This window comes from Juglans microcarpa x Juglans regia, chromosome 4S (genome assembly GCF_004785595.1).
Source record: "Juglans microcarpa x Juglans regia isolate MS1-56 chromosome 4S, Jm3101_v1.0, whole genome shotgun sequence".
Taxonomy (NCBI): domain Eukaryota; kingdom Viridiplantae; phylum Streptophyta; class Magnoliopsida; order Fagales; family Juglandaceae; genus Juglans; species Juglans microcarpa x Juglans regia.
The window spans coordinates 4,631,728-4,700,645 of NC_054601.1; the positions used below are offsets into that span (position 1 = coordinate 4,631,728).

At 36.4% G+C, this 68,918-nt stretch overlaps 7 protein-coding genes and 1 pseudogene across 14 annotated transcripts in view; 3 read left to right on the top strand and 5 right to left on the bottom strand.

The window, feature by feature from the left end:
- The window catches only part of LOC121263068 (probable protein phosphatase 2C 9), a 4,244-nt gene extending 22 nt beyond the window's left edge, over window positions 1–4,222 (top strand). The window contains exons 1-6 of one of the 2 annotated variants that reach the window (XM_041165855.1): window positions 1–445; window positions 591–747; window positions 2,000–2,239; window positions 2,322–2,574; window positions 3,486–3,640; window positions 3,792–4,222. The exon at window positions 1–445 is cut by the window's left edge and continues 22 nt beyond it. In XM_041165855.1, coding sequence (XP_041021789.1) covers window positions 679–747; window positions 2,000–2,239; window positions 2,322–2,574; window positions 3,486–3,640; window positions 3,792–3,932 — 858 coding nt within the window. In that variant the 5' untranslated portion in view covers window positions 1–445; window positions 591–678 and the 3' untranslated portion in view covers window positions 3,933–4,222. Of the gene's footprint in view, window positions 446–590; window positions 748–1,999; window positions 2,240–2,321; window positions 2,599–3,485; window positions 3,641–3,791 lie in introns of both variants that reach the window. The other variant, XM_041165856.1, reaches the window with a different exon arrangement.
- A 1,576-nt stretch (window positions 4,223–5,798) lies between these two features.
- Window positions 5,799–10,829, bottom strand: LOC121263092 (14-3-3 protein 7). Its single transcript, XM_041165883.1, has 7 exons — window positions 10,554–10,829; window positions 9,394–9,700; window positions 7,340–7,427; window positions 7,105–7,214; window positions 6,873–7,021; window positions 6,242–6,276; window positions 5,799–6,059 (listed from the first exon to the last, which is right to left on the bottom strand). Exons 1-7 carry the CDS (start codon window positions 10,618–10,620, stop codon window positions 6,054–6,056), a joined length of 762 nt encoding a protein of 253 aa, XP_041021817.1. The 5' UTR covers window positions 10,621–10,829; the 3' UTR covers window positions 5,799–6,053.
- A 1,933-nt stretch (window positions 10,830–12,762) lies between these two features.
- Window positions 12,763–17,088, top strand: LOC121263110 (melanoma-associated antigen 2). The gene is made up of 8 exons (XM_041165903.1): window positions 12,763–13,003; window positions 13,607–13,655; window positions 13,750–13,996; window positions 14,946–15,098; window positions 15,448–15,553; window positions 15,665–15,776; window positions 16,551–16,624; window positions 16,750–17,088. The coding sequence occupies exons 2-7, from the start codon at window positions 13,608–13,610 to the stop codon at window positions 16,587–16,589; spliced, it is 705 nt and encodes a 234-aa protein (XP_041021837.1). The 5' UTR covers window positions 12,763–13,003; window position 13,607; the 3' UTR covers window positions 16,590–16,624; window positions 16,750–17,088.
- Window positions 17,089–17,261: 173 nt separating this feature from the next.
- On the bottom strand, window positions 17,262–25,739 carry LOC121263035 (5'-adenylylsulfate reductase-like 4). 2 transcript variants are annotated; one of them, XM_041165808.1, is made up of 5 exons: window positions 25,496–25,739; window positions 24,990–25,247; window positions 23,965–24,152; window positions 23,739–23,863; window positions 17,262–17,952 (listed from the first exon to the last, which is right to left on the bottom strand). In XM_041165808.1, exons 2-5 carry the CDS (start codon window positions 25,194–25,196, stop codon window positions 17,498–17,500), a joined length of 975 nt encoding a protein of 324 aa, XP_041021742.1. In that variant the 5' UTR covers window positions 25,197–25,247; window positions 25,496–25,739; the 3' UTR covers window positions 17,262–17,497. The 2 variants fall into 2 exon arrangements, with proteins under 2 accessions (XP_041021742.1, XP_041021741.1); XM_041165807.1 differs by having other exon boundaries at window positions 24,990–25,712.
- A 3,744-nt stretch (window positions 25,740–29,483) lies between these two features.
- LOC121263037 lies at window positions 29,484–32,651 on the bottom strand. 4 transcript variants are annotated; one of them, XM_041165813.1, is made up of 4 exons: window positions 32,311–32,651; window positions 31,411–31,546; window positions 30,043–31,335; window positions 29,484–29,742 (listed from the first exon to the last, which is right to left on the bottom strand). In XM_041165813.1, the coding sequence occupies exons 1-3, from the start codon at window positions 32,643–32,645 to the stop codon at window positions 30,910–30,912; spliced, it is 897 nt and encodes a 298-aa protein (XP_041021747.1). In that variant the 5' UTR covers window positions 32,646–32,651; the 3' UTR covers window positions 29,484–29,742; window positions 30,043–30,909. The 4 variants fall into 4 exon arrangements, with proteins under 4 accessions (XP_041021747.1, XP_041021746.1, XP_041021744.1 ...); XM_041165812.1 differs by having other exon boundaries at window positions 30,043–31,338; XM_041165810.1 differs by having other exon boundaries at window positions 30,043–31,546.
- A 5,283-nt stretch (window positions 32,652–37,934) lies between these two features.
- Window positions 37,935–40,907, top strand: LOC121262867 (annotated as a pseudogene).
- Window positions 40,908–41,385: 478 nt separating this feature from the next.
- LOC121262967 (protein WHAT'S THIS FACTOR 1 homolog, chloroplastic) lies at window positions 41,386–43,099 on the bottom strand. The gene is given in 2 exon segments (XM_041165689.1): window positions 41,386–42,563; window positions 42,566–43,099. Coding segments are annotated over 2 exon segments (1,251 nt in total). The 5' UTR covers window positions 42,957–43,099; the 3' UTR covers window positions 41,386–41,703.
- A 1,275-nt stretch (window positions 43,100–44,374) lies between these two features.
- LOC121262866 (probable pectin methyltransferase QUA2) lies at window positions 44,375–50,839 on the bottom strand. Of its 3 annotated transcripts, none has more exons than XM_041165526.1 (9): window positions 50,572–50,839; window positions 49,215–49,920; window positions 48,992–49,124; window positions 48,141–48,381; window positions 47,421–47,646; window positions 47,057–47,232; window positions 46,624–46,927; window positions 45,714–45,852; window positions 44,375–44,917 (listed from the first exon to the last, which is right to left on the bottom strand). In XM_041165526.1, the coding sequence occupies exons 2-9, from the start codon at window positions 49,910–49,912 to the stop codon at window positions 44,753–44,755; spliced, it is 2,082 nt and encodes a 693-aa protein (XP_041021460.1). In that variant the 5' UTR covers window positions 49,913–49,920; window positions 50,572–50,839; the 3' UTR covers window positions 44,375–44,752. The 3 variants fall into 3 exon arrangements, with proteins under 3 accessions (XP_041021460.1, XP_041021463.1, XP_041021461.1); XM_041165529.1 differs by lacking the exon at window positions 50,572–50,839 and adding an exon at window positions 50,415–50,526; XM_041165527.1 differs by lacking the exon at window positions 50,572–50,839 and adding an exon at window positions 50,241–50,381.
- Between the last annotated feature and the right edge of the window lie 18,079 nt (window positions 50,840–68,918).

A 68,918-nucleotide genomic window follows, 5' to 3' on the forward strand; every position in this document is an offset into this window, starting at 1 on the left:
GTTACGGGATTAGAAGCCTCGAAACGGAGACGGCAGAAGCAAGACGCAAGAAGTCAACACGACTCAACAGCAAAGTGGTGGCCTTTCTTTTTCATTGTTATAAAAAACTTTCCATTGCCAAGACTGCCGAAACGGTTGTAAACTTGTAAATCATCACGGAAAACCATAGGCCTCGTTCGACTCTTCCTCCCTTTCACAAACTTTGTATACATGATATTTTGTTTTTTTCTTTTCTCTTTTTAGAAAAGAGTTTCAAATGATCTCTCTCCCTCTCCGTTCCTTTTTATTTCTTGTTGGACCTTTTCCTTCGTTTTATATTTTTAATTATCATTAATTTCTTCGATTACTTGTGGGAACTAATAAGAAGAAGAAGCGGCCGCAGCACTGCAGCAGCATAAACAACCAAAACAACTAGCTCGGCAATTTTTGGCTTCCAATTGGACTGGTGAGAGGAAATTTTTGATTGCCCAATTCCTGTCTCAATTTTTTTTTTTGTTTGGTGCCTTTCTGGAGACGGGGGGTTCTAAGCCTCTATTTTAAGGGGTTTTGTTTCATATGCATACCGACCGAGTATGTTTTTGACTGTGCAGCTTGTGAATTAGAGGAAGCTTTGTGATTTTGGGTTGTGGGTGGGTGGGTTGTTTTGAAACTTGGATTGGAGGTGACTATAGGAGTGGGATGTTCAAAGGGGCTGTTGAGTATTTTTTTATGGATAGGTTGTGTTGTTTCACTGCTACCTACTCTCAGGTAAGGATGCTTCTCTACTTCATGTCTTTCAGTGGTACTTTTATCATAACTAATATGCCATGTTGTGCGAAAGCTTAACCAAGAGGCTGGAAAGGCATGGTATTCAATTTTTGTGAGGGCTATTTGTGTGATTGATTGAGGAAGTTGTTTTAGGTGTTCCAATTTTCTTTTAGAGTTACAGACTATGGATGAATATGATAATTGTAATTTATTGAGTTGAATTAATCAGTTTTCACAGGTTATGGAGGCATTATTGATCATTCTTTGTTGTTTAATTACTTGTATAACTATGGTCTATGAGCATATCTGGTATATTTAAGTGCCTTAAAAATGTCCTCGAATACAAGTGATATATCCACTTGCTTCTTAGTCCAGAGTTAGACTCCTTTTTGCTGGGTTGCTGAAATTCTGTGCAAGAGGTTTTGAACGTGTTACACCATTAAGCCACTTAGTAGGATGGACTGATGCTCTGAATTGAACCAACTGTGTTTTGATGCTTAGGGTTAAAGGTTTAATCATATTAGTATCCAAGAGTCCTAGGGCTTTTGGATCAATGGTTAGGTCTTTAACAATTGGTATCAGAGTAGGGACCACGTCACGGGTTTAAGTCATGGAGGGGGCAACCTATAGGCTGGATTAAAATGCATTGGTACTATATGAGCATAGTGTTAAGTCATTAAATACTGATAGATGAGGGGACGTCGGATTCGAAAGCGTGGTAGAATGTTATGATGTTGAGGGTTAAATGTTTCATCAAATTAGTATCCAACAGTCATAGGGCTTTTGGATCAATGGTTGGGTCTTTAACAAACTCTATATTCTAGGACTCACAAGGCCTTCGGTATTTTTTCCTTTGTAGCAAGGTGGAGAGAAGGATCTTAAACATTGCCGCTGGCATAATTTAGAACTTTAGTGGCCCTTTTTCACCCTCCCCCTCTCTTGACCAACACACATATTCACATTCCTGAAAAGGTGTAGAAAAAGTAATATATACAGAATAAGAGGAAAAGGAAGAAGCAATTTCCCATGATTGCTCAGAAAAAAGGCCCCATCTAGATAACTTTCAGTGCTTATCTGTATGAGATGATAATATGCTAATTATGTTAGTTATTTCTTTCTTAAATTTTCTTCCTTTTGTGTATAAATGGTTTAAAATTTGCAACTGCAAATTATTTTCTTTTGTGCCTCATGACTGTCTCTAAACCATGCTGGATTTATATTGGGGTTTATAATTTGTAGTTTTGTTATGTAGCTTGTAGGAGTGCGTTCCTCATCTAGCTCTGGTAAAGGAACAAGCCATGAAGGGTTAATAAAGTATGGCTTCAGCCTGGTAAAAGGGAAAGCTGATCATCCAATGGAAGATTTTTGTGTTGCTAAATTTATGCAGTTTCAGGGACATGAATTAGGGCTGTTTGCCATATATGATGGCCATTCGGGAGATACAGTTCCTGCCTACCTACAGGAACATCTATTTTCCAATATCCTAAAGGAGGTGCATAGTTGCTTCAAAGATTAACAGATCATTGCGAATTTTTTGTGGTTGTGTTCTTAAACTTTCTTATTTCTCATTCTAGGAAGAGTTTTGGGTTGACCCCCACAGATCTATTTTAAAAGCCTATGAGAAGACAGACCATGCAATTCTCTCGCATAGTTCTGACTTGGGGCGGGGTGGGTCCACAGCTGTAACTGCAATTTTGATAAATGGCCAAAGATTATGGATAGCCAATGTTGGAGATTCTCGGGCAGTTCTCTCGAGAGGGGGCCAGGCAATACAGATGACTACGGACCATGACCCCAATGCGGAACGAGGCAACATCGAGAACAAAGGTGGTTTTGTCTCAAACATGCCAGGTTTCTCACAAGCACTTCTCTTTATAAATTTCGTCCCAATGTCTACTTATCTAAAATTAAACCAGTCAATATCTATGAATCATCTTGTAAGTGGGACTGCAACTTGAAATTTCTAGTACGGCTTTTGTGGTTTTTAGATATTGCTGCATCTTTATCTATAGATAGTGTTCCCCAGGAAAGATAAATTATATCAAAGTCGTCAATCATCACCTAGAAGAAACTCTTTCTTAAGCACTTAAAAATGTTGGCGAATCTCTGTGCTTATTGTATAAATAAATCAATCCACTTAGTTATTGGCTTATCCAGATTCACTGTTGCATTAGTGGGATTACACAGTGAGGTAACTGGCTATTCACTTGGATATGCGCCAAAATAATCTTGAAAGTAAAATAGTGAATCGTGTGCTTTGTTTCCGCTTGATTAAGCCTGGGAACTTCTAGGCTCTTTCTTGAGATATTTTGTTGTGGACTGATCACTTCCCTTTGTCATAAAGAAAACTCTGTTGATCCTCCTTGCATAGATGATATGTTTTAAGGGGCATCCTTGCACATAATCTTGAATGACAACTTTACAAACATGGTGGTCTCCATAATTTATGTTTGAAGTCCTGAGTAACTTCAATGCTACTTGCCAATAATGGAAAAACAGATTTAAACCAAAGTTAGCGTGGTATGCATCTCGGACTTGCATAAACCAAAGATGGAATTTAGCAGCCATTTTTTTCTTTCCCTTTTTCTTTTTTATTTAAAAAAGAACTCCTTTGGTGCTCTTTCATATTGAACTTTTGGATATAGTATGCTATTTGAAAAGTTGTTTCGTGAGTTTGGAAGTTGGATAACGTTTACAGTGTTAACAACTTAACACTGATCTCTGCTGCACCCTCTCAGGGGATGTACCAAGAGTCAACGGACAGCTGGCAGTTTCTCGTGCTTTTGGAGACAAGAGCCTTAAATCACATTTGCGATCTGACCCAGATATACAGAATACTATTAAAGATATGAATACTGATATTCTGATCCTTGCTAGTGATGGTCTTTGGAAGGTAATTATCTAGAGATGTGTTTCCTTATTGCATTGGCAGTAGCCACTGTGACACATTCACACAAAAATGGCATATGATTGTCCTCATGACTCTTGCATTAGAGAAAGCCCGTAAAAAGATCAATTTTCCCTTTTTGCATGTTTGTAATCAGGTGATGGCCAATCAAGAAGCAGTTGATATTGCAAGAAAGATCAAAGACCCACAGAAGGCAGCTAAGCGATTAACAGCAGAAGCATTGAAAAGAGACAGCAAAGACGATATATCTTGCGTTGTTGTTAGATTTAGGGGGTAAGCCCCGTTAAATCAAGGTTGCTCTTCAGGTGCAGTATATATCTATAATAAGAGTTATTTCACAAAAGAATCTATTTGCTATCCTACTTATTGACATATTAAATACACCAATGGTGTGGAAGCATGTCATATCAGCTGGCATAAAAATATTTGGGTATTTTAATTTTTTTTTTATTGTAACAAGTTTCGTAGTAAGTAGTGTGTTGGTGACCAAATTCTTATTCACTTTGACTATGGTAGCACTAGTAGACGATAACGTACCATATAAAGTCATGTTAGTTTGTGAATTTACTTTTATAATCTCTTTGTGAGTATAGCGCTTAACACACATACCTATATACTCCCGTGCATGATTACCTCTTCTTTCGGCTGCAAGGGCTGAGATCTAAAAGAGTTGATTTCTTGATAGCTTTGTTCTGAGGCATATATGAATTCAGTTCCAAGGGTCTTGGAGTTCTTCTTAGTCCAGATTAGTGGCCTCATACTTCTCTGGGCTCCCCATACCTTCCGCACATTTGTTCTAAGTTTTTGAAAAATGCTAGGGAGCCTGTTTTGGGTTCCGTTTATTTTGCCCGATTGCCTTTTTTATTTTTATTTTAATTTTTTTTGACGTAGTGATTAAGAAAAATGTTTTTTTTGCACATCATTTTTTTAACACTTTTAAATATTTTAAAAAAATTCACAATATTATTAAACAATATTTTCTTAATCACTAAGAAAAAAAACTAAAATAAAAAAAAAAAAAAAACAATCGGAAAAATCAACCGGGAGCCCAAAACGGACTCCCTAGCATTTCCCTTAATTTTATTATCGTTTTCGGCTTTATTCAAATCTCTGTGATTTAGTTGTGTTTTGCCTCTCCTCTCAGTTTCAGCGTACCATATGCTTTGTTCATAGGGGTATGTACCATACGCTGGACTGCAATCAAAGGTCTCGGGCGGTTGATTTTCTTTACCCAAATAGGTTTTGCTTTCTTATCCAGGTAGAACTAGAAGGGTCTTCAGTGGAACTTGCATATTAAAAAGGAAATTTGGATTCATTAGAGTTCAGAAAAGAGAGGTAGACACAAAATGAACTCCATAACATTTATTAATCATTTAGGATTTGTTTAGATAAGGAAACGATCTCATTTTATCATTATAATTTTCTCAAATTTTTACACAAAATATAATAAATAATTCAACTTTTTCAAATCCAAAAATAATAATAATATTCTAATAATATTTTATTTAACTCATTTAAAACCATCTCATTTCATTTCATTTTTCATTTCATTATCCAAACGAGCACCAATGTTGCTGAAAAATTCACTCACAATTATAAATACCGTGAAGCCTACTTAATATGACTATCTTTTCTCCTATTTTAAGCTCTAGAGTTTGGGTATGACTATGAACCACAAGATTCCAGGATCTGAATCCTTCAAAAGGTACAATGCACAAAAAGTTATGTTAACAACAATTAACTATTCAATAAAACAAATTTTAATTTCGTACTAGTTTATCGCTAAACAATGTTCGGAAGTAACATAGAAAATTATATTAAATTAAATACATTAGATTTTGGAATTCATAAATTTAACTCTATTTGGATTCAGAGTTGATCTCAACTCATCTCATCTAATCTAATCATTATAATTTTTTCCAATTACCACACAAAATATAATAAGCAATTCAATTTTTTTTAAAATCTCAAAATAATAATAATATTAAAAAATAATATTCTAACAATATTTTATTAAACTTTCAACTTTCATCTCAATTCATCTCATCTCAACTCACTATCCAAATCTCACCTAAAGTAACAGAGATAATCCATTTCAAAGAACATATGGTAATACCATTTGGTCAACATACCAAGCATCCAATTAGCAAAGAAGAGCAATTGCAGCTTGCGAATGAGGTTTCATAACGGACAACGATGATAAGGTAAATCATGCAGTGAGGAAACCCCCATCACAACAATAAATGTAACAGATAACAGTAATCGTTAAGATAAAAGATCACAATACAAATCCAGTCACAAATCCCGGTCCTACTACTAGTAAGAAAATAAGTCCTGCACACAACCTACCATTCATTCCTCCACGTACCCCGGCTCAAAGAATCACTCTTGTGCCTGATTAACTCTGCAAAGTCGATGTTTGCGAGTTATTGAACCAAATACAAAATTTAATCTAAAAAATTAACTACGAAGAGCTAATAGACATGTTAGACTTGCCAAAATTCAAATTTAACCAAAAGGTCAATTTTTATTTTTATTTTTATTATTTTTTTTTCAAACTGCATATGGTAGAATGAAATATCTCACCTCGGTTTGAATTTCATCAGCTTTAGATTGCTCACCTACAAGTTTGCCAAATCAAAATAGAAGGAATCAGAAACTAGTGAATGTGAAAGCCACACAAAGGCCATGACCCAAGGAAATATATTGCCTTTTATAAGTAAAAACCTGCTCACACCACACAACTCAAAATGACTCTTTTTATTTATTTATTTCTTGCACCCAAACTAAACTTGTCCCAGATTCCATCAGGCAGCAACTTAGTGGGCACTTCCAAAAGACAAAATTCTTGCGAATTAATCTATATATATAGACATGCACAGCCAAGTACACGGGATGAATACAAAACAAACACCCATCTAGGATTTATGACTGCTAATAGCATATACTATGCTAAGTGTAGGAAAAGTTCATTTTCAATGAACTTATTATTTGTCCTAGAACCAAACCTTTTTTACAAGTAAAACTTTTCTTAATATCAATAGGAGTACACTGGATGATACAAGACATATTTTATCCTCAAACCAAACCTTCATATCCTCAACAAAAAATATGAATAAAAGAATAAAAAAAAAATTGAAATTATACATAGGTTAACACTAGGCTCAAAATTCCCAGGCATGCACGTGCATGCAGAGAGAGAGAGAGAGAGAGTTACCTCCCTCCTCTGGCAGATCTGAGGTCCATAACGTGAGATTGTCCCTAAGGAGCTGCATAATAAGGGTACTGTCCTTGTAGGATTCTTCATTCAGACTGTCAAGTTCAGCAATAGCCTCATCAAAAGCTTGCTTGGCAAGGTGGCAGGCCCTGCACAATCCAGACACCGTTAAACAAGCTCAAAAGAGGCACTACTACTATAGAGAGAGAGAGAGAGAGAGATGCATGTCAACCTCTCAGGAGAGTTCAAAATCTCGTAGTAAAAGACAGAAAAGTTCAGGGCCAGGCCAAGTCTGATTGGATGAGTTGGAGGCAAATCAGAAGCAGCAGTACTAGTTGCAGCCTACAGAGTAAGAGGGAACCCAGATATATCGGAGTATAACTATAAAAGGAAACATGAAAGGTGGGAAATCTGAAAAAAATGAGAGGCAGAAAGGAGCTTCGGCAGAGAAGCCAAATTAAACACACCTCATACGCCTTCAGTGACTTATCTGCTGCTTCCTTACGATCATCACCTGCTTTAAACTCAGCTAGATAGCGGTAGTAATCACCTTTCCTGCAACAGGGCGACAAGGATCACAATGCAAATGTATTCTCCCAGTCTTGTATACAAATACACAAGTTCTATATTCAAACCAAACTGCATAACCCCATAATCTATGGACTGAAAATGCAAAATCAAGACATAAGCATTTTCAAAACCTATATGTTGCATTAGAGGGTTGGCGAATATTTTGGGATGTGGGGTTTCTTTGTTGCCGTTGAAGTACCTTGGTCTCCCGTTGGGGGCTTCTTTCAAAGCTAAGACAATTTGGGAGGGGGTGTTGGAAAATTTTGAGCGTAGATTGGCCGGGTGGAAAAGGTTGTATCTTTCTAAAGGGGGGCGAATCACACTTAATAAGAGTACCTTATACAATCTTCCCACATATTACTTATCTTTATTTCCCCTCCCCGCTAGTATTGCTTCTAGAATAGAGAAGCTTCAATGTGATTTTTTGTGGAGTGGGTTAGGAGAGGACTTTAAATTTCATTTAGTAGGGTGGGAAAATGTATGTTCTCCTTTGAGAGACGGTGGATTGGGGGTCCAAAATGTGAGGGCGTTCAATAAGGTATTATTAGGAAAAATGGTTGTGGCGTTATAATCATGAGAGGTGAGCTTTATGGAAAGGGGTGGTTGATATGAAGTATGGAAGTGAAAGAAGGGGGGGGGGGGGGGGGGGGGGGTTTGGCGTTCTAAAGAGGGTAGGGGGACATATGGAGTGGGGCTATGGAAGTATATACGAAAAGGTTGGTGCTCTTTTGCTAGTAATATTCGGTTGCGTTTGGGGGATGGTAGTGGGATAAGCTTTTGGCAAAATGAGTGGTTGGGAGACATGGCCTTGAAGGATGCTTATCCCATGATTTTCAGAATTGCACGGGAAAAAGAAGCTATGGTGGCTGACTTGCGGGTAATTAATCAAGGTTCACCGAAGTAGAACATTAATCTTACTCGGGATGCACATGATTGGGAAGTGACTGAGCTGGTGGGATTTTTGAACATGCTGTACAACATTTCTACTGCTGCCAATATGGAAGATATGATGGAATGACGCCCCTCTAGGAAAGGGAAATTTTCGGTATGCTCTTTTTATGATTCTATTACTATGCACCAAAGGCACAATTTCCCTTGGAATAACATATGGAGGACTAAAGCACCTACAAAGGCTGCATTTTTTGTGTGGACGGCGGCTCTAGGGAAGATTATGACCATTGATAATCTTAGAAGATGTGGCCTTATTATTATGGACTGGTGCTGTTTGTGAAGAAAAAGTGGGGAAACAGTGGACCATCTACTTCCACATTGTGAGTTTGCTCGAGATATCTGGACTTATTTTCTCAGTAGAATGGGTATAGCATGGGTGATGCCGGGTAGGGTGGTCGAAATGTTAGCAAGCTGGAAAGGGATCATAGGGACACCACAGATTGCAGCAGTGTGGAAGATGGTCCCTATATGTGGTCTCTGGTGTATTTGGAATGAACGTAATGAGAGACTTTTTGAGGATCATGAATGCTCCTTAGAAGAGTTTAGAAGTTTTTTCTAGAAGACTTTGTTTGTGTGGGCCATTGCTCTTGATTTGAATGGTCTTAGCTTTCATGATTTCCTTGTAACTGCTTCTAATTCTTAACTAGGTGTATTCACATGTATACTTCTAGTGTAACTAGGCTATGCCTATCTTTATATCAATAAAATAACATATTACTTAAAAAAATAAAAAATAAAAAACCTATATGTTGTATTACTTCAGATGGTAAGATTTGATATCGATAGTCTTGCTGGTATAGACACATATGCAGGTAAACGTTCACCTTGATAATTGCCATGGGCCAAGAATCAAACTGCATTAATTCAAGTAAATGGTTCGACCCTATGAAATGGTTAAACCTCCAGATAAAACTGCTACTAGGGTCATATTCAAGAGTTCATTAGTTCAAAGTACCTCACAACCTAAAATCTAGTAAAAGATCAGTAAAAGAATCCTCACATCTTGTGGTAAAAAACAGCCGATTCCCCTGTTGAGGAAGATGGAAGGAGGTGGTCGTCAATGACTGATAATATGTCATTGCAGATCTTTGCGAGCTCATCTTCAACCCTCTGCCTGTACTCCTTTATCCTCTTTGCATTCTGTTCATTCCCTTTGCCCTCCTCCTTCTGTTCAATGGAAGACAATATCCGCCACGAAGCCCTTCTTGCCCCAATAACATTCTTATAACCAACAGACACCAGGTTTCTCTCTTCCACTGTCAATTCCACGTCCAATTTAGCAACTTTCTTCATTGCTTCAACCATCTCTGCAACAAGAAAATACAACAATATACGTCAACTCTAAATAAAATTAAATTAACAGAAAAAACTAGCACAAGTATGATACAGCTCGCTATAGTGAATCAGTGATCATGGGAGGCAAATATAAACCTATGAAGGTCCCATATAACATAAAGATCCAACTTCTTTTCATATATGTGATCAGTGAAAAAATAAAATATAACAGTAGCACGAACAAACCCTACGCTTGCGCCACAAATGACACCAGACATCAAATTACCTAGCGGAAAGATTTATAAAACCACTCAAACAAGTTTCTAAGGCGGTGACATAGGATGAAGACTCACTTTACAATATGCGTCTTTAAAACATCTGCATCAATTCATGTCATATGCTAAGGAAACCACAGGTCCACACCTCATCATCAGGGCTTCTTTTAGTTCTGGGTAACTAAAAGGGATGGAACAACACTGATAATATATGAGTTTCCTTGAGCTTTTTTTTCCATAAACAGTTGTGTTAGTATTCTCCCAACCTATTATTCCATTATAAGCGGAAATGAAATTAACACGCGCACTACGATGATCCTCTACCTTGAAATAAACTACGATGAAGTATGGTACGAATTGTTTTCATCTTAGCACCCAACTGCCTCCTTACTCTCAAATTTGCTAATAGAATTCATCGGATTTCGACAAATAAGTTAGTTTTAGTTTAAGCTTGGTACGATGGTCAAAAATCCAGCAGGGAAACACTTGGCGAAAGACTATCAGTACTAATTACGTGATCAAACAACACCAATCGAGCAAAACCATAATCAAAATACCAAAATCCTTAAATCAACAGGGAAAAAAAAGGCAGAGAGAACAAAAAGGCTACCATCGTATCTCTCAGCCTGCTCCGCAAGTCTTGCCAAGTAAACCTGTTGCTCTCTCTCCTTCTCCATCGCCTCTCTGTCTCTCTCTCTCTCGCAAGTCTATTTTGCTCTTGCCAACCGCTTGCTGATATGCAGTCCTAGGGGATCAGACCGTTGGATGCGGATGATTGGAGGAGCCGGGGGTGTAAGATCGATGGTCGAAACTGGGTTTGGATTATGCGAACTCCGTTGGATCCTGGGAAGGCGGGATCCGGGCCGTTGGATGAGAATTATAGGTGTGATTGAAATGAAAAGAAGGGAGGGGAGTTGATGTTGACTGGGAAGAGCACTGACGGCTGGAGATTGATAAGAAGGAGCAGGGGTGATGTCGATACGTGGGCTCCACTCGCGCCTCAGCAGAGACCATTTTGTAAGCTTTCTTCTAGGAACGAACATTGCCGGTTTTTCTTTGTGTGCACCGTTGTACAATCCCAACCACATCATGTGTAATAATTCCGCACAAGGCAGGAAATGGGCAATTGTCATGGGCCACACCACTGCTCTTAAGTTCTGTATAGACTTCCAATTTACATATTTTTGACTTAGTTTTGTTAAATATAAATAAGTTTACGTATTAATCTGTATATTAATATTATTATTTTTATATTTTAAATTTAAATTAATATTATTTTTAATAAAATTTAATTTCTGACCAATTATATTGAATAGATATACATATTAATACGTATAATCACTTATCATTAAATTTTTCTTTTTGACTTTTGTTTTTCATCAATCAATACAATCATTATCCATGGAATAAAAGTTCTTTTATATTTGTCTCCAAATTATCCAAAGGGTTAATTTTTAATATGATTAATTATTATTTGATCCTTAAAATCTATTTATTAGTCTTTATTTTTATTGATCTAAAAATTGAAATATAGAAAGTTCTTTTTTATTTATCCTTAATAATTTCGTTCCTATAAAATTAGATCTTTTATGTAGACAAAATAAATATCGACATTCATTTTTTTTTCTACCCTTTATTTATAGTTGACAATTGATATAACTACAAAAAAACTCATAAATTGGCATGATTTTATATGATACGTTAGATTTTTTTATAATAAAAATAATTTTATAATCTAACGTATCACATCAAGTAATATTAATTTATAAATTTAATTTTGTACAATCTTTTTATGATTAAAATATTTCTTTTTATAATCATGCCTTCTTTGAAAGTTAAAACTGTGATCAAGTTATGAATTCAACCCTAATATTCGTTTAATGTGTTTTACTTATATTTAGTTATAGAATAAATAAACATATTGTATTATATAAATAAACAACCAATATCAATTAAAAGAGTAATGGTACAGTAGGCTCCTAATCGATCTGATAACTCCTAGTTGGAGGAAAGATTTCAATGACATAACACAGACTTTCGACTATACCCTACCCTCGGTATGCTCCACCAAAATCCATTTATAGGCTGCTTAGGAACCCACCTTTGAATTATTATTCTTTTTTAAAATTACAGTTTTAGAAAAGGTAAATCTCATGCATTCTTTCGATAAAAAGCATAATTTATTATTAAAAAATTATTATTTTTTATGTAAATTTTAGATTATTATTATTTTTAAATGCTCAAGACCTGCACACCTAAAATTAGAAATATCATTTCTTCAATTAAAATAAATTATTTAATTCTTTTAACTAATATTTTTTTAAATTAACATCCAAGTCCGTATGAAAAGTGCCAAAGGCGGATGCAGCAACTACAAAAGTCACCGATTGATGTTTTATTTATTTTTATTATTTTTTTTACTTAATTGTTAAGAAAATATTTTTAAATAAGTTTATAAAATTTAAAAAAATGTTTAAAAGTATAACAAAAAATGTTAGTGGAGTCTCTCAAACTTACTGTTCAAACTTATCGACTGATTATTTTAAGTTTTTAATTAATTTATTTTTTACTAATAATTAAGAAAGTGATTGAAATTGTATATTTTTTTTTCATTAAAATGTTGAAAAAAAAAAATTTTAAATACACAAGCAGGCACTCAGCGGTAACTGCTGGCCGGGCCCGCTAGCAGTACCCTAAAAAAATATATATAGAAAAAAATGATGAAAAAATAAAAAGGCTATTTAGCCTTATCGGATCACTCTCGGGTGTAGCACGACTCAAGGCCCAAAATGCGAACCATTTATTAGCTGGGCCTAGTTCAGCTCTCAGAGGGAAAAAAAACATTGGATTTTCCCGCCATTTTGTGACTAGGGCTTCGAAGTTCGAAGTCTCCAGTTGATCTCCAGTCCTTCATCCTCAATCAATTCTATAATCAATCCAAACGGATAATTAGGGTTTTATTTCCTCAGGCATCAAAGTTCGGGAGAGACGCACTCTGTAGCCAGCCCGTGCTGCCAACTGCGTCGACTGTTGCTGACGCCTACGTTTATCCACGACCAGGTAAACCGGTTTCTAATAATTGATTTATGCTTTGTTTGTTAATAACGGAGGAGTATGTAGAGGTCCCCCTAACCCAATTGCATAACGAACATTGGTGCTGTCTGAACAGGACTGAGGTTTGAGGTTTGAGACCTACCTCGAATTGCTCCGTGGCATGATTATATTTGGTGGTGGACATGCTTTATCACTCATTTAGCTTGATCAGATAGGTATGTTTCACATTATGCGTGTACAAAAAACTAGACAAAGTTGAAACCAAGCATGGATGTCATGGTATTTGATGTAGAAATCCACAATAGGAAGGCCTTTTCAAATGGTGTATTTTTCTCGACATGCATGCACCGGAGATGACCTATCTTCTTGCTTAGTTCTGATGTAACTCTTTCCCTCATGTCTTGGCCTCTCTTCATGATCTTTTCTATTTACTTTTGTTTGATGGGTGCTCTGACTTTTTGATTTTCAAGACCCTCTCTCTGGAGAGGGAGGGAGGGAGGGAGACTGAGAAAGAAGGACAGGGAGAAGAAAAAGAATCATCTCCTCGTTTTACCGGTCTGATGTATATTTACCGCTATTTTATTTTGTATGATAATGCTTTTGCTGCAGGATGGCGAGTGCTACAGAAGATCTTTCTCAGTTTGATCTTTCAAAAGAGGTGTAGTTTTGTGTTTCACTTCCACTTGATGAGTCTCATGCAGTTGGTTTAGAAAATATATTTGCTCTGATGCGCAGACAATATTCTTCCCCAGGAAAAAGACAAGCTTGTTGCAGAAGTAATCCGTTATGTCCTTTTCAAAACCCACCAAAATTCAGGGTGCCCAATTAAGAGGGATGAGCTTACTCAACTGGTTACTAAAAACTATCGTCAGCGTGCTCTTCCATCTCTGGTGATTAATGAGGCTAAAGAAAAGATTTCAAGCATTTTTGGATATGAGATGAGGGAATTACAAAGATCCCGTCCTTCATCAACAAATCAAGGGCGTGCTTCCCAGCCAAGTGAGGAACTATTACCTTAGATTTTTATCACATGGCATGTTAATATGTTTCTCTCATGAACACGTAACTTGTAAGTGGATTGGACTTGTGACCAAATGTAGGATTATCTAATCACATTTGGTGGAGAAATTTGAATTTGAATTCAATCACGGTTTTTACAAAATTTAAGAAACTGAACTGATTTGATTCCTCTTACTGTGGAGTATCGAATACGATGATTGAAGCATATTTTCTGGAGAGAAGGTTTGGGTTTTGGGTCCACAATTATGTTTTTGGGTTAGAAATGGAAAAATTGGGATAAATTCTGTTTGGGATAAAGAACTCGTGTGTGACAGTCGCTTCAGCATGACACGGCGTATAAGAATATAATCAAATCAACAAACAATTATACATATGTGGATGTGCATGTCTATATAGAGGCGGATTATCTTATCATGATTTGTTTGGTTGCTTATTTCATCAATTTGTGCCTGGTTGATGATTCATTGGACTCTTGACTTCTATTTCTTATTCATCAATGAGTTTCAAGAACTGATACCTTTGTCTACCCTGTTGCAGGCGTTTTCCATCAGTGGCTTTAATTATCTTTTCATTTCCATGCTTTCCAACTGCCCTGATTTACCATTATGATAACCACCAAGATAACCTTTGCCTGTAATTTAATTACACCTATCAGCTGAGGTTATAAATTTATAGTGGAAAAAAATATTCTTATGGTACATTAAAAGCCTGTTTACGTTCAAACTTCTCTTGTTTGTCCTTTTGATTAATTCTAAATAACTTGTTGACATGTTTCATACTGAAGAATAAAAAGCTTGCAGTATCTTGAGCTGTTCCCCACCATCTGAGATGGTGTGCAGTGCTGATACATCTATTCCCTTGCTTGTTCTTTTCTTTTTCAGTTCTGCTTTTTGGGCTCTAATACAGTAACATAATTCTGATGCTCCAGGTGTTGCAGACTCAAAATCCTATGTCCTCATAAGTCAGCTACCTGCCGATGTTTATAGAAAATACGTTGAGGATGTAAATATGACACATCTGACTGGTTTCAATTTCGTCATACTTAGTATTGTACATCTAGCTGGTGGCAAAATCCCGGAAGGTATATTTAATTTTAAAATTATTCTGAAAAGGTAAACTCTAGAAATACAGGCTGAGATGGTGAGAGAATATTTCTGTTCGAAACAGCCTATATTGGAGGCAAATTCATGGTTAGAATTTGTATCAAGACCCGGGCTATCTGCTTTGTGGGCTCTATGGCTTTTTTGTGATTCTAGTGGGTTTTCTACCAAAATGGGACTTATCAGATTGTTATCATCACCTCGTGAGGTTGTTGGCAGCTTTTGATTCTCACTTAAAAATAAAGAGGGTAAAAGTTCCATTATATGTTGCTCTTCTTCTTGGGCTTTCGTAACATAATAGAGCTTACATTTGTGGTGCAAGTGTTGCAGATAGTCTTTGGCATCATTTAAAGCGGATGGGATTGTCTGATAGTGATGAAATGCATCCCGTTCTTGGAAACGTTAAGCAGGCATTGGAGGCACTTGTCCAGCAAAGGTTAGAATATTTGGATAGGGGGGATTTTTTTAGTCTGTGTTTAACTTGTCATTGATAATACTCTTAAATGACGTAGACAGTTGCATTTATCCCCCTTGCTTTTGTTAGCAGATATTTGCAGAAGGAAAAAGTTAGTGGTCCTGAAGCTAATACTTTTTATGAGCTCGCTGAGAGAGCTTTAGATGAACCGGTTAATGAGAGGCTTAAAGAATACATATCACAGGTACTGATTAGCAGTTAAGTGTGTTTCATTACGTAAGTGTATGTTATAGAATCAGTTTTAATTTGAAATGATTGAAATCTGTCTCTAACAAGTTACAGGAGAATTTAACAATTGTTGATGAATGTATGAATGTACTTGATAGATTTTCATCAATAAAATCTTATTTACTGATAAAAAAAAATGAATGTACTTGCTACTGGATCTCTTCCACCTTATTGATATATTCCATTGTCTTCTATTTTGCGTGACAAGCTTTTTAGTGCCCATGTTTATCTGGTCAGAAGTATTGATATGTAGAATATCTCCTTTTGGACTCATTTGATAGTGGCCTATTGCTGCATATTTGCAATATGCGTTATTCTAGGTTGTAGCAGATATGGTACAAGGGGGACTTTGAATAGCTTCGTGGAGAGGGTATAAAAAGACGTGTGAATTTTATGATATTTTAGAAACTTTTGGCGGGATTGTAACATTGTTAATGATAAAAAAAAACCATGGAATATGTAGGCAATGGCGTTTTACAGTGGTATAATCCTACTTGTTTGAGTCCAGGTACATGTGTTGATCCTGTGATAGTTATCCTATAGTTTACGGTGATAAATTATTTCTACTTGGTTCCAGTCAAGGAACACGTTTGTGAAGCTGGTACATGACAAATAGTTTATTCCTTTGTGATACTCCTTTCGGGGGAGAGGGTATAAAACACGTTTGGGATGTGTTTTATACTCGTGTGTCCCTAAGGCAAGGCTTTCTGAAGGTGTTCTATGTCAACAGATTGTGAAGAAAGATGTTGCCTCTGTGGATGTTGACTAGTGTTCTACAATTCTCTCTCAGCCTACAGAGTTGAGGTATAATTTGATCGTGTTTTTTGTTTTTTCCTATAAATAAAGGGAAAAAAAAATCCAAATAGCTTTTTGCCTCCATCTTTATTCAAGAAAGCATGATGCTCATGAAATGTCATTTTGCATTGCAGACCGCAGGATTTTGGGGATTTAGGATTTTGTGAATGAATTGATTGATGAATGGTGATATGATGGAGAACCTGCTTATTAGCATACTACCGAGGGAGGTTAACTAACAGTTGGAAGGATCTATCCGGCGTGGCCAATTCTCAGCCGACCAGGATCTATTTTTCTGTTTTAAGATGCCATCTATCTAATTTAAGGGGTCTATGTTTATTATATGCAAATCTAGGCTTTAAATGGAATCTTCTCCATTTCAACTTTAAATGGATAGTATACATGTAGACGTATTAGTTGACAACTAAAATTATCAACATATTCCTGTAAATGCACATAAAACATTACTATCATGGCGAATCTGATCTTAAGACTACGATATGATGCAGTCAAATCTTAATTGTATGAGACTTGTCTTGTACAAATCATTTATGAGAAGTCAAATAAAGGTAAAGAGACAGGATTTTAAACAATTAAAGGATACACAATTGGAAGTTGAGTCAATTTAAAATGAACTATTCACAAATAGAGGTCTAAAATTTCTGCCCTTTTCACTAACCTTGAAGTTGTAATCTAAATCGTATAGCTAACGACCTCAAGATAAGGTAGACATGTCTACATCAAAATACTGTAATGACGGGTGTCATGAAGATTATCCGAAACAAAACAAAAGGAGCTCCTGGAAAAGAGTTTCTGAAGCCCAGACAAAGGCTTTATGTGATTTTTTTTTTTTTTTCCCACCGATCTGGTAATAGTGAAACATCAGTGACATTCACCTCCAGGCAAACCCCGGCAGGTGCCTGCATCCCCAATTGAGACTGTCGCTAGGGACTTGGAGGCCCATGCCCTGGCGTTCATTGCTCCTTCCTGTAAATTGCTTTTCTTGCAAGGCTCGTTTAGAGAATTGAATAACTGAATTGCGCACTTCAGATATGCCAAAGGATGCTCCCACAAACTCCCTAATCTCATATTTCGAATGTGTCTTCTCCAAGCACATTGAGCACATTGAAGTACAGTTGGAAGATAGAAATATAGCAATCTCAGAAGCACAAATGCGGTGGCCAAAACTAAATATGTCTCCTGCTGAAGCAATTTCTCTGGAGATCTTGCCCATGAGAATGGACAGCTTTCCTGCTTGGTGTTATCATGCTTCTCATGATTTGATGGACATACAACTTTTTCCAGGGATATTTGATCCAATGGTGCCATCTTAATGCCTAAACCCATACGTTAAGTTCATTAAATATCACACAGAATAAGCTTCAATTAGATCATGCAATAAATGAATGTAAGAAAGTCAGATGCTCAATTGAAAAAAGAAAAAAAGGAACAGCTGAGGAAATGTAGTTAAATCCACATGCAGACGCAGACTACTAACGAGCAAAAAGGCATCCAATCATATTTTTGGTTGATACCAAACGTACTCTTGATCACCCCTCTCCCATGCATGTGTGAACACGTATTTTCCAATAAAGCAGGTGGAGAATAGATAAAGAGAAACATTAAAAACAGTTGGCCTAATCAGAGGCATAACCACCAACTTCATTAACCAAAACATAAAAAATCACATATAACAATTAAAAAAGGCAAGCATTTCCAATGACCTATTTTTTTTTTTTTTTATAAGTAAGAAGTAAGTTTCATTGATATGAATGAAAGATAGGCATAGCTCATGTACACAGAGAGTATACAAAAGAAAATGCTACATTCTAAAAGAACTACATTAAAGATAAAAAATCATGCACATCGTTTCCATTAAGGACAATAGCTGAAAACCATAGGAGTAAAGTGTGTATAAAAAAATTCTGAAGCTCCGCTATTGTTCTCTCTCTATCTTCAAAGCACCTTGCATTCCTCTCCATCCAAACACACCACATAGTGCATAAAGGTATCATCTTCCAAACTGCAGCCACCTGTGGACAGCCTTGAATACCCTCCAGCAGGCAAGCATATCAACCACCTTTGACGGCATAACCCAAGCAACATTCACTCTACCGAATATCCCATCCCACAGCTCTCTTGTCACCTCACAATGCAATAAAAGATGGTCTACTGATTCCCCTTGTTTTTTACACATAACACCAATCCATCACAATGAAGCCCCTCCTCCGTAAGTTGTCCGTGGTTAGAATATTCCCCAGGGCTGCAGTCCACAAAGAAAGCTAATTTGGAGGGTACGCGAGATCTCCAAATACTCTTCCATGGGAAAGGTACATTACCTTGTGAAGCCAGCCTTTGATAATATGCTTTCACTATGAACTTCTTGCTACTACTGGTTCTCCATTGTATTCTATCATCCTGTGCCATAGAACTTCTTGTGAGATCTCCAGAGGAATGTAGTGAGCTGAAAAAATCTGCAACGGTAGACAGCTCCCAATCATGATTATCCCGAGTGAATAGAATATTCCACTGATAAGTACCATGAGCAAACACTAACACATCTACCACCGTAGCCTCCCTATTAGCTGCAATGCTATAGAGCGTTGGGAAGGCCCTCTCCAAAGAGCGCTCACCACACCAAACATCCTGCCAAAACTTGATTCTAGTACCTTGGCCAACCACATAACGGATGCTGTTTTCGAAACACTGCCAACCCCCCTAATATATTTCCACAAACCCACGCTATACTGCCCCTGCACTAAATTAGTACACCAACCACCCCAAGCACCTCCATGTCTAGAGTTAACCACTATTTTCCACAAAGACTCATCCTCCAAATGATACCTCCATAACCATTTCCCCAATAACGCTTTGTTAAAAGTTCTTAGGTTACGCACACCCAAACCTCCAATCACTATTGGGGAACAAACTTTATTCCAATTGACAAGATGAAATTTGTTTTCCTCCCCCAAACCACCCCACAAGAAAACCCGAAACAACTTCTCGATCCTATTAGCCACCCCAGTAGGCAGCGGAAATAAAGATAGGGAATAGGTTGGAAGATTAGATAAAGTGCTTGTGATTAGAGTAATCTGCCCTCCCTTAGATAAATACAACATTTTCCATCCAGCCAACCTTTTCTCCACCTTCTCAATAACCCCATCCCAAATAGCTCTTGCTTTGAAAGGCGCCCCCAAAGGGAGGCCCAAATATTTCATGGGCAGAGAAGACACTTTGCACCCCAAGAGAGCTGCTAGGTTGCTGATTTGAGGCACTCCACCCACCGCCACCATCTTAGATTTGCCAAGGTTGACCTTGAGCCCCGACACGGCTTCAAAGCATAACAAAAGTGCTCGTAGAGCTTGAATTTGACCCAACTTAGCATCACAAAAAAGGAGTGTATCATCTGCAAATAGAAGATGTGAAATCATAATAGAGCCATTTGTATCATTACCCACCGAAAATCCAGTAAAGAAACCACCTTCAACAGCGGCCTTCACCATCAGACCAAGTGCCTCCATGACAATAACGAAAAGGAATGGAGACAAAGGGTCCCCTTGCCTCAGTCCATGCGAACTAATAAAGAAGCTAGCAGGGGTACCATTAGCTAACACTGAGAATCGAGCAGTAGTAATACAATGACGAATCTAAGAAATCCACCTATCACCAAAACCGCATCTCCCAAGAGAGTATAGGAGGAAATCCCAATTTACATGGTCATATGCTTTCTCCATATCAAGCTTACATAGGATACCTGGTGTGCCCTCCTTCAACTTGTGATCCAAGCACTCATTGGCAATAAGAACTGAATCAAAGATCTGCCGCCCTCGTACATAGGCATTTTGAGGTTTTGAAATAATTTGCTCCATCACCACGCTGAACCGATTAGCAAGGACCTTTGAAATAATTTTGTAAACCCCACTCACCAGGCTTATAGGACGGAAATCCTCCACTTCCATTGCCCCATGTTTCTTCGGTATGAGAGCTAGGAACGTCGCATTAAGGCATTTCTCAAATTTTTTGAAAGCATGGAATTCAAGAAAAAGCTGCATTACATCGCCTTTCACAATCTCCCAGCAATGTTGGAAAAAGCCCATCGAAAAACCATCCGGTCCAGGTGCTTTGTCTTTAGCCATACTGCTAATAACCTTATACACCTCATCCTCTTCAAAAGATCTTTCCAGCCAATTTGCACTCTGAGTGTCAATTGACTCAAAAGGCAAATCGAGCTTCGGCCTCCAACTAGACGTTTCCGTGAGCAAATTCTCATAGTAATTCACAATATGATCCTCTAGTTCGATAGGGGAAGAGAGAACTTGATTACCTATTCTGAGTGTCTCAATAGTGTTGTTGCGCCTATGTGAGTTAGCCACTCTATGGAAGAACTTTGTACATTTATCTCCTTCTTTTAACCAAAGAGTCCTAGATTTTTGTCGCCACAAGGTCTCCTCCATCAGCAATACTCTCTCTAGTTCAGTCTCCACCACATTCTTCCTCAAAAGAACCTCTTCGGAAGTATCTCCCCTCGATACCTGCCCCTCTAACTCCTGTAACTCCTCCATAAGGGTAGCCTTTTGGTTGTCAATACTGCCAAAGACTTCCATGTTCCACTTCTTTAAATCTTGCTTTAAAGCTTTAAGCTTGCCTGCAAGAATGAAGCTAGGGGTACCCGTGATCTGATAAGAAGACCACCAAGAACGAACTTTCTCAACAAATCCTTCCGCTGTCAAAGATCCATAAGGTCCAAATCAAACATAAACTCAGAAAACTCCTTCATATCTGTAGAAATGCGAGAGTTACCTGATCTCTCACTCGGGAAGCAAGTGATGTTGAAATCTCCACCCATACACCATGGCACATCCCATAGGCAATGTAAGCCCGCCAATTCCTCCCATAGTCTTCTCCTCTCACTATTCAAATTAGGCCCATAAATACCTACATAAGCTCATTCCCATCCATCTACTACATTTTTAAAAAGATTAGCAACCGAATAAGTCCCAATACGTTCCTCAGTCACCTCCACAACCCTTTTATCCCACATTAAGAGAACACACCCGGCCACTCCTTCCGAAGGCAAATAAGACCAACCTACATACAAACATCCCCACAAGCTGCGAATAAGTCTTCTATCAACGGTCCTCAATTTTCTTTCTTGAATACATACCACATCAACCTTCCACGATCACAATAAAGATTTAATGCGAAGGCGCTAATTGCAATTATTAAGCCTCTGCACGTTCCATGAAAGAATCTTAGGTTTCATGGACAATAGAAACTCCCCTCCCTTTCATTCTACCCCTTTCCGCTACTCCCTTCCTTCACTTCATAATTTATCGAGCATTCAAGCCTTTTAAGTTCCCTCTCTCTCTTAGTGGCGGACTTCGATCGACTGTCTTCAATGGCAACAATAAGAGCCCTGAATTGTTCTTCAAAACCTGGACAAGACACCCCAAGAACAGTTTGCAGTTCCTCCACTTTCTTAAACACCCAATCCGAAATGAACTGATCTGAATTTGGATTTGGAGGAAGCATGCGTATAGGATCAGCATCACCCCCGTTAATGCACACCTTTTCACATATAGCTAACTGCAAATCTACCCCTTCTAGCTCTGTCATACAAAGCACATCTTGTTTCACAACTCCAGATACCACCATCACACCACTGTTTGGAGCCAAAAAATCTCCAGATTCCCCTTGTGAAGTCTGTGACCCGTTCTGTGCAAGTCTCGGGTCAATAGTTGCTACAGAGGACGACGGCAGAGCCTTCCCTTCATCATACGACGTCGTTTGTGTAACCAGCCACCATTGTCGGAGAAACAGTAGATGCGGTCGTTGGAGAGAGGACAGAGACCGCCGTCAACCTGTTCTGCGCTGGTCCCATGACGGCTACAAGAAGCGACAGTACTCAACTCCGCTCCCTTTTGCTTCAATGCGCCTTCGGGCAATGGTACTGCTACCGTCGGCACCTCCAAGGCCTTCGGCGGGGTTGTCTGAGACGTCGCTCGCGTCGGTGCCTCAGGTCTGGACTCCGATGGGCCTTCACTGTGCAGGATCTTCTTGCGCCAAGAGAGACCCATCTGATTCGTCTTCTTGGGCTGAAGCCCAATTCCCAAACCCACCTTAGCCTTGCCTTTGGACCCACCCCTGCCCTGGACTACAGGCCCACCAAACTGGGCCTCTCCCCCTTTCTTTCCCACAAACAGGCCAGGGCCCGAGCCCATGCACCACTCCCCTTCATAAAGTCCTTCAACGCAACGTTTCAACTTAACTAATTGGTCAGACATCTCCTTCATCCTCATATCGTTTAGTTCCTTTAGCACCTTTTCTTCTTTCTGCCCCAAGCATGCACTACCCACTCATTCATCATACTGGTTACTTGCCGAAAGAGGATTGTCGTCTAACTTTTGAACATTTAATTTCTCTTGTTTTCGCACGTCTCGAGACGACTCCAGAGCCTCCCTATACGACCGAGGTGGAGGTGGAAGGAAAGTTTTCCCCCTTCTCTACCTGCCTCCTGTAACACTACCGCAATATTTCTCCACCCTGCACCATCCCTGTCCTTCGGGATAAAAATGAAATTGCGGCAGCCACCCCCACCGTACTCCACCAAAGCCATGTAAACACCACGAGCATTTGAACACCGTTGCGCAATGAAAGCTCTTCCTCCTTCACGATGAGCAGAGTAAAACCCCTTGCCTCCCATTTTCACACATCCCTCCAGAGTTCTCGAAAACCATTGTGCAGTGTCTACACCTAAGCTCAAGCTTTTCACAGCCTTCCATCCTTTCTCTGTGATAAGCACCTCACGTCCCTCTCTACTCACTTCGAATACCTTCGATTCAATAGCAATACGTTTCATGGAAAGCATTTTCCTTCCAAACAATATACCACCTCCAATGACCTATTAAATGCTAATTATTCTAATTAAGGATACATCAGTAAAAAATTGCTTGTAGTGTGGAATAAAAAACCCTTCTCTTCAATATGTACAAAATCAAGCTTCTAATTCTTTTTAACTGATTCTTCTCTATGACTCGCTATATTAATTCATCGTAGACAGAGGTTAATCAAGAATTCCAAACAGAAGCCCCAGGTAAATAAGTTCCAAAATGAAATTGCTTACCAGTCACATCAATATAGAAAGCAATGAGAGAAGTAAGGGTCCGGGAGCCAAGATAGTGAACACGCATTGTGGAGTTCAAAAGGAAAACAGTGGGAAACCCACGAACTCCATACTTCGAAAGAACGCTGCATTAACTCAACCAATGTTATTCTTACAATGTTATTCTTAGCCGCAACAGGATATAATTGCAAAGCACAAACCGAAAGAAAGTTAGTGATATACAAACCTAGGCCTGACGTTTGATTCTTCAATTGCATAATGGGGGATGGAGGGATACAAAAGAGACAAGACAGAGAAGATTGGCCTAAAAGTCCTGGAGAAAGGGCACCAAGATGCATAGAAGAGCACAGCTACATATTGATGACTGTTCGTGTGAACCATATTTAATGCCAATAGCAGTGAAAGCTCATCCCCCTTTGCAGTAACAAAGTGTAAATTCCCTTTAGATACTAAAAGAGTTATAAATATAAAGCTAAAATATTTATAAAAGCGACCAACTTCTCAGCTTGATCCTGAGTTGTTGTTAAGTTCCATTTCTTCACAGTGTCAGCAGAGAAATATCATAAAAACACTGATAAAGTACCTTCTCAATTTTCCCCTTGAAACACAAATTGATATCTACTCAACTACCTACTAAATTTTATTGTAGTTGCGATGATTTTAAGCCTAAAGAAACTCAAAAAACAATTTGGATGGCATACAAAGATGGTAGGAAAGGGATTCAACACTAAAGATATTGGCCGTATTACAGCCTCAGATAGCTCAATTAGCACCGAGAACAATTTTCTTCTTAGTATCTTGACTCTTGAGTAATACCCAAAGCTCTTTATTTTTTTTTCCTAAGAAGCAAGAGCAATGATTCCAAAATACATATAAAAATAACTGCAATTTTTTCAGAATTTTGCAATCCTTCATCTCCCGGAGGCATGGTTGTCGGTATTATTTTATTAGTTCTTGACTCTAAAATCACTAATTAATAGCATCATTAAAATTAAGGACCTAGGTTATAAAATATCCAAATTTCAATTCCTAACTAGAACAAACAATGCATAAGGCACATTTCACATATTAAACACAACCTCATCAGATGCTTAAATTCACAAAAGGAAAAAAAAAAAAATCTTTTACCCCAAACAATTAAACAAGAAACAAAATATTCAAAAATCAAGAGAGTGAGAGGGGGCAATTTAAGAAATATGCTGAATACTGAATTAAAACCCAGAATAGTAAAAGGAAAAGGTGGACACCTACCTCGGTAGCCGCAACGAGACCAAGGGATCTAGAATCACCATTTAAGGGGCAATTCCGATTGCGAAACCTTAGGATCGAATCGGAAGCGGATTCCACAGGACAAACGGCTGTAAATGGCGAAACCCTAAACGGCTTGGAAGCGGACGCTAGCCTAACCCACACCACCAACGCCACGACGATTCCCGCTCCCCAACCCCTCATCCCCATGAACGAATAACCCTAGATACCAACTGAATCGTACGCCCACAAAAATCTATACTGGAAAAAAAGGGAAAAGAAAAGGTCAAGGTCAGAAACGGAGAGAAGAGAAAGGGAGAGGACAGCGAAGCCGGCACATTTTTGCGATGGGTTGGGACTGAGTGAAGAAAAAGGAATGAGTCACGAAGACACCGGACTATTTTTATTGAAAACGAAAAATGTTGGAAATAAACAAAGACAGATAAGGGATTGATTGAAACGTTGAGAAGTTTTTGAAAAACGGATATATCAAAAAATGAATTTCATACGTTTTGCCGTGTTGGGGAGTTTCCGTTGAATAATTTGAGTCAGGAGTATTGATTAGTTTGGGGGAATCGTCGTCTTCGTTGGAGGAAGATTGCTCTGGCTCTGGGTCTGGGAGAACGAAGTCACCGCACCGTACGTGGCTTTGCTCAGACCCGTGTGTGTGCGAGGGTGGGCAAAGCCTGGACTTCCCATTAACGGCCCTTTTTATTTTTTCTCTGTACTGTTTGAATTTTAGTAAATCCCAAAATAAATATGAGAAATAACCTGTAAAATTAATTTAAAAAGAACTAACTTGAACACGAATCTTGACGATTGATTTGCGGTGCAAACTGCAACAGCTATATGCATACAACCTTTCTTCTTATCTAAAAATTAAAAAGAAAAAAGAAAATCAAAAAATCAAGATTTTTCTTAGATCTTCTCCATTTATTTATATATAAAAATAAATTAATTATATTCTCTGTATAAAATATAATTTATAAAATATTTATATGATATAATTTAATTTAAAAAAATTAATTTTTTTATGAATTTTACAAATCAAATTTAAATAATTTAAATGATTTAAATGAATTGATGATATGTTCTATCTATCGATTAAAAATAAGTTAAGAAAATACGAGCAATAACTTTTTCTACTAAATTTTTTTCTTTTATTACCGGCGTTGAATGGAATGAGATTTTTATTTTTATTTTTTTATCGTTGGACTATCCGATGAAATATGCAATTTGGAGAGAGACAGAAAAAAATGAGTGGACCTAACAGGACCCAGCTGCCAAGGACCCACGCGTGATGGAGGTTCTCTCATCTCTAGGCATGGTTACTTACGCAAATGAAATGAAAAATATATAAATAAGAATAATAATAGAGTTACTATTTTATTATTATTTTATTATTATTTTTTTGTATTTTTTTTAATTTATTTAATGATTAAGAAAGTGAGTATTAATAAAATTATATATTTTTTTAATTTTTTTAATGATTAAAGATGTTAAAAAAATACTTTAAAAAATGATAAAAAAAAAATTGAAATGAACTTGGATAATAGATGGATAATAATAGGGTAGTAACTCTATCACTACCTTATAAATAATATTAAAATAATTTACAAATAGGTTGAGTTAGGATGTTTTATAAAATTTTTAAAAATGAGAAAGAAAAAATTGAATAGAAAAATTATAAAAAATTATTGTTATAATATAATTATTGAATATAATTCTTATAAAAAGTTGATTTTTTTAATATTTTATTTAGAAATTTAAAAAAATTATAATAATTAGGTGAAAAAATTAAAAATTATTTATATTTAAATAGTATTTAAATATTAAGATGAGATAATATGAAATGAAATAAATTGAAAATATGTATAGCAAACAAATCATATTGTCCTTAATTATATCTCTTGCGTTGCCCGAAAAGAGATCCTAAGGGTCCATTTACCTAAAATATCTATCTCATTATATCTGTAATTAATATAAAATAGTTTGAGTTAAAATATTTTATTAAATTTAAAAAAAAAAAGAAAAAAATTGAATAAAAATCTTATAAAATTAATTTCTTTTAATATTATGTTTATTTTGAAATTTGAAAAGTAGTATTGTTTTTTATATTTTGTTTGATAATTTAAAAAAGTTGCAATGATTAGATAACAATTAGATAAAAAAAATTGATAATTTTAAATTAAAAAATATTGTGTTGAAATGATATTTGAAAATAAAATATATCTGAAAATACTTAAAGAACATTTGTGACACTAGACGGACCCTAATTCATTGGCACAATGGGTTTTGTACCTTTTATTTTTCGAAAAGATATTTTACACTCGAATTAACACCTTTTTTATCAGTTTACATCATATCAATTCGAATGGCTTCGGATGATTGTGCAGGTTCATGGTCTGAGATGGAACTGGTTCATCCTCTTTTGAGGGACTTGATTCAGACAGATAAACTTGACTTCTCTTACTTTAGAAATGCTTTGTAATTGGTTGAATTTTATACTTTGGTATAGTTTTGCTTTTCATGGTTGTTTGTTTTTGCTGTTAAAGCTGGGTTGCTGATATTGTTACCACCGTTTCTCAGCCATAAGTGAGCTTTAATAAAACCAGGAGGTGTTGTCCTCCAAGTTATATTAAAAAAAGAAAAAAAACAGATTATTTATATCCTCAAATTTTAAAACTTGATTATTTTTACTCGACTAAAATCAAAATCAATTCAATGAAAAATAAGATAAGATAAGATAAGCGACATTAACGATAATATTTTAAATTGTCAACAATCGTGCAAGTGCATTTTTTTTCACCCTTTCTAGACCAGGATAGCTTGGCAACATCTAAAGACCAAAAGATAAAAGGTGCGGTTACTGTGCCGCCCCATCTTGACAGCTGAGTTTATTGCCCAGCGTAAATATATATATATATATATATTTCACATTTTTTAACATATTTAAATATATTTAAAAAATAAAAAAAAATACACTTATACATTTAAAATCAGTTCTTTAACTACTAAAAAAAAAAAAAAATCAACGGTCAAATAGAGGTGTCAATATGAGTAGGCATACTAGTTTTTTTCATAAAAGCAATCGCACTAAATATAAGGGCCAGTTTTACGTTGCGTTACAGGTTATAAAAAGTGCTTAATCAGTATAAAAAACACTTTAATAATAAAATACTTTTTAATATTAAAAAATCGGCACACAAAATACTTATACCATAAGTAATAAATTCTATTATTAAAAAATTATTTATTATTTAGTAACTACATATTTAAAATACTTTTAAATATATTACATTTGTTTGAAAATAAATTAAAAAAATACTTTATAAGGTAGAATTGAAGATTATTTAAATTTTTAAAGATTATAATCATATCCTTAAAAGTTTGAAAGTTATAATTATTTTAAAATTGTATAAGTATTTTAGTTCATTTACAATCTTTTTAAAATTCAAATTACGTTTCACATTATCTAAAAAATCACATTTGAGGAAAAGCATCATGATGCTTTTCCTCAAAAGTATTTTTTAGCTTATTTGAGATTAATTCTGATGTTTTTCCTCAAAAGTATTTTTTAGCTTATTTGAGATTAAAAGTGATTTAATATATAACACTCAAACAACTTAATTTTTCCATTAATAAGCTTTTAAGGCTATTTAAGTACTTTTTAAGATTCTTACCGCAACCCCAAACAGGCCCTAAAAAATACGTTTCAAGAAAAATATTAAACGTGCTTTTTCGAATAGAGTAATATAACCACTTCTATCACACTTTCATCCCACAACCTTATAATGGAATGAAAGTGAGATGATAATGTGATATAAAATTTTACTTTCAGATAATATAGAATGTAGTTTCAATTTTAAATAAGATTGTCAATAGACAAAAATACCATACAACTTTCAGATAATTATATTTTTGTCATTTGATCTTATCACAGACACAATCCTACAATTTTCAAATGACTTTTTAGGTCATTTCTATCTAAAAAAAAAAATACTTTTTTACATAGTTTCCAAACAAATATAACATGCTTGAAAGTGCTTTAGACATATGCTTACCAAACAGTAAATAGCTTTTAAGATATATGGTTACCAAACAGTAAACATGCATAGTCATAGATAACAGCAACTGTGTTAATGATAAAAGTATTGCAGATGAAACCAAATAGCTTGTACTTATCTCACACGAGCACTCATCTGCATGTAACGAATTATTCTATAATTAATATACAAGCTAGATTTTTCATTCGCAACATTCTTTGTCATTTATGTTTTATAAGATGTCCTATAAAAAAATAAATAAATGTTTTAAAGAAAAATTATATACACTATACTACCATCTCATTTTCATCCCACTAAGTATAATATGGCACATTTATCACCATTACATAATTATTTATTGCATGCTTCTTTATCATCTAATAGTAATAAATGTGTCACATATTACTTAATAAATCAAAAAAAGATGAGAGTGTGGTGTATATCATTACTCTAAAGATAATGGCACGGTTGAAAGTTAATTTGGAGACCTCAAGATAAGAACGAGACAGGTTACGCGAGAAATTTTCTCCAGGTCAGCCCACAAAACCACTCATCATACAATGAATTCCGAACGAAGTGATCTACAGCGAGAAACAAAAGAGAGCAGCATACCAGAATTGCAAAATCAGGCTCTTGGATGGGACGACCGTGGATTAACTGACAAGTTATCAGCAAACCATTGTTGTCTTCAAGCCAGTCTCCACCATTGCCTCGAAAATTTAGAGCTATCAATGTAAATCATTTTACATTATTATTACCATCCAAATTAAAACAAACTGGCAAGCCCACCCATGTAATGATATCTACCCTAAAGAAAAAAAAAAAAAACCAGTCTTTATTCTAATGTCATTAAAAGTGTACATAATCATATCTTTGATTGTAACATTTGCATTGACCTAGTTAAAGCAATAAGTGAGCAGCAGTACTCAGGAATCTTAAAAATATCAAAAACTTTTAAAAACTTCAAGTAGTAGAACAAATGCATCGATGCAATTAGATGTGGCAATTACCTCATAGTTTATCCTTGTGAAGAAGGTTGGTCATTAATTCTACCATGACATCCTCACTTGATTGAAATCAATCGTTAACTCATAATCCATAAAACTTCTCCTTTCTTCTGATCTGGGTAGCTCCCTCACTGTGCTCGTAGAGACCCTATTCACCTTATTTCCAATTTGGTCAAAAGCAGATGAATGCGGCGCCCTGTTTCAGAACCTCTTTCATGCCTACGCTCCTCCACTGTGCTGCTAAGAACACCAATTACTGTAGTTACTGGATGGTGTTTGTTTGTTCTCAGAAAGAACAAGAGAAAAGCCTTCAAAACTTTGTCCCTGCATAGTGCCTCTCGCATCTGCATCTATTCCTGCCTGGGTGCCAAAATCAAAGCTTTTAACTTTCTTGTGTTCGGCCTCATATATTGAGCCACAGGAAACCTTATTCTTATTATCCATATTATCATGGCTTTGTTTGTAGCCAAACTGGCTATGTAAACCACTTTAAGATGAACAGGTTACCTGTTTAAACTCATCCATTGTACTACTTTTTAAACCCTATCTATCCTCTTCTGTAGATGAAACAAGTAAAGAACGATTGAAACATCCTTCCTGCCCGCTGCAAGCAGTAATACTGAGTATCTACTTCAGTTTTGTTCCTTTCCAAAGAAATATTTAACTCATGAATTTTACAGTTTCTGAAATCATCAGGATTTAGCCCCTTCACTGCACCAGTAGAAACCTCGGTCATATCACTTCCAAAGCCAGAACTTTGCTTGATAATAGATTAAGCAAATTCATTGTTTTTAAAACACTTTTCCCTGAAATAGTCCTTACCTGGTGCAGTTTGAACTCTTATTCGCATCATTTTCAACAATATATTGCTCATTCCAAAATGAAATAACTAAACGGATTCCTGAACTCCCCTTCTTGCTTACTGCCAATTACAGCTTTGTCATTTCGTGACACATGGTTATTCCCGAAACCAACAGTAATTACATGATTACCAGAGGTATTGACATCAGTACAAACATCCTTGAGCCCACCGTCATGATTGCCAAAACCAGATGCCAATTCACTATTCTTGCATGTATAGCCACCATCAACTTTCATATCTCCCACTGTGCTAGTAAAACATTTAACCTCAATATCTTCACCACTAGATGTTTTGTCCTTACCATTCAAACCACTTTCAGAACCTATTTCCAGCTTTTGCACCTCCACTGATGGGAAAGATACCTTGATCACATTGTTCTCAACAACAAAAGTTCTCTCATTTCCAGGTGGAGCAGGCCACTGGGTTTCAGAATCCTGTTGCAAACCTTGTAAATAAAAATATAATTGAAACAAAAATTGGTAAGACAATAATCCTAGACACTGACTTACATCTCCAAAATCCAATTTCCTGCCCAACAGATTATTGACATCAGGATGACCAGGTCTTAGTTGGCTTCTATGTTGGAGTCCAAAAGAGGAGAAAAAGTACGAAGAAACATCCTTGCACGACACAAACTGATTAGGGCTGGATGGTTCCGAATTAGGCAGTAAGAGCAACACAAACATTAAAACTAAGAATGCAAGAATAAGCACCACAATCAAGTAGCTTCGCACACATTTTTACAACTAGCATAATCAAGAAAAATCTAAAAAATATGACACTTCTTGTATGAAAGGAAGATTATGTTGTACATTCTGTGTTCAAGACTAGCTGCGTTGGGATATTGAACTGAATTGAGTTGAGTTGAGATAATAAGATATTGTTAGAATATTATTATTTAATATTATTATTATTTTGAGATTTGAAAAAGTTAAATTGTTTATTATATTTTGTGTTGGGATTTGAAAAAGTTGTAATGATGAGTTGAGATGGGTTTAAGATGATTTTAGGTTCCAAACGAAGCAAATTGACATCTCCTTGAACTCCCCAAGGTTTGTGTAACCACTCAAGTTAGCTTAAAATATTTATTTAGCTGACGGTAAGAACGGAAAAACTACTTCCAGAAGATGTATAAATTCTACCATAAGTTCTCTCACACACTCCACACATGTTGACAGAACATAAAAATACTAAAACTCCTCGACCCTTGCACGGTTCAAGAACAAAAACATCGAATCCATATTATTTATCATAAAACATCGAACCCATATTTGTTAAATTCTAATTAATCTATCACCCTATTTCGATAAATTTTCTATTCCTGAGAAATATTTATTACATTCGAATTACTGAAAAGAAAATGAAAAGCAGGCGGAAATTGGTAGAGTGAGAAAAATCATTATAAAAACCTTATGTATCGGCGGCAGTGCAACCATACACGGCCGGCTCTCTTCTTTATTGAAAGCATAAGTTTCCAGCCATTGGGCAACGCTTGGCCGAAATCGCTAGCCATCACAATCCTCTTTTTCCTACTCTTTCTCCACCACTCGCCACGCAACCCACTCAAAAACCCCAAGAAATCTGCCTCAGTCTGCAACCCCTCCGTCCTCCTCTTCAACTCCTCGCCATATGGATCCTCCACATTCCCCAACGCAGCCACGCCCGTCACATCCCCTTTCTTGTTCACCACCACCACCTCCATCTCCTTGTGCTTCTTTCCCGCACTCTCATAGACCGCCGCCATCTCTCTCTCCGATTGGCAGCTCTCGGTCAATAGATTCTCGTTCTTACGCGGTCTCCCTCGCTTTTGCTTCTTTTCTCCCTCAACGGCAACTACATTGATTGGAATAATTGGCTCGGCTTTACACTCCACATTTCGCTCAATTATTCGATCCTCATTCTTCGGCGGCCGCCCCGCTTCCGTGTCTCCTCTTCACGACCGGAAGAAGCAACATGAACCGGAACAATTTGCAAGCCCGCACTCGAGGAATCAGGCAGGAACTTTACAAATTCAACCGGGACTGGAACTAGCCCATCGTCATCTGCGGAGGGGGAAGTTTCGGCGGCAAAGAGTTGTTTAAGGAGGGAGATGATTTGGGAGTTTTCTTCGTCGAGAGGTTCGGGGATTTGGGGTTTGCGAGGGGCGAGGCGGAGACGGGAGTAGGTCTGTTTGCGGCTACCTGCAGATTCGTTGAAGACGGAGCGGTCGATTTTGGGGATTAAAACGTCGTCGTTGCCATATGAAGAAAAATAAGGATTGGAAGAGGAGGAGCAGAGGACGAGAGAGTAGAGCTCCGGTTGAGAGAGGAGGCGGAGGTCGACGAGAGGGAGGGCTTCGAGGCGTACGACGGAAGCGGCCATGACACGGGCGGAGTGCGAGCGAGCTGAGACTGACGAAAGGAGATATGATTCCCTGACCTCACAGTCCGAGTCACAATGCTATGTGTCCGTTGATGAGATCCAGGTGGCGCCGGCGCCGGCGCCACGTGCACCTGGGTTGGATTCGTTCGGTTTCGCACTCTACAATGGGTCCTTAATACAACCTTTACTTTCACCTAGAACCCAATTATCCGAACCCAGCCCAATGACTAACAAAATTAGCTTACTTTTAGTTTTCGATTCTTTTAAGCGTTCAAAATTAAGTTCGAAAAAAGATTCACTCATGAGAATTAGTTAGAGGTGTAATCGGTTCAGTTTGATTTGATTTTAGACAAAATTTAGGATCTAATCGATATGTATCGGTTTTGTATTTTTCAAAATCGATTACGCACCAGTTACCCTCCTAAACCGCTATATCCGATTTTACCGGTTTCCAGTCCGATCCGGTCCGATTTTTTGATTTTTTAAAATGTAAGTTTATCATTAAAAAATAAAAATCTGTTAATAAAAAAAAACTGCTTCAAAAATCTGTTCCTATTACAAAATCTGCACTACTAAAAAAATCTATTTTAGACTATATAATAGTATTAATATTAAATTATACTATTAGTATAGTTATATATTAGTATTAGTTATAAACTTATATATTAGTATAGATATATAATATATAGACTATATAATAGTATTAATATTATACTATTAGTATAGTTATATATTAGTATTAGTTATAAACTTATATATTAGTATAGCTATATAATATATTAGACTATATATAATATAATTTAATAAATATTTTTTATGTTTAAAGCATATGATCAATTAAATTTTTATCTTCAAGATTAAACTTTTATTTTATAAATTATAATAACATTATCTTATATATAATTTTTTTAATAACATATAATCAAACAAATTACAAATGTTCATATTTAAGATTAACATTTTATGTTATAATTTATAAATTATAATATGAAATTATTTCATATATGATATATAATTATATATATTATATATAAAAATTTCACATATAATTATATATTATATATATAACTTATATATAAAATATTAATTTTTATATTTTTTTCTCCAACCGGTCCAGTCCGGTCCGGTTCAAAAAATCGTAGAACCGGAATCGGACCGGTTCCAGTCGGTTTGCATAATTCAAGAACCGGTTCTGAACCGGACCGATTTTGAACCGGTCCGGACCAATTTTTCAGTTTTCCTGTTTAAATTTACACCCCTAGAATTAGTTAAGAAAAAAATCTTATTGCAAGTTATTTGCATATCAAATCGCGTATCAATATTAAAATAAGATATTCTTTTATTTTTTATTTTATAATAAAAAAATTTATGTATATGTTGGTATGCGGTTTAATAAGTCAAACCGTTTGTACCTAATAAGTCCCTTTAGTTAATAGGTGATATGTTGGTGAATGTGAATCAGGATCAATTATCAAATGAAAGACCTCGTTTGAACACTTCAATGAATATCTCGCGTCAATAATAGTAGAATAGTTTACAAATGGTAATGAAATATTTTGAGTTAATATTTTTATTATTTTTGAGAAAGAAAATAGATAAAAAAAATATTATAAAATTTTAAAAAAAATATTTAAAAAATATTTTTAATATTATTATTTTTAATTTAAAAATATTGTATTTTTTGTGTTTTGTTTTAAAATTTGTAAAAGTTGTAAAGATTAAATAATAATTATATGAAAAAAGATTTAAAAATACTTGAGAATACTGCCATTAGTATAAGTGGCTTTATAAATATATCTCTCAAGTCTTAATAATGAGGGTTAGAGAATTAAATCCTTCTTTAATAAAGGGATCGAAGAGATCAATAGTTGAAAGCAAATAATGAATATATATCTCGATTGAATGGCTTGATTTGCAGGACAAGAAAGCAAATGCATTTTTCATGCTCGTTGATTTGAAGATTATAATAAGCAAATGCATGATGAACATAGCAATTATATAAGTACACATGCTCAAGCTAATTAATGGAATATATATATATATATATATATATATATATATATACAATTATTCCACTTTATTTTTTTGCCAATTAAGTCATGTATAATGAATATATATATATATATATATATATATATATATATATACAGCTAGAATTTATGGTAAATTAATTCATCTTGAGTTTAAAAGAAGGGAATACCCGTTACAAATGATCAAACCATATTTAGGATTTACCATTTAAGTGCATAATCATTAATCAATGGAATTTTACGATTTTAGGATTTAAGGCTGAGGGAGGTTTTAGCATAGGACATATAGGCTGGAAGGGAGCAAGCATGCATATTGCACAGGGAAACAAACATGGAAAGAGGTTGAATTTGAACATCTATGGCTTACATGGTCGTTATGGTAAAATTCGTATGCATAATGCATGTGAAAACAGCAAAAGTGAGATTGGTTTTCAAATCTCTTTAAAGATAATGTTCAAATCTCAACTCCTTATATGTTATTCGATTATGCATTTATTTGATAAAAAGTTATTCTATTTTTAAATTCGGTGTATAAAACATAATATATACATTCTTTAAACGCTTTTTTTTTTTTTTAATTTTAAATTTTAAATTTTTAAAATCAAATTATATTATATAAGAATTTTATTAGATATCTTATTCAACTTGTATATATGATTTTTTTTTTTTTTTTTTTATGAGAACTTCTTTAAGATATGGCCTTCCAACTCATCTTTACAGAATCAACTTTGATTCTGTGCATAGGATCTTCAGAAATTTTTCATACACAAAATTAGATAAGTCACTTACTTCGCCAAGAAATCTGACCTCAAAGAATTGTTTGACTCGTATATATGATTTAACTTTAACAAAGCTTAGATTGTTTATATTTGAAATAGGATTTTGAAGCTTATGCTTATCCTAGAACATATTTATCCAATTTGGACGAATCTTGTGTATCTACGTGGTACAGACTACAGACAAACAAAACAGTATTTTTTTTATTCGGAAAACAGTACATTTTGGAAAGTAGATAACTACATGTACATGATTTGGAATAGCTCCAGAAACTAGAAGCCCCTGGAAAATTGAAGAATTTAGTAAGACCATTGAAATTTGCACCACCTCCCTTCACATGGCCGGACGTTTATTTCCGTACAAGTGTTTGTTTTCAAACTGCTGGGTAAAACTCTAGCTTCCAGAACCAGGACTTTTCAATGGCTTGGATTGAGTCTACGGATGGGATTATACAATAACCTTGGTTGCCAGCAATCTAGATAGTCGATCGAATATAAAACTGAATTGAGTTGAGTTAAGATGAAAAAATATTGTTAAAATATTATTTTTTAATATTATTATTATTTTAATATTTGAAAAAGTTAAATTGTTTATTATATTTTGTGTTAAAATTTTAAAAAATTATAATGATGAATTGAGATAAGTTAAGATGATTTGGTAACCAAACGTACTAAATTATAATTGGATGACTAAATTATAATTGGATGGCTCTACAGCCACTGCTTGTAGCTCCCAACTACCGCTAGTTGATTTTGTGTGTTTTTATTTTTGACTTTTTTTATATGTATTTTTTCAATACTTTTAAATAATATTAAAAAATTTACAATATTATTAAAATATACTTACTTAATCATTAAGTAAAAGAACAAACAAAAAAAAAAAAAAAAAAATCCAACAAGAGCTACATGTAGTATCCCAAACATTTTTCATTATAATTATATAAGAAATAACCCCAAAATTCCAACAAAAAGAAAAACATCCCAAATATATGTATACTCTGTGTCGTAATAATTTTGTCCAATAAGACAAGAAGGAAGAAAGAGGTAGAAGGTACTGAATCACGACAGAGGACATATAACAATATTCATACATTATTATTAGTTAGAGATTCCGCGTTACAGCCGCGTATATGTTGCACTCACTCCTTTATTTTAGTCCCGTATAAAACTCCTACGTATTTCTGGTCTTTTCCACCCCCTTAATCCATAGTCCCCAACTCTTTAACCCTTTAAAAACGAGCAGCAAACAAGACTCGTTAACAACCACCACCTCATCTCTCTCTCTCTCTCTCTCTCTCTCTCGTTGGTCTTATTCTCTGGGATGTAAGATGTAAACAGTTTTGATTGTGAACTGAGTTACACTGCAGCAGTGGAAAACGGCTGCAGTTCACAGTACCATTGACAAGCTGGCGGAGTACGGCTTCAAAAGGTACCACTTTCAGACCATATCCGCATGGTTTTTAACTTTTCTTTATATATATATATATATATTTACATATATGTTTCTAACCTTACCCATATCTCTCAGAATCATATCAAAAGACCGAATCAAATATTTGGTTTCGTGTGTGAAATCATTTTTCCTTTGAAATGGTTCAATCGTTCACAGAAGCGCTTGCTACTTCCCAATAGGGTAGTATCGGTTTTTTGAAATTCTATTAATACTTTGATTTCTTTCTTAACCGGATATGGATCATCACGTTTTGGTTTGCTGTGAGTTTGGAATTTTCTTGATACGAGTTCACTCATGTTTGCAAACTCAAAAAAGCTAGACACGAAGCATCTTTGATGTTTAGTTTAATGGTGTTTTATGCCGTTATGGAGCTTTCTCATATGGGGTTTGCTTCTTCATTTTTTGGTATGTAACCAGGAGAGTTTGTGAAGGAACGTTGTTCGGTGAAGCTTCCGGAGAGAAGCCGCTGGGATCACAACTCTGGCATCTTCTCAATCCAGTGCATGCGCTGGTCCTTCTTTTTCCAATCTCCGTTCGTGTTTGAGTTGGTCCCCGTCATTAGTTTCACGCCTTCCCATTGATTATGGCTAACTTTTGATTCAAAAAGGGGGAAAATTTCCTATGTAATCTACTTTTACTGAGAATTTTTCTGCCATCGTTCAAGTGTCGGCCATTAGAGATGTGAGCAGCAATAACATAGAAGGAAGAGGACAAAATCAGCAAAGGTGCAGTACTACCGTTTTCTTGAGGATTATGAGCCAGCGCATCTGCTAAAATGATAAAATTCAACTGCTTCACTTCACGTTTCAGAAGGAAGAAGAAAGATAAGGTGAGAATCAGTTGAATTCTGAACCATATATGATATTGTTATTGGGAGTCATCTATCTTGTGATTTCCCAACTTCATCCATCTTTCCTTCGTTTGCTTTAGGGGGATGAGGAAACTCTGAAAGATGGTGAACGCAAGGGCTTGCAAACACTGCAAGTCAAGATTGAACAGCCGGTGAAATCGCCTGAGACTGAAGAGTTGAAATTGACCACTTTCAGCTTTGCAGTACCTCTTAGTATCCACGACAACTCTCAGTGCAGTGTCAAGATTATGAACCAGGAGAATCCTGTTTGGATTGAGACGGCAGAGATAGCTTATGAAGGTGAGGATGAGCATGAAGAGAACTCCCCAATCAAGAGGGATTTCTCTGGCATCGATCTCACAGCTCAAGAAGATATTTCTGGTGACAGAGACTTATATTCCAGAAACAAAAACATGGATTTCTCCGATGCATTTGATACTAGGGTGGAAGAACAATTTGATGACAAAGCTGAGAAAGAGAGTGAAAATGGTATTGAGATGAGTAAAAGCGGACATGTTAGTGATCCCGGGATTGGGAAAGCAGAGTTCTGGACTTGCCCAAAGCTTCAGCGCTCCTGCTCCAACGTAGAATCAAGGAATGTGCTTAGGAAGATCGTTGATCAGTTGCCTCCCTCCAAGTCACAGTGTTTTGAAGAGTTGCAATATTTAACTGAAAAGGTGAGGGAGAAAGTTGAAACTGGCAGCCCCAGATCTGAAATAACCCACTTTAGTGCAGACAGAGTGATGCTAAAGAAGCATTCCTCAAGCCAAGTTCTCCCTCTAGGAGTAGAAGATTGTGGTGGAAATTGTTCCTCTGGAGCCATAGAAACTTGCATAATGCACGGACCCTGAAATCACGTCCACCTCCTGCTGCTGCTGCTGCTTTGCATCCGCAAGGTGGGTACTCTTCTGATACACTAGAACCAAACCAAGCTATCGAGTCGATCAAAATGGCATCACCTGGATCAGTGACTGGAGAATCTATGAACAAAGGACACAATAACAACAATAGTGATTACAAAAGCTTGAATACTTTTCAGTATGGAGTTTCTGGTTTGTGGCAGCAGAATCAATGGGTTGCCTTCTCTTCGGAACCATCACCCTTTGCAAGAGTGGATGAGTGGGTGAAAGATCTGGAAATCCAATATCCGCTTCCAGTAAATGATAACTGTGAAAATGAGGAGGATATTCTCTTCCCACCTTCTCCTAAGACTGCTAGATCACCAGCAAGAAGTACAACCAATTGATCCGTGGGCGGCATGAGATCAATCTTTCCGAGGAGATTTTGCATGCCAATAGTATCATCCAGTCTCTGAATTCATCATCAACTGTGGCTCACATCTCGGGTATTGGCTTAAAAGCTATCCCCACCATTTCAAGCTTCTCCAGGCTTCGATCTGTCAACTTGTCAAATAACTTCATAGGTAATGCTCCTAGCCCAAATTTTTTTTTCACAAGTTACACAACTTAATTCATAATTGAGCTAATTGGTTGTGTTCTTCCTTGAACCGCAGTCCAAATTACTCCAGGATCTCTTCCAAAGGGCCTACACACACTCAATTTGTCAAGAAACAAGATCAGTACCATTGAAGGACTCAGAGAACTGACACGACTGCGGGTGCTTGATCTCAGTTACAACCGCATCTCTAGAATCGGACATGGTACTTATCCTAATTGTGCCTGTTCTAAAGCTTGAATATTATGTTATGGAAGATTAACAGTTCATCTCTGAACTCATCAAAAACAGTTCATCTCTGAACTCATTAAATATTCACTCTTGCTTTGGAATAATCAGGGCTGTCAAACTGTACATTAATTAAGGAGCTCTATCTTGCCGGGAACAGGATTAGTGAAGCTGAGGGGCTACATCGGCTATCGAAGTTAACAGTCCTGGAGCTGAGCTTCAACAAAATAACGACAACAAAAGCACTGGGCCAGCTTGTAGCCAACAACGACACTCTGCAGGCACTCAATCTGTTGGGAAATTCAATCCAGAGCAATATCAGTGATGACCAGCTGCGCAAAGCAGTTTGTGATCTCCTTCCAAAGCTAGTGTACCTGAACAAGCAGCCAATTAAATCTCAGAGAGCAAGAGAGGTCCTGACAGATAGTGTTGCCAAAGCTGCACTCGGGAACAGCAGTCCGAGCTCTTCTAGAAAAGCAGGGAAGAGAGTGAGCCAAGGCAGATCACTTTCCACCATTGGGCATAAGAGCAGTGCAAATGTTTCGCAAAAAAGCAGGAGCAGGTCAAAGAGTCGAACTCATCAGCACTTATCCCTAAAGATAGCGCCATCTGCACAGGTTGCTGCATCCCATTAGATGTTTTCACTTTCTTCTAAAATTTATTCAATACATAAGTTTTCTGAAGTTTTCAGGAACCGCATTTGTGGGTTTGGTGGTTGTGCGACTGTTGCAGACACGAAATGCAATGCAGTCTTGAGGTCTTTCGATTCTCGTTTGCTCTCATTCACTAAGGGTATGCACAAAATACTGTTCTCTCTTTTAGTCAAAATGGATTGCTGTGGCGTTAACTAGCACGTGCATTCACCTCTATGTTAATTTGACAATTCAAATTCTATTGGGAGCTCGATGCAACTAGTTTATACTAGTAGAGACTGTATCCTTGAAAAGTCCGGCTCAACCTGGTCAACTATAAACCATCTATAAACTTGATAGGAGCATGACATGAGTCCGTAAACATGTTTGGACTAGAAAGCACCGAGAATCTCTGACCCAAAGAAACGATTTTTTCCTTTGATTCTTTTTCGATTTCGATCATTATATATCATTCACGTCCATGAGAACATAGTCTTTTGTTTTCGAGTAGGATTGTAACCATTATTCAAAACAGTAAACTATACACATCAAAACAAAATACTAGAAAACTAAGCCATGAGATCATGGTCATATATATATATAATTTTTTTTTATAAGTAGAACATGGTCATAGATTCAAAACAATCCGCAGAGAAAACTCTAACTTGAGAAAAATTAAGTTAATGCATTCCAGTGGTGTATATAAATAAGAAATGCCATATATTTTCCAAAAGATTGGTACAAGAACACAACACAAAGATGTCAAGTATCAATCCAAGATACCTCACGTATCTACAATGTGATCTGCCGTAATTATCCTTGTGTGAAGAGTGATAGGCCACAACGGTAGGAGGGCCTAAGAACGGCCTTAACGACCTCTAGATGCCTCTGTTCTGGCTCGGCTATCCCCCCTAGCCGAGCCATTCAACCCATCACAGACTAATTCACCAAACAAAACTAAGAACAGGCCATTACAGACTGATTCAGCAAACGAAAATCAGATTGTCCATCCCTAAATCATCTCTTCTCAATACCAAAACCCGGCTCCAGTTCGCGCATTTGAGCAAGTTTATAGAGTTTCTCGTTGAAAACCACCTGCGGGTCCTTCTTGATCAAAACCCCATTTTCATCATACGCGTCTTTCAAGAAAACAACCCAGTTCATCTCCGTTCCCGCCAAATAAAATGTCCTCGGCTGCTTCAAAAGCATCCGGTAAGTATGCTTATTTAAGCTCAACTCCTCTTTGAACTCCACAACGTGATGTATAGAAGCCCTCTTCTCCAATGTCAAGCTCAAGAACTCGTGCAAAACCCCGACCCTATACTTCTCCGCCTCCAACGTCCAAAGATCCAATCTCGACCCGTCCGAGTAGGGCGACACCAGCGGAAGCGTGTTCAAGAAATTGAGCTTCCTTGTATCGTCCTCGTCCAAATCCAGATCCTTTCCATGCTTCACTGGAAACTTAAACGCCCTCTTAACCTTATCCTCGTCGACTATAAATTCCCTCTCTAACGCACTCACTGCCAGCAATGGGTCCCAATTCAACAATTCAAGCACTCTCTTTCCATCTCCCTCAACTATAATCCGAAAATAGTTCGGATACTTGGCTACCCGGTCCCGAAAATCCTCCGGTATACCAAACAACGACCTACAATGGTAGATCTTGCTCAATGGAATACGCTTATTTGCGGACATCATGAGCAACTTGCGCACGATATTGACCCTATCGACCTCCATCGAGTCCGCGATCGCTCGCTCCTCTTCGAGCAAGTCCTCCATGAGCTCCGTGAACCCGAACCACATTTTGCCATCAGTGTGGCGGTAGGCCTGGAAGAGCAAAGGGTATTTCTCGATGAAGCGGGAGACCTTGCGGCCCGGGGGAAGCCGAGCTCCCGGTGGAGCTTGCCAGCATCGTCGAGGCGAAGGACATGTTCGGGCTGCTTGGAGAGGAAGTCCTTGGACTTGGTAACGAATCGTAAGAAGGCGTCGCGCTCGACGATGTGCTCTAAGTGAGAAATGCGATTGGGCTCCGATTGAACCAGTTGGGTGCGGGGACTTTCTTTCTTTGTGCGTTTTTTCTTGAATTTTTTGGGGGTTTTGGTGACCAGGAAGGAGGTGGAGAATGAAGAGCTGAGCAATTGCTTAGAGGTGTTAGGGTTAGGGTTAGGGAGTGGGCGTAACGAAGGCAGAGGAGCTAGGGATAGTGCTAGGGTTTTGGCGAGAGAGGAGTTGGGTCCATGTGTTTTGTGAAGGAGGAGACGCCAAGCCATGGAATTTTAGGATCTATTTGATTGGGGTTAATTACCGAGTATTTCATGCCCATACTGTATACAAAAAAAAAAAAAAAAAAAAAATAGAGAGTATTTCAGAATTCGATAAAATCATAATGAAGAATGTAATTTATAAAACACATATAATAATTTAAAAAATTGCTACTATCGATGAAAGTTATCAATAAAAATAATTGATTGATTTTTTTTCTATATTTTTTTATTTAAAAATTAAGAAAGTAATTATTAGTAAATTAATATTTTTTTAATATTTTAAAAAATAAATTTTCATCGGTCAAATTTCATCGGTATTTCACTTATCGTTCAAATTTCATCCCATCGATCTTACCAGCATTAGCTAATAATTTAAGACACTCCCAACATCCGAACTGACCCATGCCGTGCTAGAATAGATGGAAAAAGCTCTCTCCTTCTCTCCATGGTTATGAATAAAATGCTTTAGACTTTGTTTGAAAGTCAAACTCCTCTCAATTTATCTCAATTCATTATTATAATTTTTTTAAATTCTAATATAAAATATAATAAACAATTCAACTTTTTCAAATCTCAAAATAATAATAATATTAAAAAATAATATTCTAATAATATTTTATCATTTCAAATCAACTCAACTCAATTCAGTTTAACATTCAAACGCAGCCTATGTATTTTGGACGGACTTCTTGAGTTCTTTCTTTGAGAAATAGCATTTTCTGTCTTTTTTTTGTCGAAAATTAGGAGGAAGAGCAAGTAAGATCTCTCAATTAGTTAAATCCAAAACAATAAAATGCAACGCATCTCACCTCATTATGACTCTCCTTTAAATGTGCAATGCAATATCTCATCTTGTTGCCATTGTATGTATTACTATTGTCAATCAAACTTATTTTAACAAATCTTATTTTTTACTGTAAAGAGACCTCGTAAATAGTTTGGACATTGTCTTAAATTTATCATCTCCACTTACCCTTACTAATTTAATATATTTTAATTTTTTAAACGACAAAAAATATGTGAAACAGCAAGGAGTGATTTGGATTTAAAGATGAGTTGAGATAGATTGTGAATATTATAATAAAAGTTGAATTATTTATTATATTTTGTGCAGAAATTTAAAAAAATTGTTTTGAAATTTGAAAATTTTGAATTGTTTATTATATTTTATGTGGAAATTTGAAAAAATTATAATAATGAGATAAAATGAGTTGAGGTAAGTTTTGAATGCAAACAAACGAGGTGTAACTTAATAACACAAAATTTAAGATAAAGATTTTGATAAAAAAAAAAATTAATGTGAATGTTACAAAGACAACGTAAGATAACCGGTCTTGCTGATGAAGAAAAAAGACAAGTAAATTGGTCGACAAGAATGAATGGGCTCAGGCATTTAATATACTAAAAAAGCAAACAGCAGTGGATTATTCTGTAATCTTTCCTCACAATCTTAATCATGTGGTTGTATAGTTATACTGTGACATCACATATGAAAATTGAATCTCATCCTGTACTTGTTTTCTTGGCTTGCTCTGCGCCTAAATTGCGTACTTACTTTTTTGATTCATAGCCCTATAAATTGCGTACTTACATGGCCCTATGAAAGCCTTACGGCTCCATAGTTGTTGTGGTTGATTCCACAAAGATTCTCGTGTTTCTCTATCTCTCTGTTTTCTTGATTCTTCTGTTCAAAAATTATCAATCCCCCTTTCATGGTGGAGCTCTATGATGATTAATCAACACCCCGAAAATAAATACAGAATCCTTCTTCGAATGTAGCTTCTTCTTCCCCCCTCTCAAACTCATGATTGGATTGCTTGTCTCTTGAAGAAAGGTTTCTGGCAAATAAGAAGTCTCTCGTCACTATTACTTTCCATTTCTACAACTCGTGCATCCCACTTCAGCCTTGACGTAAGAGCTCTTGCTGATTCAATGAGGGGAGCTGTGTCACGGAAAATCACCCAACCCTGCAGCAATCACTAATGTCAGCATATATATCCTGATGGAGCAAATAGGAGCAAATAGAAAGCTGTCCGAGACAGCAACTAATATGAGCATCTTCAGTTTTGGTGGTATTTAGAATAATCAGCTCGCAAAACTCATTTGAATAATATAACCATCCAGGGTCTGTTTAATTATGGACAATCTTTTTTATTTACATTTGTTTTGAGGGTTTTATTTTCTCAAGCTGCACAATATTCTTGAGTTTGGTCTTCTTATACAGTCAAATGGTACAGCAAACAAATTCAAATAAAGGTATAGATAGATATAGGTCAGTAGATTACGAACTCGTAACATTGGTTTTCATAAGATTTCAACTTACAAAAAGTTCAATCAATTAGACTACAGAACCTCAAGTCGATGCACATAGTGCCCCTCAATTTTTTTACATCTATTTATAAAGAGGCTTATATCGCTTTAAACACTAGAACAAAACTAATATGCAACTCGTAAAATAGAAAGATGAAAAATCATGTCTTGACGGTCTATCAGAAATCAGCAAAGAAGAACATGATAACAGAACAAGTGTACTGTAGAAGGATGCCAAAAATTTAGCCTCACAAAAATGGTATAGTTATAGACATAGGGAAACTCACCAATGGAAAAATGTTAACTGAATGCGATCTCATATAATTCTATGTAAATCAACTGCTTCAAGTATGTCTAATTGATATTTTACCACAACTTAGCAATTAATAATAAAATAATCATGTCACAATAACAATAAAAGCAGCATTTAGAGAGAACTATATGATTTGGTACCTCTGGACGAAGTAGTCGATCAATCTCAGAGAAAAGATCAAGCATGGTGCACCTGCGCTGCTGACCAATTTCAAGGGATAGAAGTCCTGCTGCATGGACCAAGTCATAAGTTCTCGGATATGTTGGAAAGGATTCACACCTGAAAGAGAAATGAAATTATATCATAAGCACAAGTCGAAACAATAAACAAACAATAGACTATTTACAATATTGTTAGACAGAAGAACAAGACAGTGGCCAACAGATAAAAGTATTCATTCCTTATAATCATACATTACTCGAAAAAATCATTCTGCAAAAATGCTCAGTTTTTATAGGTTCCTCGAACTGTATTTAGATTCTTGGAAGATGGCATATCCATTAGAATGTACCATGGTTTTAGGAAGCCTTTTCATCAATATTCCAAACTAACTCGAAAGCTCCAAAATATTTGAATGCTAAAAGTCATGTCACAAATACCGATTTAGAAACTAGGCAGCATTGTAATTCTCAACACATACATATTTGAGTTATAAAATTGGCAGGTAACCACCAAAAACTTAAAATAAATCAACAGTTTCTAAATCAACACTTCCGCAAATGGACATGTAAAGCAAATGAAGTTCAACAGAAGGATTGTCAGGTCAAGCCCCTTTAAATGGTTATTATTTCTGCATTCTGTTATTGAAATAAAATTCCAGGAAAAAGGTGACCAATGAATATCTGAAGGACTAGGTTATGCACTTCCTCATGAATCTCCTATCCCTCCAGTTAGAAAGAAAACATGTATTATGGATCAATATACGGCCTCACTAACTAAACTTATTAAGCTGATATACTATCCCTGCATATAGATGAAGCACTGGAACAACATGCATACCAACATGTATGGTATATAGCGAGAACAGTGGAAGGTAGAAGGCGGCATTACCAATCATGTAATACACCAACAAAGCCCCTATCCATGATCAAGGGAAGGTAGTTGGGTCCATTTGTAGGGACCACATTCATGACCCACACAGACTTCCTGGCTTCCAATAATGCCGAATTGAAACCCCCAAAATTAGCATTCATGTCCAGCACATTTCTAAGCATGTTATATGGTGGTGAGGGATCCTCATCACCAGGTCTCTTTGGATGATCGGAGAATATTAATGGTGACAGAAGGGACCAATAATTACGGACTGCCACTTTCCAGTTGTCAGTATCATCAGCAACTTCTTCCGGGTGCAGACCTGACAGAATATTTCAATATAGAACATGGAATATAAGAAGACAAGAATTTGCTTACTATGCAGTTTTTCTTTAGTAATATATCATTATTAGATTGCTGCTTGAGAGCTGTGTCCAAACATTAGAATTACCATAGAGAGCAAGTTCACTCTTGTTCAAATTAGCTCTTGATGGCCAGCTTGTCCTCTCCTCAATAGGAATCCATCGGCGGCTCTGTGCTCCTGCTATGCAGGCTTGAAGTGGTTGATAATATGGGGATTCAACATCATGGTTTTTGCTGCATAAAGAAGGGCCCGAGCCAGGTGTCCTACAATTACAAGCAAGTTATACGAGGAATCAGAGCTGCCTTAATTACTTACGGACAAAACCACCTGTACTCTATAAAATATAAATTTCATTATATCTATCAACACCTACATACAGTTCTACATACACACATACAGAAGCATGTGTGAGTGTTTGGGAGTGCGTGTACCCTTATGCTTGTAGTCTTACCGCGAATTGTAACAATTCCTTTTACTAGTCTTTTTCCATACAATAGTTTCATCTTGCTGTGACAACATCTCCCAGCACAGTTTATCTGCAAAATCACGAACAAAATTCCCCATTTTTTTACGCTCTTTGGTTCGGAGTACTCCTTGAAAATTGGTAAGCGGCGATGTCCAGACAAAGTATCCACCCGGTTTTAACACTCTATCAACTTCAATCAGGTAAATACCATCTGTACCACGTGATATGAACATACGGTTACTACTCAACTCGAAAGCCAAATGGATTAGCAAATGTCTCAAAGAGGAAAAACAAAATCTCAGAAAGAAGATGACAATAGATATTGACAAATCTTGTTCAAATTGGGTGGCAACATTAAATAAAAGGATCTTATTTCATTTGGACATTTTTCCCTAGTCCTGGATGCTAGAAAATTGAGCATACTTTAGGCAACAAAGAAGATGAAAAGAAACATGTGAAAGAAAGCAAATTATGGAGGAAGCATCTTTTCTTTTATGGATAAAAACTCACATATGCTCACCCTTTATGGATGCTTATTATGTTCTTAATTTAGTGTCCTTTTGATATTTGACCTGAATCATACTTACCTATGTGGATAAACATTCACATGTATGGTCAATACGTTCTTCATAAATTTTTATTTAATTATGTCCCTAATTTAGAATCACTTTGATATTTGACTTTAATGTTTCATGTACTGAATACCTTTTTGGTCCCAATCAATGCCGCATCGTGCACAATGCAACATATCAAAAGAGAGAGATGGATACGGTAACTGTTTTGAAGAAAAAGAAGCAATCATTGCAGGAAGACCCCTTTCGAGAGTCAGTTGAACTTGACTGCCCAAAGCCTCATAGTTTGCAATGCACATGGTTAAGAGCTCATTGGAAAAAAGATGTGCTCCAAAGCTACCATAACCACATCCTATATCCAGGATGGTTCTAACCTGCAAAATTTAGGAGGTAATCACATTCAATCACCATTTCAGACAAGGGAAGGTAATGTCCAAGTCAAGCATTTGAGAATTGGTGATCATGACCACATACTAAAAGGATATTGACAAACACATTGCAGACACGTATATACATCACGATCTCCAATGTAGAGCTTTGATAAATAGATCGGAGAACAATATTTATATGACAATATGATGCTGACTATTGTGTCAAAATGATAACATCATAAACCATAAGATGATCTGCCATGTTTGAAAAATCAAACAGAAGACACCAACCCGGATAGAAAGTTCAATAATACCAAAGGATTTTTTTATAATTATTTTTCAAAGGGCATAGCCTACATCCAGGGCGGTGATTTGGCATGGACCCTACCAATTCACAATAAAAAGGCTCGTGCCCACAGAGTCTGTCACATTCATTGCAGTCAGAATGATCCAAGTCAAGGCTAAAGAGTTATAGCACAAAGGAATATGACTACAGAATGAATGATGGGGAAGGAAAACCTAAAGGATAAAACAAAAACAAATGTGAATAACCACGAATAAAAAAATTAAAATAACTGCGAATAAAACAAAAAAAATGTACATAATTACTAACCCCGGCATGAATGAAGTTAGATTCATTTCTCAGCCCAATCATTTCTGCAATTTGATGGGAGTAATCTTCAATGCCATCAAACATGAGAGAGGCTGAACGGAAGGAGATCTGCTCTTCATCCAACATCATCATCCTGCAACCAGCGTATGGAACGGAGAAATTATAGAAAGAAAAAGGAGAATGTAAAGCTCAAATAAGAGAGGTAGTAAGAGGCTCTGCTCACCTCTTGGTCAAACTTCCGGAAGACATTACCTCCTGTGCAGTAATTTTGACATTTGCAAACCAGATGACATCTCTTCCAGTAGGCCACCGAAGAGGAATTTTATAATTTAGAGGTGGAAGAACCAAACAGTTTTGCCTTGGCTCGTGCCCACAGAGCCTGTCATATTCATTGCCATCAGAATATCCCAAAGCAAGATTTGCCGAAACATTGAAGCAAGGAACATGATTTTCAAAGTCCTGAGGACAGAATTCCAACTCTTTCAACCTTGAGGAACCCAGAGAAAGCTCCCCAATATCCCACAAGTCCAAAACAAGTTGCTCTTGGAGTCGCCTATAACCACGGAATATGTGACCTCTCGATGTTGTAGAAATAGAAATCGCCCACCAAAAGGATCCAGTGAGAGCAAGAATTACAATCAATACTAGACTGAGCTTTAAAAGCAGCATTGTTATTCTGTGCCTACTTCTCGGACTTCCAACGAGCAATGAATCAGATGCAAAACCATTTTCAGCGATACCATTTTTAGGAGTAGAATTATCTGGGAGAAGTAACCGAAAAGGAAACCTCAGGGCAAAATAACTCTGATCAGAACCTCTTCTATCCAGCTCTTCCTTTTCTGTTTTCTCTTTCATTTGAGAGTCCCACAAATCATTGTTGCTCCCAGAGATCCGTGCACCTCTATGCAGAGGCCTGGACATCCTCTGACCTGGAAACCCCCACCACACGAAAATTTCCAGAAAGGAAAAAGAGGACTTAAACAGAGTCAAAATAAAAAGAAACAAAGAGATCACCCATTCAAAAAATAAAAATAAACGAATAAAGCCTATGAAACAAAAATTCCCAGAAATGTTTCTCGATAAGAAAATAATAATTTTCGCCGCCGGGATTTGAACCCGGATTCAAACAACTGTTTAGAATCGTTATTCACCCAAACAAATCAAATCCTAAAAAGCATGTAAACCCAGACTAGATTTTCAGTCAAAAGAACTAAAACACGGAGCATGAGGTAATAGTGTCATTGCATACAGTGCACAATTCACGATAATAGATCCACAAACCGAATCAGCAGGAAGAAGCTTCCCAAAAAATAATGTAAGCTGAACCCAGGAAAGGAAAAAAAAAATGGTGATTGAGATTCTGATAAAACGAAGGGAAAGCGACGCAGATACATTTGGCTATAACATAAGAAGATATACTTACTGAGTTCCGAAACTCGAAACTAACAAAACAGCACATATCCCATTTACATCAATTCAATCGGTGTCACAGATCAGCAGTACATCATACAAAACCCAAATCAAAATACAAAACATATCAAGCAAAAGTGAGAGGAAGTAAGTCGAAAACTAAACACTACCTTATTATATGGGCAGTAGAGCTGGAGAGAAAGCAAGAGGGAGAGGAAGAGAGATAGAAATGGAGCAAAAACCCCTGAAAATCAGCGTGAATTCACGGGTGGTTTGGTTAAGCCACAAAACACTCCTCTATTGTCTGTCTTCTTTGGCTGTTTCACGCAGTATCTTTTGCTGTGCTGTGAACGCTTAAGAAAGAGAAGAGAGAGAGAGGGAGAGAGAAGCACAGCGCGAGAGCAGCAGTAGACTTTGTACCGATCCAATCACGACAGAGCTCGTGAAAACTATTTGTTTATTAAATAATCTTTTCAAAAACTATAAAGAAACTATATGAAATGCATCACTACATTAAATGTGAGATAATAATAATAATAACAATAATAATAATTGCTGCCCTATAAATAACAAACGACTGTATCATAAATAACGTACACTCTCGCAGCCCCTTTATTAGATTCCCAGTTTTCAAACACTAAACTCCAACCCAACTGTAAATTCTCTCTTTATTATTTATATTTCAAACCAATCAAATCTCAATTCCCATTTGAATGAAATTTACGCGTTACATTTAAATAAAAATAATATATTAAATTAACGACTCGTGTGTGTAATATTTTATGTATAAAAGTTTAATGTAAATTAAATATTTCTCTTAGCGATAAAACACGCAGCGCCGAGTACATTTCAATGCATGGACCCTGCTTTATGTGTAAGACAAAAATATAACACGTTTCTCTGTCTACCAAAATGGCAAGTTTATTTACTTGCTGGCACAGTGTCGCGTACACATATGATGTACGCGGTAGTTCTGATAGAGAAAGAAGGATACAATCTTGACACCGAAAATTATATTAAAGATTGGTATTGGGATCACATTTGAATTGCCTCTTATTTGTCGGACTCTGACTCCTTTATTGTCCTATTTTGCCAGTCCTACCGTTCATAGTGCACACACTTTCCTATGTGAAAAATGCTTGTCGTAAGTATCTAATGTAAATGACGTGTAAATATGATTGACGTTGAGATATTTGATAAGAAAGAGACCGAGCTGATAAGAGAGATGAAAGAGAGCTGAGGAGAGGGAGAGACTGAACTACTGGAGCTGATGAGTGAGAAAGACCGAGCTGATGAGAGAGAGAAATAATTTTTTATTTTAAATCTGACATGACACGGATGACTGCATGTCGGTTGTATTTACCGACTGTATATAGAATAACTGTTCCTATATTTCCATGCATTTGGTACTAAATTTACAGAAATTCTACTTTTCAGATTGTATAATCAGTTTCATTGATAAATAGAAGTAAAAAACTAATAATTATAATTTTAAATTTTTTTAAATATAACTGTATCTTTGCATGAATAGTCATCATTTAAAGATTATACGAAAACTATATACAGACTAACTCATGAATTTATGTTTATTGGCTGTGTACGTTGTCGCCGGTGTGGTGTTGAGCATTGTGGAGACGAAATGATGAGCATTTTGGGGTTCAAAAAGGACCATAATTGAGACAGATTGTCAACAACCGTAATTACTACGCGTTAATCGCTCTGGCTAATTAGATTTGTGACCGTCACGAAGCTCGAAAAGCTATTCCCATACTGTTTTGAGATTCCGCTTTTTTAACCTATGTGAGAACGAATGGATCATTTGGCTCAGAGAATCAGAAAGGGAATATTAAAATTGTTAATGGAAATGTTTCCAGAGTGATGCGTTTAATTTATTAAAGAAGAAGGAAGCAGCAGAGTGCAGTTTTTTTGCGTGTGTGCAGAGAGAGAAGTCACATGCCGATGCGAGTATGATGAAAGTCAAGCTTTGGAGGTCTGTCGGTGAGCGAAGGTTTGAAACGTGTAGGCCATATTGCGGAGCGGTGAGATATCTGCGCGTGTCACCAAGTCACGTACGCTTTGTTTTTGGTCACCGTCTCCGTTGTCCGTTTGTAATCGTGGGTGGTGTAAACGCGGTTTTGAATTTATAATTTGAATTGAATTGAATTTCGAGGGCAAGAGTTTTCACGGGGGTGTTTTCACATTCATGTGTAGAGGAAGGAGGAAGTGAATATTTTTCACTTTTTGGTCACGGGATGCAATAAGTTAAATAACATGGGGTCCAAACTGTCGACGGATAAGACTCTTAGATTTATTAGGCTTGTAGGTAGGTTAATCCCCGTGTGCATTTTTTTAACTCCATTTTGTAGCTTTAGATCGGTTTAGATTTAGAAAGTGTTTATTTATTTATTTTATTTTATTTTATTATTATAATTTTTTAAAATTTTTATATAAAATATAATAAATAATTTAATTTTTTCAAATCTCAAAACAATAATAATATTAAAAAATAATATTTTAATGATATTTTTTTAACTTTCATTTTTCATCTAAAATTATCACATCTTATCTCTGAATCTATAATATTTACAACTTCTGTGCAGAATAAACAATATTGATATAGCAGAATTTGAATTATAAAACAACTTTATTATCATTTTTCTTTTACTAATCAACAATATAGAGTATTTAGTGAGTTTTTCATATATTTAAATAACTTTTTATCCGTAAATAACCAGAAAGAAATGGTGGTTTTTGCAGGTTGTTATGCACCAAGGTAATGTTGCCTAGTAAATTATTCCGATGTAATAAAGATGATGGCATTGTCAAAGCCGTTGACACCCTACAGCTGACTTTTATCGTTGACTTAATAAATTATACTACATTTTTTGGTAATTTTCAGGATACGTCTTTTAAATTAAGAGAAAATACAATGACCCACAATTTTCGATTCTTGGTCCTCTAACTACGAAAGATGATACCATATTGTTGTTTCCTGAGAGAATTAGAAATGTCAATTGCAAGAGGACGGATTGATTTAACAATTAGGCCTGGATGCGGAAATAATTACATTTCATTTTATTTAATTATTATAATTTTTTTAAATTTTTATATAAAATATAATAAATAATTTAATTTTTTTAAATCTTAAAATAATAATAATATTAAAAACTAATATTTTATTTAATTTTTAATTTTTATTTAAAATTATTTCATCTCATTTCAATATTCAAAGGTATCTTAATCTAAGATTGTGGTTGATGAAAACAGAAAACATAACAAGGAATTCGTTGACATTGAGGTTGTACATGATCGGTAAACAGGATGGACGATCAAGATGCTTTTCCAGCCTGGTATTTTCATTAAGTACGGACTCAACTAGCTAAAGAGCAGAGGTCAGATGTCAAAATTATTAATTTATGAACATTTGTGGATTATATTTTTATTTAATTAAAATCTTAAAAAAAAAAGGTATCATAATCGTAGTTTCTACAAGTCGTATGCAATTTGACATGCCTACGTTTTCCCAGTTGATTCCTGGATCGACCCCATCCCGGAACAGATCATGTCCGGGCCCACCTTTCTCGATGCATGATTACCGAAATGGGCCCACTTTTTAATTTTGAACCCAAGTATTTCAGCCGGCAATGATACATCCATACCAGATTTTCCACCCTACAACAAAGAAAGTGTTCAATATTGATTGAAGTCCATTTTGTATGATCCCAAGCTAGTCTCCATTGTAAACTTACAAAAGCTGCTTTGGTGGGGTTGCTTTTCTGCCATTAACTCATTTTTAATGCTTTTCCTAATTCCTGAATTCAAAGGTAATGTTTTGCTTTTTGTTTCTTGGGGAGATATTTCAGAGAAAATATGCACCCTATCTATGATCAGGAAAGAAGCCAGTGCATGGCTACCTACTTTCATTCCTCATTTTCTTAATTTAAACTTGCATCCATACAATATCGATAGCATTAATTCATGTTAAATCCGTGCTACATTATTAAAAAAAAAAAGATATCATTGTAAGCATATTTGTGTACAATTACACGCACCAATATTAAGATGAAAATATAGACTTCAATAGAACGGTGCAGATTTAAAAATAAATATTTGATAAAATAATCTACATCAATATTAATGTACAGATTAGTCTATAAATCCGCTTTTAAGTAGAAAAGGATTTTATTCATGAGTTAGAAAAGTATTAATCAGACTCCACGATATTTACCAAACACTAAGTGGATCATGATCATCCAATGTTGACTCCAAGATTTTTTTTTTTTTTTTTTCCCCTAATGATTCAAGAAAAACAACGAGAAGTAGTGGTACGAAATTAATAAACGGAAGGTGAAGGATCTTAGGATATTGAGCTATGGAAGTCAAAACATGTTCATGTGATGAGGTTGATGCGTATTCATGTAAATTAGCAACGCATGCATCGATCGAGTATTTGACTTTAAAAAATAGATATATGTATGTATCGAACAGTACTGTTCCACTGTCGACGCAATAATTTGCACGTTTTACGCCTTAATAGCAGCGGACAGAGTCGACAAAATGACAAGCCAAGCCAGCACCGCCGTTGTCCTCCTCGTCTACCTTGTTTTTTGGGACCATTAATAATCTGTGTTTATTGAATTTAGCCGCCACGTCATATGCGACGTCGAATTTAAATATAATTAACATGAGTAGAATTTAAAAATTAACAAATGAACTAAAACTTAGGAAAACTAAAATTAGAAAAACTGAAACTAAAAGGACAATTGTGGAATTTTTTTTTAAATTAACGAAATATAATATGACAATTAGTGGCGTAATGTTGAACGTTATGAGCAACAGAGCATTTCATAAAAAGGATAGCTTGGAGTACAAATGGACTAATGTATATTGAAAAAAAAGAAAATGATACACATGTAACCATTTTCACAATTATTTACATAATTTTATTTCAAACGAGAGACATTTTTATAAAATAATTAACAAAATTAACATGGTTTTATAGAAATGTCATCAATTTAAAATATGATTGTATAAATTAGGACTATAAAAATGATTATAGGTGTGTCGTTATTAAAAATTATGTTATGCGCAATATTGAATTCGTATTCTTTCAGTTTCTGCAGATAGGCTGGCATATAAGACAGAACACTATCATTTCCGATTAAAAAAAACATGGATCGACCCTCTTTAATATATGCCTGTTATTGGTCCATCAAGATGATTAGTAAGCTGAAAGTCGAATCCGAGCCTAACATGCCAATGAACTCATCAGTACTTTTGAATGGGAAACAACGACATGAAGACTTACAACCTTGGCCTCGCATCCATGAGCGCTGTCGATCGTCTACATCGAATGGCCGAGACATTATGATTTTCCATCAATTTCGTTAGAAAAATACGCACAAGCCCACCCATTATCCCGAAATGATTTGATGTAGCTGGCGAAAAGGAGCTAGCTAGCCCACCTACCCACCACCCACCACAAGACCAAAATTAATTAAACTTTGTTGAAAATTAACCATAATTAGGTTGATAACCATGACTATGATGTTTTTGGCAGCAACGCGCACATCATAAAGTATGATAACAACATTCACTGTTCATGAAGTTTACTAAAACGAATTAGGTTTGCAAGCTGCATGCCTGTAATCACTTAATTCGATCATTGCAACAATAATTTAATGCCCCCCAATTGCCACCGCCGCGCGCAAGTTGCTTGGAATTAACCTCAGTGCGGCAGTGCCCATGCCACTCGCACTCCCACAAGAGGCTAGTACGTAATTCGATGGATTATGACGATGCAGGGCGGACTCAGGAAATTGAATTATGAAAATGTTTTTTTAGGAGATGATCAAAACACTTCATGCGATTTTTAGAAAATCCAATTAAAGGTCTAGTGGTTTCCCCGGCAGGCCTGGGCCGACGACGGGACCCCGCGCATGCGCATTGCATGTGAGGTGTTAAATCTGGGGGCACGTATACATGCAGTAGTTGGATTATTTTTCCATGTTTGGTGATGATCATTAGGAAGAAGCCTGTGCGCCCCATGTCTATCCAAATTGCATGCATTGATATCATGCATGGTCGACAGTTATATGTAATGCATGCATGCATGTGCCTTTCCACATCAGCAAATTTGAAATTTATATAAGCTTGCACATGATGCATGAGGTCTCATGCATGCATGTATCGATGATTCCATGATTTGAAAAAGCTTTTAGCTAGCTAGCTAGGTTTAGCCTTCGATAAAGTAATGAAAAGTATACGAGGGCAACCGCGTCTTTAATGCAATTATTAGGGACAGTAACATAAAGAAAAAGGATTTTTTAAAGAATCAAATTAAGGCAAGTGATGAGTATGTAGCACGGGAAGGTGTGAGAGGCATTGATCGAAGACCGTTCTTACATATATATGAATCCCTGCTAAACAAAAGTACTACTCGTCTTTAGTTTTTCAATCGATCGCATGCATAAATAATGCACCGATCGACCACATTCTTCTTAATATATCACAACCCAACCCCGATCGAAAATGATCATACGAAATATACAAAAAAGAAAAGAAACCCAGAAAATTAGGTTAATAGATATAGAAAGAATATTAGAATAACTTATTTAGATTGAGAAATGAGATGAGATGAGATGAGATGATTTGTGAATATTAATAAGATTTGTGAGTTAAAATTTATAAATAGTAGTAAATTAATAATAGTAAGATGATCACCTCTGAAACCAATCGGACTCACATGCATAGGTCAATTCAATAGCCACTCCAAGTCCATACCATTGAAAGGGAAACATCATTAAAATCAGAAAAAATAATGGGTAGAGATCGAGCCAGATATATATTACCTTTCACTGCAATTCTTGCCATCATCAAGATCGTCATGAAGCTAGCATGCATGCATGCCCTGTCAACACTTTTGTCATGACTAGGCCACCAATCTTTGGCGCCCATATGATCCACAGGTACTAAATTGACGCATGTTCGTGATAAGGGTGGTGGGCCGGTGGCAGATATATTAATTGTAGAGATCAGGAGAAGAGCCCCAAAACCATATATAACGAGGGAAGCAAAGGCAATGGATGGTCATTGAATTTTGGATTCATTGGCATGCATGGGAACTCATGAGTATGATCCCAAAATGCTATTTATATAATGCGAGTCCAGTTATTTGTACCTAGTACGTACTCTTTCACATGCAAATTCGATCCACTTCCAGATACATTTTTTAAGGCCTCATGAATAGGCACGCACAGTACAAGCTACTGGAAGCTTTCGGCTGAAAACGTTGCCCCACACACACACAGTTTGCCAAAAAAGTTCCCTGATCAAATTGTTGTCCAAATTTGAAGACTTCAACGTATTTTATATATATATATATATATATTATATATATATTAAATGGATTTTATAACATTTATTCCTCATTTGATACTATCTGTAATATTTATATGGATAACAATATATACTACAAGAAAAATATGTATTTGTAACGCATTATTTACGAAAAAAACAAATTCATTTTAATAGGAAATTATAATTATTTTTATTAGAAATAACTGATTACAAATAGATAATTTTTTTGTAGGTACTATAAAGACTATTTCTTTATATATTTATCTCTCTGCCACTTAATGCACTTAACGTATTCAAAATCCGATAACTTAAAAGAGACATTGATCCGTACGTAGTTTGCATATATTCCTGTGAATAATTCCAAGCACATATCATTGCTGCAAAAGTCTCATGCACACAGATTATCATTTCATTGTAAAATGCTGATTTTCTGAACGTTTTGGCTACAACACATGAATTCACTCACGTGCCAACTGGCAACTATATATAACGTACACATATATTTGAGGTTCGGTAGTAATTAGGAGCTGTTAAGTCAGTTTCTCTGTAACGAGGGGAATCGTAGAGGTTATAAATTAAATGCTCAGAAATTGCTGGTTTGATTACATAAAATTAAATTATCTCATCTTATTTTATATAATCATTATAACTTCCCTAAATTTTGATGTAAAATATAATAAATAATTTAATTTTTTCAAATTTTAAAATAAAAATAATATTATAACAATATTTATTCAACTTTTAACAAAATATCTCATCTCACTTTATCTGAACTACATAATCAAATAAAGATCAATTTGATTACACAAAACTAAACTATCTCATCTCATCTTATCTTGTCTCAAAGAATGCATTATCCATAGAATAGTCATTAAATTATTAATTAACTTGACTAGAGACTTCTCATAAACATAAAAGCAACATACTCAATAAATAATGTGTTTCACCCACCACGTGCAACAATATTAATGCGAAAGAGAGGAAAAATCAATTTAAAGGGAAAAAAAAAAAAAAGACGTCTCATAATTATATGTATTGAATGAATGAATATCATTGGGATAGTCCATACCTTTAAAAGAAATGTACAACCACCACATATTTTTAAAAAATATATAAATAAATTTGGGACTTACTAGATAGACCTCATTTTTTTTAAAAAAAAAATCACGAGTTACGTACCTTAAAACTATATATAATATTACTTATTTTATAATTGAATTCAATAAAGCACGTTGAGTAATGAAAGAAAAAGATATGAATAATTGAGATGACATATTCTCTATCTCCTGCAAGACTCATATTCTCGATTCAGAAAGTTGGGCTCTTTTGTCATTGCCTTGCTATGTTTCGATATTAGGATCACTTCAATCAATTTCAAATCAATTAATTGGTGAGAATCATTATTTTTTTAACGTTTTGTAAAAAATTAAACTAAAAAAAATTAAACTGATCTCAATTTATTTCATATATTTAAACACGTATTACGTTCAAAAATATCCAAACGCAAGCCGTCTCCCCCCTAAAAATAGAGTTATTGCAACCTCTTTTCGTATGGGCCATTGTCAAGAACCCATAAAGTCTCGGCCCTTTGGGTCTAGTCTTATAAAGCTTGTCATCCGCCCATTCAATCTGAAAATCAGAGAGCCCGGGTTTCGTGGCATTTTTGGAACTCAGCCATCATGAACTGTCCCTACAAAATAATGCCTTTTTAAAAAGCACCACTTTTTTTTTGGTGCAGTTTAAGTAATTTTTTTTTTTTTAAATGGTTTGTATATTATTACTTAAAATATATCCTGCGAGGTAGTGCGATTGAGTGACATCACATTTTTTCTTAAATTTAAGGGCATACTCTAAGGGCATGTTTGAGAAAGGGACACGATCTCAAAATTCTAAAAAAATATAAAAACTAATACTATTTTTTTAAATTTTAAAATAAAAATTATATTAAAAAATAATATTTTAATTTTATAATATTTTATTCAACTTTTTATGTCTCGTTTTTCAAACCCAACAAAACATGCTAATACAAATAATTTTACTATTATTTACAAATTATTTCATTATTATTCACAGAATTATCGTCTCATCTCACTTCTCAAGCATGCCCTTAGAATATTCATATTGGCCTCCCTATATTATTTGCCAAGTTTTAGTCAAAACACGTATTCTCTATTTTAACTACTCCCTTTTCTAAAACCTTATACATCTCACTGTCTATATTTTTTCTATTCTATTACAATAATAATTCTTTGTTATTTATTAAACTCATTTTTTTTCAACATTTTTTAGACAAGAACTATCTATCTTCGTCATGTTTTCAATTATTTATCTCCAACGATTATTTTTTAAAAACATAAATGACAGTAGAAAAAATAAGTTACAAAATAGCTTAAGAAAAGACAAAACAACTATTATCACTTTCCGTAGGGAAAAAAACATTTTAAAGAAGCAAAACAGAAAAAAAAAAAAAAAAAAAAAAAGTTTACCTTGCCACAATAGCTCAATTCGAGATTGAGAAGCTACTGTATCGTAGTTAAATTTGTTCCTCAAAATATAGAGCCAGATGCATGAAAATTTTAAATTGCCTTCCTGCCAAAAAATAGGGTTGTACAGAAATTGCTAGAATTGATTGTCATTGATGCGGACCGACCGTCGGAGTCCAAAACCTGTCGAAACCAACAGAGAATCAATTGGCTGACTATAAATTTAATAAAACCAATACCGACCGGTTCGGTCCCGTTTTGAACCAAATCCAAACTGCAGAACCGACCGATAATATATACTATATATATATATAATGTAAAACGACATAATTTCATTAAGTTAGTAAAACAACGTCGTTTGACTTTAAAGTTTAATGCCCTCTTGTCCCCTCCTTTCCCTCTCCTTCTTCTCTCTCGATTGAATCTTCTCAAGCTCTGTCTCTCTCCCCTCTCATGCACAATTGCCGCCGCCGCTACAAGTCTCTTCTCTCACGCCACACAGCCTCTCCCTCCAACAATCAATGACATCCATCTCGCCATCTCTCTCACAGAGCATAGCTTTCTTCCGTTAACCACCTATGTCACTTGTCTCGTTGCATAAGAAAAAATATGGGACTTCAAGTGGTTTATTTTATTGTGTTAGGTTAATGGTTTTGTTTTGTGGATTGGTTGGTGTTTGGTGAATGGTGATGAAAAATTCGAGCTTTCATTTTTGGTGTGGATTGTCTGCCTCTGGTGATGGGAAAACTGATTCCCCAAATCGTCGAATTCCAGCCAGTTCAATTTCTCCCTGTCGGCGGGTTTCAATTGAGAATAGCATATATTCTCCATGTTGGTGCGGTTTTGGTTTTCCGCACCGATAAATTCGGTTTTCAGCCCTACCTAGTAAAAATTCTTTGCAGGGGCCGGATGCAGATAGTCTAGATCAATTGATTTTTAGAATTGTTAAAAATAGCTACTCTTATTATAAATAAATCTAATATCATTTTATAAATTAATTTAACTTTTAACGAAAACATATGTAAAACCCTTTCTAACTTTTCTGTCCGACCCTACGTCAACGTCACGATGGAAGGCTTTTTAAGGCTAACAGTTGCTTTAAAGCCCATTTATCTTGGCCCCCTAAAACTCTCTCAAAGAGGGTCCAGTTCTTTATTTTCACAGCCTCCTCCTCCTCCCTTCTCCCAGATTGCCACCGGATAAAATTTAAAAGGGAAAAAAGATAAAAATAAAGACTAAAGAAAGACAAACCAAAAAGAAAACGAAAACAAAAAATCTGTCAGAGAGAAATGTGCAATAAAACCATACATCTATAAACATGAGTTAGCCTGTGGGTGAACAATTCAAATCTTATCGGTGACAATTAGATCAAATATTAAACGATCAGGCGCTCCTTTTTTTTTTTTTTAAAGCAATTAAGCATATAAGATATGGAGATTATGCACTTAAAATGGAAGATTGGGGCTTCGAGCAATATGTTTCCTTTAAAGTTTTAGATTGTGGGAAGAATAATAGTTGATGCAGGTCAAAACCGAGATTGTTTATTAACTAAGTTTAGGAATTTTATGGTTCTGGGTAGTGGCATTTAAATAAGTTGCAAATGGGTGTTTAGGCTAATAAGAGATGTAATGAGTCAAAAAAAAAAAGGGTGCTAGCAGAAGATCTGTGAAAGGTACAGCATTTCAGGTTGTCAATCATTTCATGAAAAGAAAGCCACACATCCAAACAAGCAAAAAGTCTTATTGGGAGGGTTGGTTGGGAGAAATGGAGCTTTGCTGGCTAGCTACCATAAGTGGAGCACTTTGAGGAAGAATATTTATAAAAGCTCAAAGCATGAGCAAGTTGGGGTTCGGAAATGACTTGCTGATCAGTTCCTACTTTGCACAGAAACTGCAGCTTTAAATAGCTATCGTTCTTGGGAGATTGACATTGGAGCTAGCCTTCAAGTGGGTCTACTTGAATAGAGGATTTTAGATCTTGGTGTAAATGAAATTAGTAGATGGAAATCCAGCTCATATTTCTCAAAGAGTGAAAGGACCCCACGTGGGAAGAAGGAGTAGTACTGCATGCCAGTTGAAAATTTTGCACATATTTTATTCATAAAACTAGATGATGATCCCCTTCTAGCTGTCTCCACGTCCCACACGCTGGCAAACAAGCTCTATAATCACTGCTTCTGCTGCTCTCTTACCTACTCTTCTCTTCGTCTGTATATGCTTGTGCTTTTTACGTCACAACTGATCACAAGCTAGCAAAAAAGTTAATATTTATTTATAAAATATACATGATGAAGAATATCGTTCGTCTTATATAGGATAGAATTCGTCAATTTAACACTTCAATGCATAATTTAATTCTGTCAGCCTCATTGAAAAATAGGAAATACGAGATATATGTATATATGGGATGACAGACATGCAATTTCAGGATGCTGGAATAATTAATTGTTCAAAATCGTAGTCCCGAAGACTTTGGTTGTCATTGTCAGGGTGTTATGGCCGGACAAGCTGATATTTATAATGGTCTTCCATTAGCATATATATATATATATATATATATATATATATATATATATTGTTATGAGGTGGCTTGAATTCAGATTGAACAGTACATGTGTCGTAGGTTCGCTCGAGCGGAAGTTCACTCAGCTCGAGCGAAGTCAGACAGAGAGCTTCGCTCGACATTCGCTCGACACTCAGCTCGAGCGAATTCAGACAGAGAGCTTTGCTCGACATTCAGCTCGAGCAATATCCAAGTCAGAGAGCTTCGCTCGACTCTCGCTCGAGCGAGTTCAGGCAGAGATCTTCGCTCCACTCTCGCACAACTGTTGGCTTGAGCGAAGTGCAGAATATCTACGTTCGCTCGACACTCGCTCGACGTTCGCTCGAGCCAATGTTCACAAAAGTGAATTCTCACTTTTCCTATAAATATCAAACGGCGCCCACTTCTCCTTAACTTCTTCAGAATACATTTTGCTCTTGTTTTAGTGTTTTCTTGAGAGAGAAGTCTAGAGAGAGTTTGAGAGATAACTTCCTTGTGAAGTTTTGTTGTATTGATCTGTACTCCATCTCTGTTGATAGTGAAATCTTCGATACCGACCCCACCAGTGGACGTAGGCTCATTTTAAGTCGAACCACTTAATTCTTGGTGTTCTTTCTGTGTGATTGTCATCAATTTCTTTCGTTTAGTTCCGCTACTATACTTCGAGTTAGTCTTAGCTACACTTATTCCCAACAAACTGAAGGGATGTGGAGGGATGGCTATGGCTAAGTTCGAAGTAGAGAAATTTGACGGTCAGAACAGTTTCAGTCTATGGCGCATCAAGATGAAGGCTTTACTGCGACAACAGGGCTTGTCAAAAGTATTAGAAGTGTCGGTATCTGAAGATTCTTCGGCTCCTTCGAAAGAAGAAGAAGAAAAGGTACACAGTACTATTCTTTTGTCACTATCTGATGGAGTTTTAAGAGAGGTTGCTGACGAGGAGACTGCAACTGGTCTCTGGTCGGCACTTGAGAATCTGTACATGAAGAGATCTCTCACTAACCGGTTGTATTTGAAATAACGGTTATACACTCTCAAAATGAAGGAAGGTACTCTTATTTCTGAACACCTAGATGAATTTAATAAAATCATTATGGATCTGATGAACATAGATATTAAGCTTGAAGAAGAAGATCAAGCGTTAATTATTTTATGTTCATTACCCACATCTTTTGAGAACTTTGTGAATTCCATGTTGTATGGTAGAAATACAATTTCCTTGGTAGATGTAAAGTCTGCTTTGAATTCTAAGGAGTTGAGGAATAAATTGAGTGTGAAGAACACTAATGAACAAGCTAGTGGCTTGTTTGTTAATGGGTCCTCAAGCAGGGGTAGATCAAATGACAGAGGTTCAGAGAAGAATAAGGGGAAATCCAGGGGCAGTTCACAAACAACGGTTAGTAAGAAAAACGTCAAATGTCATTACTGCCATAAGTTTGGTCACTACAAGAACGAGTGTCCAAAATTGAAAAACAGAGAGGACGACACTAGTTCATCTAATGCCGTTAGTGTTGCTGATGATAGGTCTGACGACCTAGATCTTGTTCTAGCAATTAACGACTCCAATAGTCGCTTCAGTGACAAGTGGGTCATGGACTTGGCTTGCACTTTCCATATGTGTCCCAAGAGGAACTGATTCACTAACTATGAATCGGTCAACGGAGGTTCCGTTCTGTTAGGAAATGATATGGGTTGCAAAATTGCTGGAATTGGTTCAGTCAGAATTAAGATGTTTGATGGAATTGTCCGGACATTGTCTAATGTTCGACACATTCCAGATTTGAAAAAAAAATCTTATTTCTTTGGGTACTCTTGATTCTCTGGACTACAAGTACACTGGTGAAGGTGGAGCTATCAGAGTCAGTAAGGGCTCTATAGTTGTGATGAAAGGAGATAAGACAAATGGTCTTTATTTCCTTTAGGGCTCTACAGTGACAGGTGCAGCTGCAGTGTCAGTTTTAGATGATCCAGATACAGATGTCACTCGTTTGTGGCATATGCGTTTGGGTCATATGAGTGAAAAGGGAATGTCAATTCTGAGTAAGCAGGGTTTGTTATGTAATCAGAAGATAGGGAAACTGGATTTCTGTGAACACTGTGTGTTTGGCAAACAGTGCAGGGTTCAGTTCTCTACAGGGGTTCGCAGAACCAAAAGTTCTGTGGACTATATTCATTCTGATCTTTGGGGCCCATCTTCCGTCCCGTCAAAAGGTGGAGCTCAATATTTACTTACGTTCATTGATGATTTCTCACGGAAGGTTTGGGTTTACTTTTTGAAGCAGAAAAGTGATGTATTTGTTAACTTCAAACAGTGGAAAGCTTTGATTGAAAATCAGACGGGCAAGAAAATCAAGCGACTTCGCACTGACAATGGTATGGAGTTCTGCGGAGGTGAGTTTGATGAATTCTGCAGAAATGAGGGTATTGCCAGACATCGTACAGTTAGACATACTACACAGCAAAATGGGGTAGCTGAACGGATGAACAGGACCCTCTTGGAGAGAGCTCGCAGCATGCTTTCTAATGCAGGCTTGGCTAAGGATTTCTGGGCTGAAGCAATCAACACGGCCTGTTACTTGGTCAATCGTTCTCCAGCCACATCGATTGGTTTGAAGACTCCGAATGAGGTATGGTCTGATACTCCTACTGATTATTCAAATTTGAAAGTTTTTGGTTGTCCTGCATATTTCCATGTTAATGATGGAAAACTTGAGCCAAGGGCAAAGAATGGCATATTCATTGGGTATGCCAGTGGGGTGAAGGGATTCAGGTTGTGGTGTACTGATCCTAAATCACTCAAGTTTGTGATCAGTAGGGATGTCACTTTTGATGAAAAATCCATCCTTAGTCCGAGGAAGGAGAATTTTGAGTCTACAGGACAAGAACAGGATGTTAGAAAGCAGGTGGAGTTTCAGGTGGAAGCATCACAAGGGCTGCCCAACGGCGCCCAAGATGATGCTATTGTAGATGAGCATGATTCTGATTCAAGTAGCGGCGCACAAGGTGAGCAAGACTACAGTATAGCAACTGGTAGACAGAAGAGGCAGATTAGACCACCTCAGATATATGCTCATGCAGATATGGTGATGTGTGCTCTTACTACGGCAGAGAATATTGTTGGTCAGGAACCTTCCAGTTATTCAGAAGCTGTCAAGAGCGCAGAATCTGCACAGTGGTGCGCAGCTATGACTGAAGAGATTGAGTCTCTTCACAAAAACCAAACATGAGATTTGGTTCTGTTGCCAAAGAAGGTAAAGACTGTTGGCTGCAAATGAGTTTTCAAAAGAAAAGAGGGAATCCAGGGTGATACAGATGCAAGATACAAGGCACGCTTAGTTGCTAAGGGCTTCAGTCAGAGAGAAGGCATCGACTTCATTGAAGTCTTCTCTCCAGTGGTGAAACACAGTTCGATCAGATTACTACTAGCTTTAGTAGCATTGTATGACTTAGAGCTACAACAACTTGATGTTAAAACAGCGTTCCTACATGGTGAACTTGAAGAGACCATTTACATGCATCAGCCAGAGGGATTCATTGTTGAAAACAAGGAAGATCATGTGTGCAGATTGAAGAAGTCTTTATATGGTTTGAAGCAGTCGCCAAGGCAATGGTATAAGTGGTTTGATTCCTTCATGATTGATCATGGTTATTTGAGAAGTAACTATGATAGTTGTGTTTATCATAAGGAATTATTTGATAAGTCTTTCATTTATTTGCTATTATATGTTGATGATATGCTTATTGCTGCTAGAAGCATATCTGACATAGGTTTGTTAAAGACCCAACTCAGAAATGAGTTTGAAATGAAAGACTTAGGTGCTGCGAAGAAGATTTTGGGAATGGAAATTTTCAGAGATAGGAAAGCTGGAAAGTTGTACTTGTCCCAAAGAAAGTACATTGAAAAAGTGCTTCAGAGATTTGGGATGTTTGATTCCAAACCAGTAAGTACACCACTTGCTACGCACTTTAAGCTTTCAGCTTGCCTATCTCCTCAGACAACTGAAGAGGAACAGTTCATGGCTAGTGTTCCTTATTCAAGTGCAGTTGGCAGCATCATGTATGCAATGGTTTGCACCCGTCCAGACATTTCACAGGCCGTGAGCGTAGTTAGCATGTATATGGCTAATCCAGGTAAGACTCATTGGCAGGCTGTGAAATGGATACTCAAGTATCTGAGGGGAACCCTGAACTTTGGGTTAATATTTGATAAAGATGTCGATCTCAGTTCCAAAGTTACTGGTTTTGTTAATTCAGATTATGCTGGAGACTTAGATAAAAGAAGATCATTGACAGGTTATGTTTTCACTCTGTGTGGGTCAGCTATCAGTTGGAAAGCAACACTGCAATCCACTATTGCTTTATCAACTACCGAGGCAGAGTACATGGCAGCAGCATAGGATGTTAAGGAGGCCATTTGGTTGAAAGGCTTGGTCAATGATTTGGGTTTACAACAAGATGGGATCTCAGTATTCTGTGACAGTCAGAGTGCAATACATTTGACCAAAAATCAAATGTATCATGAAAGAACGAAGCACATTGATGTCAGGTACCATTTTCTCAGAGAGATTGTTATAGAGGGTGCTATACAGATTCTGAAGATTGCTACTACAGAGAATCCAGCAGATATGATGACTAAGCCAGTTGCAGTATACAAGTTCAAACTTTGTTTGGACTTAATTGGTGTTCGTATTTTGTTATTCCCGTAAGGGATTTGGTGGTGGGAATTGGTTTTGTGGTCGGAGGTTTTTTGTGTTTTGGCAGAGTTCAAGCCAAGGTGGAGATTTGTTATGAGGTGGCTTGAATTCAGATTGAACAGTGCATGTGTCGTAGGTTCGTTCGAGCGGAGGTTCACTCAGCTCGAGCGAAGTCAGACAGAGAGCTTCGCTTGACATTCGCTCGACACTCAGCCCGAGCGAATTCAGACAGAGAGCTTCGCTCAAGTATCGCTCGACATTCAGCTCGAGCAATATCCAAGTCAGAGAGCTTCGCTCGACCCTCGCTCGACACCCAGCTCGAGCGAGTTCAGGCAGAGAGCTTCGCTCGACTCTCGCACAACTGTTGGCTTGAGCGAAGTGCAGGATATCTACGTTCGCTCGACACTCGCTCGACGTTCGCTCGAGCCAATGTTCACAAAAGTGAATTCTCACTTTTCCTATAAATATCAAACGGCGCCCACTTCTCCTTAACTTCTTCAGAATACATTTTGCTCTTGTTTTAGTGTTTTCTTGAGAGAGAAGTCTAGAGAGAGTTTGAGAGATAACTTCCTTGTGAAGTTTTGTTGTATTGATCTGTACTCCATCTCTGTTAATAGTGAAATCTTCGATACCGACCCCACCAGTGGACGTAGGCTCATTTTGAGTCGAACTACTTAATTCTTAGTGTTCTTTCTGTGTGATTGTCATCAATTTCTTTCGTTTAGTTCCACTACTATACTTCGAGTTAGTCTTAGCTACACTTATTCTCAACATATATATATATATATATATATATATATGTCTGATCATTGACCAGGGAATGATTCGATGGAGATGGATACAAATCCATAGTTTAGATGTTTGATCTGCGTCGATTGAGTTTTAATATTTCACGGACGTTTTATTCGTTTCTTTCTGCTGTTGGGAATTAGTTTTTCAACCCACAAAACAGGCTGCACACGAAACAGGCCAGAATTTTTATGTACGTACGTAACTTATTGAACGAAAGAGGTCTCGATGCAGTACTGCACGCAGCAATCCTGCCCTCGCGGTGCCGAGACGGCAATCCTGTTTGAGTATAAATTAAATTAAGACCTATTCTCTCGATGCTTCCCATGGCATCCATATATTTTCTTCTCCGTAAAATCAACGTCAGGAAAGAAGATCATCCGAAATCCTTAAATTTATCGCTCTTCCCAAGTTGTAGGATACGTTGAAATTAAGAACCAGATCTTACAGGCCAGTAGGTTTCTCTTACCAAAACCAAAACTAATTTTTCACTAAGATTTTCAGGCCTAGCTAGCAATCGAGAAAATCTTATCAAGTACCAAGTGAAATTGCTTTCTGCATGATTATTACAAAACTATTCCGTCAGGGAAAAATAATTTAGAAAATAATTGGAAAATGAGATTTGGCATCCCGCATATTTTGTATACATAT

Bases quoted from the DNA above. Each gene is read 5' to 3' on its own strand.
- LOC121263037 (XM_041165810.1), bottom strand. From the start codon at position 32,645: ATGGCGGCGGTCTATGAGAGTGCGGGAAAGAAGCACAAGGAGATGGAG. The intron at 31,547-32,310 runs GTTTTTATAATG...GGAACCATCCAG, and splicing joins CACTGCCGCCGATACATAAG to CCCTAATCAGTTTGTGTCGT.
- LOC121262866 (XM_041165526.1), bottom strand. From the start codon at position 49,912: ATGTCCAGGCCTCTGCATAGAGGTGCACGGATCTCTGGGAGCAACAAT. The intron at 47,647-48,140 runs GTATTCAGTACA...CACGTGGTACAG, and splicing joins CATTGATTGGGACCAAAAAG to ATGGTATTTACCTGATTGAA. The intron at 47,233-47,420 runs GTAAGACTACAA...TTGTAATTGTAG, and splicing joins AGGAATTGTTACAATTCGCG to GACACCTGGCTCGGGCCCTT.
- LOC121263035 (XM_041165808.1), bottom strand. From the start codon at position 25,196: ATGGGGATGAGGGGTTGGGGAGCGGGAATCGTCGTGGCGTTGGTGGTG. The intron at 24,153-24,989 runs GTAGGTGTCCAC...GTTACTGCAAAG, and splicing joins GTCTCGTTGCGGCTACCGAG to GGGGATGAGCTTTCACTGCT. The intron at 23,864-23,964 runs GTTTGTATATCA...GAGTTAATGCAG, and splicing joins GAATCAAACGTCAGGCCTAG to CGTTCTTTCGAAGTATGGAG.
- LOC121263092 (XM_041165883.1), bottom strand. From the start codon at position 10,620: ATGGAGAAGGAGAGAGAGCAACAGGTTTACTTGGCAAGACTTGCGGAG. The intron at 9,701-10,553 runs GTAGCCTTTTTG...TTCTTGTTGCAG, and splicing joins GCAGGCTGAGAGATACGATG to AGATGGTTGAAGCAATGAAG. The intron at 7,022-7,104 runs GTTGACATGCAT...TGGATTGTGCAG, and splicing joins ATTTTGAACTCTCCTGAGAG to GGCCTGCCACCTTGCCAAGC.
- LOC121263110 (XM_041165903.1), top strand. From the start codon at position 13,608: ATGGCGAGTGCTACAGAAGATCTTTCTCAGTTTGATCTTTCAAAAGAG. The intron at 15,099-15,447 runs GTATATTTAATT...CAAGTGTTGCAG, and splicing joins TGGTGGCAAAATCCCGGAAG to ATAGTCTTTGGCATCATTTA. The intron at 15,777-16,550 runs GTACTGATTAGC...CTATGTCAACAG, and splicing joins TTAAAGAATACATATCACAG to ATTGTGAAGAAAGATGTTGC.